The 72,089-nt window shown below is 43.4% G+C and overlaps 1 protein-coding gene across 3 annotated transcripts; it reads left to right on the forward strand.

Annotated features, from left to right (window-relative positions):
• Nucleotides 1-18,193: 18,193 nt before the first annotated feature.
• LOC129017160 (uncharacterized) lies at nucleotides 18,194-52,367 on the forward strand. 3 transcript variants are annotated; one of them, XM_054457371.2, is made up of 5 exons: nucleotides 18,196-18,414; nucleotides 20,159-20,892; nucleotides 38,794-38,914; nucleotides 51,326-51,440; nucleotides 51,964-52,367. In XM_054457371.2, the coding sequence occupies exons 3-5, from the start codon at nucleotides 38,796-38,798 to the stop codon at nucleotides 52,087-52,089; spliced, it is 360 nt and encodes a 119-aa protein (XP_054313346.1). In that variant the 5' UTR covers nucleotides 18,196-18,414; nucleotides 20,159-20,892; nucleotides 38,794-38,795; the 3' UTR covers nucleotides 52,090-52,367. The 3 variants fall into 3 exon arrangements, 1 of the variants encoding a protein (XP_054313346.1); XR_008495017.2 differs by lacking the exons at nucleotides 51,326-51,440; nucleotides 51,964-52,367 and adding an exon at nucleotides 49,634-49,848; XR_008495019.2 differs by lacking the exons at nucleotides 20,159-20,892; nucleotides 51,326-51,440; nucleotides 51,964-52,367 and having other exon boundaries at nucleotides 18,194-18,414; nucleotides 38,794-41,298.
• Nucleotides 52,368-72,089: the final 19,722 nt, after the last annotated feature.

Genomic DNA, 72,089 nt, shown 5'->3' on the forward strand with positions numbered 1-72,089 from the left:
GGAGGCAGAGATTGCAGTGAGCCAAGATGGCACCACTGCACTCCAGCCTGGGTGACAGAGCAAGACTCTATTTAAAAAAAGAAAAAAGAAAAACCGAATATTCTGCGATGCAAACTAGCAATAATCTATTAGTGAAAATGCATTGTGATGTGTGGATTCATCTCACAGAGTTAAACCTTTATTTTCATTCAGTAGGTTGGGAACACTCTTTTGGTAGAATATACAAAAAAGACATTTTGGTGAACAGTGAGACCTAATGTAAAAAACTGAGCCCTTTGGGATAACAACTAAAAACTATATAGCTGTAAAAATCGTATGTGATGTGCAGATTCATCTCACAGAGTTAAACTGTTGTTTTGATTCAGCAGGTTGGAAACACTGTTTTGTAGGATCTATGAAGGGACATTTTGGAGCCGACTGTGGACTATAGTGAAAAACCTAATATCCCAGGATAAAAAGTAGAAACAATCTATCTGTTAAAATAATTTGAGACGTATGGATTCATCTCACAGAGTTAAACCTTTTTTTAAATTAAGTTAAACCTTTTTTGTTGTTGTTGCTCCCCCGCAATTTGGAGTCCTTCAAATTGCTGATTCAAAACAAATGTTCAATTCTGTGAGATGAGATGCAAAGATTTTCACAGATAGCCTGTTTCTAGTTTTCATCACAGGACATTTGGTTTTTCACTATAAGCATTAAAGGGCTCTGAAATATCCCTTTGTAGATTCTACAAAAAGAGTGTTCCCAACCTGATGAATCAAAAGAAAGTTTTAACTTTGTAAGATGAATCCACACATCACAAAGCATTTTCACCCATAGCTTGTTTCTAGTTTTTATCGTGGGTTATTGGTTTTTCACTAAATGCCTCAATGAGCTATGAACTGTCCTCTTGTAGATTCTACAAAGAAAGAATTTCCAACCAGCTGAAGTAAAACAGTTTTAACTTTGTAAGATGAATCTACACATCACAAGGCATTTTTACAATAGGTTGTTTTTAGCTTTTATCAAGAGATATCCTATTTTTCACAGTACACCTCAATGTGCTACAAAATGTCCCCTAGTAGATTCTACAAAAAAACTTTCTAAACTGCTGAATCAAAAGAAAAGTTCAGCTGGTGAGATGAATTCGCACATCACAAAGTATTTTCAGAGATAGCTTCTTTATAGTTTTTATCATGGGATATTAGATTTTTCAATATAAGCCTCAATGAGCTCTGAAATGTCCCTTTGTAGATTCTACAAAAAAAGTGTTTCCAACCTGCAAAATAAAAAGGAAGGTTTAATTCTGTGAGATAAATCCACACATTGCAAAGCATCTTCACAGTTGGCTTGCTTCTAGTTTTTATTGTGGGATATTTGGCTTTTCACTGAAGTTCTCAAGTGCTCTGAAATGTCCCTTTGTAGATTCTATAACAAGAGTGTTTTCAAACTGCTGAATTGAAACAAAGGTATAACTCTTTAAGAGGAATCCACACATCACAAAGCATATATTCAGATATCTTGTTTCTAGTTTTTAAACCATGATATTTTGTTTTTCACTATAACCCTCAATGGGCTCAGAAATGTCTCATAGTAGATTTTACAAAAACAGTGTTTCCTACCTGCTGAATCAAAGCAACAGCTTAAATCTGTGAGATTAATCCAAACCTTGCAAAGCATTTTCACAGATAGCTTATTCCTAGTTTTTATTGCAGGATATTTGGATTTTCAGTGTAGGCTCAATGGGCTCTGAAATGTCCATTCATAGGTTATATAAAAAGTATGTTCCCAAACCCCTGAAAAAAAAACAAAGGTTTAACTCTGTGAGATGAATCCACACATTGCAAAGCATTTTCACAGATAGCTTGTTTCTAGCTTTTATGATGAGACATTCACAAGCTTTTATGATGAGACATTCGAATTTTTACTATTGGCCTCAATGGGGTCAGAAATGTCTTTTTGTAGATTCTACAAAAAAATGTTTTTTTATTTTTCTGAATCAAAATAAAGGTTTAACTCTTTTATATGAAATCACACATCTCAAAGCATTTTCACAGATAACTTGTTTCTAGTGTTTATCACTGGATATTGAGTTTTTCACTATAGGCTTCAGTGGACTCTTAATTGTAACTTCTTAGTTCTTCAAAAAGTGTGTTTCTAATCTGCTGTATGGAAGTAAGGGTTTACCTCTGTGAGACAAATCTTCACATCGCAAAGCATTTTCCCCAAAAGCTTGTTTGTAGTTTTACTTGTGTAATATTCGGTTTTGTAGTACAGTCCTCAATGGGCACCAAAATGTCCCTTCATAGATTATATGAAAACAGTGTTTCTAACCTGTTGAATCAAGACAAAGGTTTAACTGTCAGATGAATCTACACATTGCAAAGCATTTTCATAGGTAGCTTGTTTCAAGTTTTCATTGCAAGATATACGTTTTTTCATTATAGGCCCCAAGGGCTCCAAAATGTCTTAGAGTATTTCAAATCTGCAGTATAAAAACAAGGTTTAACTCTGTGAAACAAATGCATACATCACAAAGAATTTTCACAGAAAGCTTGTTTCTAGTTTTTATCAGGAGATACTCGGTTTTTCACTATAGACCTCAATGGGCTTTGAAACTTCCCTCCGTAGATTATACAAAAAGAGTGTTTCCACCTTGCTGAAACAACAAAAAAAAAAAGGTTTAACTCTTTGAGATGAATCAACACATTGCAAATCTAATTCACAGAGAGCTTATTTCTAGTTTTTTTTTTTTTTTTTGAAGGGTATTCTGTTTTTCACTATAGGCACCAATAGGCTCCTAAATGTCCCTTCATAGATAGATTCTACAAAAAGAGTGTTTCCAACCTGCTGAACCAAAAGAAAGGTTTAATTCTATGAGATGAAATCATGCACAAGAAAGCATTTTCTGAGATAGCTTTTTTATAGTTTTTATCACTGGATATTCTGTTTTTCACTGTAAGCCTCAATGGGTTTTGAGGATTGTACCTTTGTCGATTTGTACCAGAGGAGAGTTTACAACTTCCTGAATCAAAACAAAGGTTTAATGTTGTGAGATAAATCCACAAATTGCAAAATATTTTTACAGAAAACCTGTTTCTAGTTTTTATCATGGGATATTTGGTTTTCACTATAGGCCTTGGTGGGCTAAGAAATGTCCCCTCATCAAATCTACAAAATAGGTTTCTCCAACCTGCTGAATCAAAATTAACATTCAACTCTGTGAAATGAATCCACACATCACAAAGCCTTTTTTTTTTTTAGACGGAATCTCACTCTGTGACTCATGCTGGAGTACAGTGGTGTGACCTCAGCTCACAGCAACCTCCACCTCCTGGGTTCAAGCGATTCTTATGCCTCAGCCTCCTGAGTAGATAGGACTACAGGCACATGCCACCATGCCCAACTTTTTTTTTTTTTTTGTATTTTTAGTAGAGACGGGGTTTCAAAATGTTGGCCAGGCTGCTCCTGAACTCCTGACTGCAGGTAATCCACCAGTCTCAGCCTTCTAAAGTACTGGGATTACAGGTGTGAGCCACTGCACCCAGCCATGAAGCATTTTCACAGATAGCTAGTTTCTAGTTTTTATCACCAGATATTCAGTTTTTCACTATAGTCCTCAGTGGGCTTTGAAATGTCCCCTTGTAGATTCTACAAAAATAGTGTTTTTGACCTCCCAAGTCAAAACAAAGGACAAACTCTGTGAGATGAAACTACACATTTCAAAACATTTTTACAGATAGCGTATTCTAGTTTTTAATCATGATATATTCACTTTTTCACTCTAGGCTCCAATGGGCTCAGAAATGTTTTTTCATTGATTCTACAAAAAAAATTGTTTCCAACTTTTTAAATCAAAACAAAGATTTAACTTTGTGAGATGAATTCACAAATCACAAAATATTTTCACAGATAGTATGTTTCTACTTTTTATCAAGGGTTGTTCTTTTTTTTATTGTAGGCCTCAGTGGGCTCTGAAATGTCCCCTTATAGATTTTACAAGAAAAGTTTCTCCAAGCTGCTGAATCAGAAGAAAAGTTTAACTCTATGAGATAAAATCACACATCACAAAGCATTTTCAGAGATAGTTTTTTAAATAGTTTTAATCATGAAATATTTGTTTTTTCAGTATTCGCCTCCATGGGCTCTGAAATGTACTATCATAGAGTAAACAAAATTAGTGTTTCCAGCATACTTAGTCAAAACAAAGGATTAACTCTGTGAGATGAATCCGCGCATTGCAAAGCATTTTAACAGATAGCTTGTTTCTAATATTTATCATGGGATATTCGGTTTTTCAATAAAAGCCTCAAAGGGTTCCGAAATGGAACTTCTTAGATTCTAAAAAGAGACTGTTTTCAACCTCCTGAATAAAAACAAAGATTTAACTCCATGAGATGAATCCACACATTGCAAAGCATTTTCACAAATAGATTTTATCTACTTTTTATCATGGAATATTGGGTTTTTCACAATAGGCTTCAATGGACTCTATATCACCCCCTATTGAATTCTACAAAATGAGTGTTTCCAACATGCTGTATATAAACAGAGGTTAACTCTGTGAGATGAATCTATATAAGCAAAGCATTTGCACAGAGAGCATGTTTCTAGTTTTCATAGTGAAATATTCAGTTTTCAGTCTGTGAGACCTCAATGGGCTCTGAAATGTCCCTTCGTAGATTGTACAAAACTGGGTTTCCAATCTGCAGAATCAAAACAAAGGTTTAACTCTGTGAGATGAATCCACACAACACAAAGCATTTTCACTAATAATTTGTGGCTAGTTTCTATCATGGGATATTTTGTTTATCAATATGCTCATCCATGGAAACCAAAATGTTCCTTTGTAGATTCTTAAAAAAAAAGTGTTTCTAATCTGCTGAATCAAAACAAATGTTTAACTCTGAGAGATGATACACACATCACAAAGCATTTTCACAGAAATCTTGATTCTAGTTTTTATCAGGGAATATTTGGTTTTTCAACATAGGCCTCAATGGGCTTTGAAATGTCCCTTCTTAGACAAAAAAAAAAAAAAAAAAGTTTTCAAACTTTGAATTACAACTAAGGTTTAACTCTATGAGATGAATCCACACATTACAAAGCATTTTCACAGATAGCTTGTTTCTAGTTTTTATAGAGGGATATCCCATTTTTCACTATATGCCTCAATGGGCTTAAAAATGACCCTTCATAGATTCCACAAAAAGAGTGTTTCCAAACTGTTGAATCAAAGCAAAATTTTAACTCTGTAAAATGAATGAACACATCACAAAGCATTTTTGTAGATAGCTTGTTTCCAGTTTTTATCACAGGATATTCTGGTTTTCACTACAGGCCTCAATGAGCTCTGAAATGTCCCTTCATAGATTCTACAAAAAAAGTGTTTCCAACCTCCTCAATCTAAAGAAAAATTTAACTCATTGAGATGCCCACATTGAAAAGCATTTTCACACACAGCTACTTTCTAGTTTTTTTGCTGGATATGTGGGTTTTTCACTATAGGCCTAAATGGGCTCCAAAGTGTCCCTTTTAGATTCTACAAGAACAGTTTTTTCCTAAAGCTATCCCTCCCCCCTCCCCCCACCCCACAACAGTCCCCGAAGTGTGATGTTCCCCTTCCTGTGTCCATGTGTTCTCATTGTTCAATTTCCACCTATTAGTGAGACATGCGGTGTTTGGTTTTTGTTCTTGCAATAGTTTACTGAGAATGATGATTTCCAATTTCATCCATGTCCCTATGAAGAACATGAACTCATCATTTTTTATGGCTGCATAGTATTCCATGGTGTATATGTGCCACATTTTCTTAATCCATTGTACCATTGTTGGACATTTGGGTTGGTTCCAAGTCTTTGCTATTGTGAATAGTGCCGCAATAAACATATGTGTGCATGTGTCTTTATAGCAGAATGATTTATAGTCGTTTGGGTATATACCCAGTAATGAGATGGCTGGGTCAAATGGTATTTCTAGTTCTAGATCCCTGAGGACTCACCACACTGACTTCCACAAGGATTGAACTAGTTTACAGTCCCACCTACAGTGTAAAAGTGTTCCTGTTTCTCCACATCCTCTCCAGCACCTGTTGTTTCCTGGCATTTTAGTGATTGCCATTCTAACTGGTGTGAGATGGTATCTCACTGTGGTTTTGATTTGCATTTCTCTGATGGCCAGTGATGGTGAGCATTTTGTCATATGTTTTTTGGCTGCATGAATGTCTTCTTTTGAGAAGTGTCTGTTCATGTCCTTTGCCCACTTTTTGATGGGGTTGTTTGTTTTTTTCTTGTAAATTTGTTGGAGTTCATTGTAGATTCTGGATATTATCCCTTTGTCAGATGAGGGGGTTGCAAAAATTTTCTCCCATTTTGTAGGTTGCCTGTTCATTCTGATGGTAGTTTCTTTTGCTGTGCAGAAGCTCTTTAGTTTAATGAGATCCCATTTGTGAATTTTGGCATTTGTTGCCATTGATTTTGATGTTTTAGACATGAAGTCCTTGCCCATGCCTATGTCCTGAATGGTAATGCCTAGGTTTTCTTCTAGGTTTTTTATGGTTTTAGGTCTAATGTTTAAGTCTTTAATCCATCTTGAAATAGTTTTTGTATAAGGTGTAAGGAAGGGATCCAGTTTCAGCTTTCTACATATGGCTAGCCAGTTTTCCCAGCACCATTTATTAAATAGGGAGTCCTTTCCCCATTGCTTGTTTTTCTCAGGTTTGTCAAAGATCAGATAGTTGTAGATATGCGGCATTATTTCTGAGGGCTCTGTTCTGTTCCATTGATCTATATCTCTGTTTTGGTACCAGTACCATGCTTTTTTGGTTACTGTAGCCTTGTAGTATAGTTTAAAGTCAGGTAGCGTGATGCTTCCAGCTTTGTTCTTTTGGCTTAGTATTGACTTGGCGATGCGGGCTCTTTTTTGGTTCCATATGAACTTTAAAGTAGTTTTTTCCAATTCTGTGAAGAAAGTCATTGGCAGCTTGATGGGGATGGCATTGAATCTATAAATTACCTTGGGCAGTATGACCATTTGCATGATATTGATTCTTCCTACCCATGAGCATGGAACGTTCTTCCATTTGTTTGTATCCTCTTTTATTTCATTGAGCAGTGGTTTGTAGTTCTCCTTGAAGAGGCCCTTCACATCCCTTGTAAATTGGATTCCTAGGTATTTTATTCTCTTTGAAGCAATTGTGAATGGGAGTTCACTCATGATTTGGCTCTCTGTTTGTCTGTTATTGGTGTATAAGAAAGCCTGTGATTTTTGTACATTGATTTTGTATCCTGAGACTTTGCTGAAGTTGCTTATCAGCTTAAGGAGATTTTGGGCTGAGACGATGGGGTTTTCTAGATATACAATCATGTCATCTGCAAACAGGGCCAATTTGACTTCCTCTTTTCCTAAATGAACACCCTTTATTTCCTTCTCCTGCCTAATTGCCCTGGCCAGAATTTCCAACACTATGTTGAATAGAAGTGGTGATAGAGGGCATCCTTGTCTTGTGCCGGTTTTCAAAGGGAATGCTTCCAGTTTTTGCCCATTCAGTATGATATTGGCTGTGGGTTTGTCCTAGATAGCTCTTATTATTTCAAGATACATCCCATCAATACCTAATTTATTGAGAGTTTTTAACATGAAGCGTTGTTGAATTTTGTCAAAGGCCTTTTCTGCATCTGTTGAGATAATCATGTGGTTTTTGTCTTTGGTTCTGTGTATATGCTGGATTACATTTATTGATTTGTGTATATTGAACCAGCCTTGCATCCCAGGGATGAAGCCCATTTGATCATGGTGGATAAGCTTTTTGGTGTGCTGCTGGATTCGGTTTGCCGGTATTTTATTGAGGATTTTTGCATCAATGTTCATCAAGGATATTGGTCTAAAATTGTCTTTTTTTTTTGTTGTGTCTCTGCCCGGCTTTGGTATCAGGATGATGCTGGCCTCATAAAATAAGTTAGGGAGGATTCCCTCTTTTTCTATTGATTAGAATAGTTTCAGAAGGAATGGTACCAGTTCCTCCTTGTACCTCTGGTAGAATTTGGCTGTGAATCCATCTGGTCCTTGACTCTTTTTGGTTGGTAAGCTATTGATTATTGCCACAATTTCAGAACCTGTTATTGGTCTATTCAGAGAGTCAACTTCTTCCTGGTTTAGTCTTGGGAGGGTGCATGTGTTGAGGAATTTATCCATTTCTTCTAGATTTTCTAGTTTATTTGCGTAGAGGTGTTTGTAGTATTCTCTGATGGTAGTTTGTATTTCTGTGGGATTGGTGGTTATATCCCCTTTATCATTTTTATTGTGTCTATCTATACATATGTAACTAACCTGCACATTGTGCACATGTACCCTAAAACTTAAAGTATAATAAAAAAAAGAACAGTTTTTTCTACCTACTAAATCAAAACAAAGGTTTAACTCTGTGAGATGAACTCACACATTTCAAAGCATGTTCACAGATAGGTTGTTTCTAGTTTTTATCATGGGATATTGGATTTTTCACTGTAGACCTCAATGGGCTCTGAAATGTCCCTTTGTAGATCCTACAAAAAGAGTGTTTCCTACCTACGGAATCAAAACAAAGGTTTACCTCTGTAAAATGAATGCAAACAGCACAAATTATTTTCACAGATAGCTTGTTTCTAGTTTTAATCACGAGATATTCGCCCTTACACTGTAGGCCTCAATGGACTTAGAAATGTTGGTTTGTAGATTCTACGAAAGAGTTTTTTCAACCTGCTGAATGAAAGCAAAGGTTTAACTTTGTAAAATGAATGAACACATTACAAAGCATTTTCACATAGAGCTTGTTTCTATTTTTTATTGTGGGGTATTTTGTTTTCTACTGTAGGCCTCTGTAGGCCTCAATGGGCTCTGAAATGTCCCTTCACAGATTCTACAAAAAGAGCATTTCTAACCTGCTGAATAAAAATAAAGATTTAACTTTGTAAAATTAATCCACACATCAACAAGTATTTTCATGGATAGCTTGTTTCTAGCTTAAATCACGAAATACTCGGTTTTTTATTATAGGCCTCAATGGGCTCCAAAATGACCCTTCATAGATTCCACAAAAAAAAAAAAAGCATTTCCAACCTGCTGAATCAAAACAAAGGTTTAACTCCATGAGATGAATCCACACATTGCCAATCAGGTTCACACACAGATTGTTTTTAGTTTTTATTGTGAAATATTCAATTTTTTTACTGTAGGCCTCAATAGGCTCCAAAATGTATTTTTTGTGTATTCTACAAAATGACTGCCCCAACCTTCTTAGTGAAAATAAAGGTTTAACTCTCTGAGATAAATCCACACATTGCAAAGCATTTTCACAAATAAATAGTTGTTAGTTTCTGTCATAGGATATTTGGTTTATCAATATACATGCACATGGGCTCTGAAATATCCCTTTGTCAATGCTTCAAAAAGGGTGTTTTTAAACTGCTGAATCAAAACAAAGTTTTAATTCTGAGATCCACATATTAGAAAGCATTTTCACAGATAGCTTCATTCTATTTTTTATAAGGAATATTCAGTTTTTCACCATAGGCCTCGATGGGCTCCAAAATGTCCCTTTGTAGATTCTACAAAAAAACAGTGTCCCTAGCCTGTTGAATCAAAGCCAAAGTTTAACTTTATGAGATGAATCCACATATCACAAAGCATTTTCACAGATAGCTTATTTCTAGTTTTCATTGCAGGATATTCGGTTTCTCAATATAGTCCTCCATGGGCTCTGAAATGTTGCTTCATGGATTCTGAAAATATAGTGTTTCCAACCTGCTGATTCAAAGCAAGGGTATAACTCTGTGAGAGAAACCCACACAACAGAAAGCATTTTCAAAGATTGCTTGTTTCTAGTTTTTATCATGGGATTTCAGTTTTTCAGTGTAGGCCTCAATTTGCTCCAAAATGTCTTTTCGTACATTCAAGAAAAAGAGTGTTTCCAACCTGCTAAATCAAAAGAAAGATTTGACTCTGTGAGATAATAAATCACACATTACAGAGAATTTTCAGACATAGCTTTTTTATAGTTTTTATTATGAGACATTTGGTTTTTTACTATATGCCTCAATGGGCTCCAAAATATCCCCTCATAGACTGTATAAAAGAGCATTTCCAACTTACTGAATCAAAACAAAGGTTTAACTCTGTGAGACGAATTTACTCATGGCAAAACATTTCCACAGATAGCTTGCTTTGAGTTTTTATCACGGGATATTCCATTTTTCTCCATAACCCTCAAAGGGCTCCAAAATGTTCCTTCATAGATTTTACAAAAAAAAGTGTTTCAAAACTACTGAATCAAAACCAAAGTTTAACTCTGTGAGATGAATCCACACGTCACAAATCATTTTCATAGATAGCTTTTTTCTAGTCTTTATTGTGAGACATTGGATTTTTTGCTGTAGACCTCAATGGACTCTGAAATATTGTTTCATAGATTCTATAAAATCAATATTTCCAACCTGCTGAATCAGAAGAAAGGTTTAACTCTGTGAGATGAATCCACACATCACAAAGCATTTTCACAGATACATTGCTTCTAGTTTTTATTGCGAGATATTCCGTTTTCACTGTAGGCCTCAAATGGCTCCAAAATGTCCCTGCTTAGATTCTACCAAAAAAAGTGTTTCCAACCTGCTGAATCAAAATAAAGTTTTAACTCTTTGAGATAAATCCACACATCACAAACATTTTCACAGATAGATGTTTATAGTTTTTATTGTGGGATATTGATTTTTCACTACATGCCAAAATGGGCTCCAAATTGTCCCCTTGTAGAATGTACAGGCAGGGTGTTTTCAAAGTGCTGATGTAAAACAAAGTTTTAACTGTGTAGGATGAATCTACACATCACAAAGCATTTTTACAGATACCTTGTTTCTAGTTTTTATCACAGTATATTTGGTTTATCACTATATGCCTCAGTTTGCTCTGAAATGTCCTATCATGTATTCTACAAGCTCCACCTCCCGGGTTCATGCCATTCTCCTGCCTCAGCCTCCTGAGTAGCTGGGACTACAGGTGCCTGCCACCATGCCTGGCTAATTTTTTGTATATTTAGTAGAGACAGGATTTCGCCATGTTGGCCAGGATGGTCTTGATCTCTTGACCTCGTGATCCACCTGCCTCGGCCTCCCAAAGTGCTGGGATTACAGGCATGAGCCACCGTGCCCGGCCAAAGAGTGTTTTTAACCTGCTGAATCAAAAGAAAGGTTTAACTCTGTGAGGTAAAATTACGCATTGCAAAGCATTTTCAGAGATAATTTCTTTATTGTTTTTATAGCAGGATATTAGGTTTTTCATGACAAGCCTCAATGGGCTTTGAAATAACTCCTAGTCGATTGTAAAAAAGGAGAGTTTCCAAACTGCTGAATCAAAAGAAAAGTTTAACATCATGAGATAAATCCACAAATTGCAAAGAATTTTCACAGATAACTTCTTTCTGGTTTTTATCACAGGATATTCAGCCTTTCACTATAGTCCTCAGCTGACTGAGAAATGTACCTTCATAGATTCTACAAAAAGAGTGTTTCCAACCTGGTGAGTCAAAACAAAAATTAAAATCTGTGAGATGAAATCACATATTGCAGAACATTTTTACAGAGATCTTGTTCTAGATTTTATCGTGGCATGTTCGGTTTTTCACTATAGGCCTCAATAAGCTCTGAAATGTCCCTTCATAGATGCTACAAAAACAGTGTTTCCAACCTGCTAAATGAAAAGAATAATTTAACTCTGTGACATGAATCCACACATTACAAAACATTTTCACACACAGCTTGTTTCTAGTTTTTATCATGGGATATCTGTTTTTTTTAGTATAGGCCACTATGAGCTCCGAAATTTACTTCTGTAGATGCTACAAAAACAGTGTTTCCAACCTTCTGAATCAAAACAGAGGTTTAATTTTGTGAGATGAATCCACAAATCTTAAAGCATTTTCACAGATAATGTTTTTTCAGTTTTTATTGGGGGTATTTGCTTTTACATGATAGGCCTCAAAGGACTCAGAAATTTCTTCTTTTAGATTCTACTAACAGAGTGTTGCCAACCTGCTGTATATAAACATAGGTTTAACTCTGAGATAAAGCCACATATCACAAACATTTTCACAGTTAGTTTGTTTCTAGTTTTTATCAAAAGATATTTGGTTTTTCACTATAGGACCTAATGGGCTCCAAAATGTCTCCTCATAGATTATACAGCAGTTTACAACCTGCTGAATCAAAAACAAAAAAGAGTTTACCTCTGTGGAATAAGTCCAAACATTTCAAAGATAATTCACAGGCAGCTTGTTTCTAGACTTTATCATGGCATATTGGTTTTTCACTATAGGCCTCAACAGGCTCAGAAATATTTTTTGGTTGATTTTACAAAAAAAGTGTTTCCAACCTTTTGAATCAAAACAACGTTTAAACTCTGTGAGATGAATTCACACATCTCAGTGTGTTTTCACAGATAGCTTGTTTGTAGTTTTTGTCAAGGGATATTCATTTATTTATTGTCACACTCACTGGGCTCTGAAATATCACCTCATAGATTCTACAAGAAAAGCGTTTACAAACTGCCGAATCAGAAGAAAAATTTAACTCTGTGAGATGAAATCACACATCATAAAGCATTTTCAGAGATAGCTTCTTTATAGTTTTTATCAAGATATATTCAGTTTTTCAGAATTGGCCTCAAGGGGCTCCAAAATGTCCTCTCATACAGTCTACAAAATTAGTGTTTCCAGACTATGGAATCAGAATGAGGGCTTAACTCAGTAAGAAAAATCCACACATTGCAAAGCATTTTCACAGATAGCTTGATTCTAGTTTTTATCAGGGAATATTTGGTTATTTACCATAGGACTCAATGGGCTTTGAAATGTCTCTTAGATTCTACAAAAAAAAGTGTTTCCAACCTTCTGAATTAAAAGTAAGGTTTAACTCTATGAGATGAATTTGCACATCACAAAGCATTTTCACAGACAGCTTGTTTCTAGTTTTTATTGTGGGATATTTAGTTTTTCACTGTAGGCTTCAATGGGTTCTGAAATGTCCCTCTGTAGACAAAGGGACAAAAAGAGTGATTCCGTCCTGCTGAATCAAAACAAAGGTTTATCTTTTTGAGATGAATTCACACATCTCAAAGCGTTTTCATAGTTTCTAGTTTTTATCGTGGGATATTCAGTGTTTTACTCTTGGCCTTAATGGACTCTAACATGTCCCTTCATAGATTCTATAAAAAGAGTGTTTCCAACCTGGTAAATCAAAACAAATGTTTAACTCTGTGAGAAGTATTGACACATCACAAAGCAATTTCAAAGATAGCTTGTTTCTAGTTTTTATTGCAGGATATTTGGTTTTTCACTATAGACCAAAATTGGCTCCAAAATGTACCCTTGCAGATTCTACAAGAAGAGTGTTTCCAACCTGCTGAATCAAGACAAAGGATTAACTCTGTGAGATAAATATACACATGGCAAAGAATTTTTACTGATAGGTTGTTTCTAGTTTCTTTAGTGGGATATTCGATTTTTCACTGTAGGCCTCAATGGCCTCTGAAATGTCCCACAGAGATGGTACAAAAAGACTGTTTCCAATGTGCTGGATAAATACAAAGGTTTAACTCTATCAGATGAATCCAAACATCACAAAGCATTTTCACAGGTAGGTTTTTTCTAGTTTTTATTGTGGGATATTTGGTTTTTCACTATTGGCCCTAATGGGCTCCAAAATGTCCTTTCTTAGATTCTACAAAGAGACTGTTTCCAACCTGCTTAATTAAAACAAAGATTTAACTCTGTGAGATGAATCCACACATTGTAAAGCATTTTCAGAGATAGAATTTTTATTATTTTTATTGCAAAATATTCAGTTTTTTACTATAGGCATCAATGGGTATGAAATGTCCTTTGTATATTCTATTTAAAAAAGTATTTTTTAACCTGTCGAATAAATACAAAGGTTTAACTCTGTGAGATGAATCCACATATTGCAAAGCATTTTCAAAGATAGATTGTTTCTACTTTTTATTGCAGGATAATCAGTGTTTCACTATGGGCCTCAATAGGCTTCAAAATATCCCTTCATAGATTTTACAAAAAGATATTTTCCAATCTGCTGAATCAAGACAAAGGATTCAATCTATGAGATGAATCCACACATTGCAAAAAATTTTTACTTAGAGCCTGTTTCTAGTTTTTATCATGGGATAATGGGTTGTTCATCAATGTGCTGAATCACAAAAAGGTGTAACTCTGTGAGATGGAATCACACATCGCAAATAATTTTCAGACATAGTTATTTGTTATTGTTACAGTGGGACATTCAGCTTTTCTCTGTAGGCTTCAACAGGCTTCTAAAACTCTTTTTGTAGATTGTAGAAAAAGAGTGTATCCAAAGAGCTGAATCAAAACAAAGGTGTAATTCTGTGAGATAAATCCACACATTGCAAGATATTTTCACAGATAGCTTGTTTTTAGTTTTTATTGTGTGATGTTCGGTTTGTCAATGGGCTCTGAAATGTTTCTTTGTTGAATCTACAAAAGGAAAGTTTTCAATCTGCTGAATCAGAAAAAAGGTTTAACTCTGCGAGATGAATCCACACAATGTAAAACATTTTCACAGATGGCTTGTTTCTAGTTTTTACCACGGGATATTCGGTTTTTCACTACAGGTCTCAATGACCTCCAAAATGTCCCTTCTTAGATTCTCCAAAAAAATTGTTTCCAACCTGCTGAATAGTAACAAAGGTTTAACTCTGTGAGATGAATCCACACATGGCAAAGCATATTCAGAGATAGATTTTTTATTGTTTCTATCACAAAATATTTGGTTTATTACTATAGGCATCAATGGGTGTGAAATGTCCCTTTGTATATTCTATAAAACAAGTGTTCACAATCTGCTGAATAAAAGAGAGGTTTAGCTCTGTGAGATGAAATCACACATTGCAAAGCATTTTCAGACATAGTTTCTTTTTAGTTTTTGTTGATGAACGTTTGTTTTTTCACTATACTTCTCAAGGGTCTATGTACCTTCGTAGACTGTACAAAAAGAGTGTATCCAACTTGCAGAATCACAGCAAAGGTTTAACTCTATCAGATAAATCCAAATATCACAAAGTGTTCTCACAGATCACTTGCTTCTAGTTTTTATCACGAGATATTCTGTTTTTCACTATAGGCCTCAATGAGCTCCAAAACGTGTTTTCCTAGATTCTACAAAAAAAAGTGTTAACAATCTGCTGAATCAGAAGAAAGGTTTAACACTGTGAGATGAATCCACAGATCACAAAGCATTTTCACAAAAAGCTTCCTTTTAGTTTTTTATTGCAAATATTCAGTTTTTCACTATAGGCCTCAATGGGCTTCCAAATAACTTTTCTGAAATTCTACGAAAAACGAGTTTCCAACCTGCTGAGTGAAAACAAAAGTTTCACTCTGTGAGATGAATCTACACATTGCAAAGCATTTTTACAAATAGGGTTTCTAGTTTTTATCGTGGGATAATCAATTTTTCACTATAGGCCTTAATGAGCTACGAAAAGGCTCTTCATAGTTTCCACAATTAAAGTGTTTGCAACCTGTTGAAACAAAACAAAGGTTTAACTCTGTGAGATAGATCCACACGTTGCAAAACATTTTCACTGATAGCTTGTTTCTAATTTCTATCACAGGATATACAGTTTTTCACTATACGCCTCAATGGGCTTTAAAATGTCCCTTCGCAGATTCTACAGAAAGAGTTTTTCCAACCTACTAAAAAAAAAAAAAAAAAAGTTTAACTCTGTGAGATGAATTCACACACAGCAAAGTGTTTTCACTGATTGCTTGTTTCTACTTTATATCGTGAAATATTTGGTTTTTTAGTATAGGCTTCAATGGGCTCTGAAACTTTCCTTTGCAGATTCTACAAAATGAGTGTTTTTAACTTATTCAATCAAAAGAAAGTTTTACCTTTGTAAGATGAATCCAAACGTCACAAAGCATATTCACAGATAGCAAGCTTTTAGTTTTTATCGCAGAATATTTTGTTTTTCACTATATGCCTCAATGGGTTCCACAAAGTTTATTCGTAGATTCTACAAAAGGAGTGTTTCCAACCTGCTGAATCAAAACAAAGGTTTAACTCTTTGAGATGAGCCCACAAATCCTAAAGCATTTTCACAGATAGCTTGTTTCTAGTTTTTACCATGGGATATTCGTTATTTCACTATAGGACTGCATGGGCTCTGAAATGTCCCCTCGTAGATCCTACAAAAAGAGTGTTTCCAAACTACTGAATTAAAACAAATCTTTAAGTGTGTGACATAATTTCACACGTCAGAAAGCATTTTCACAGATAGCTTGTTTGTAGTTTTTATCACGGGATTTTCGGTTTTTCACTATAGGCCTCAATGTGCTTTGAAATGTCTCTTCTTAGGTTCTGCAAAAAACGTGCGTCCAACCTGCTGAATCAAGACAAAGATTAACTCTGTGAGATAAATGCACACATTCTAAAGCCTTTTGACAGATAGCTTGCATGAAGTTTTTATCAGGGGATATTCTGTTTTTCTCAATGGGTATCAAAGGGCCGCCAAATGTCCCTTCACAGATTCTACAAAAAAAGTCTTTAAAACTGCTGAATCAAAACAAAGATTTAGCTTCATAAGATGAATCAAGAAGTCACAAATCATTTCACTGAAGTCTTGTTTCTAGTTTTTATCACAAGATAATCAGTTTTTTACTATAGGCCTCAATTTTCTCAAAAATGTCCCTTCATAGATTCTAGAAAGAAAGTGTTTCAGACCTGCTGAATCTCAGGAAAGGTTTAACTCTGAGATGAGATCAGACATCAGAAAGCATTTTCATACATAGCTTCTTTGTAGTTTTTATCCCAGGATATTCAGTTTTTCACTATATGCCTCAAAAAATTTTGAAATGTTCCCTCATAGATAGTACAAAATTATGAGGGGACATTTCAAATGAGGGGACATTTCAAAAGATTGTACAAATCTATGAGGGGACATTCCAAATGAGGGGACATTTCAAAAGAGCGTATCCAACCTTCCGAATCAAAACAAAGGTTTAACTCTATATAATAAATCCACACATCACAAAGCATTGTCACCATATCCTCCAAAAAGGAAACTCTTGTTCTCCTACTCCTATTGGAGGGCTGCATGATTCCTATAGGATGGAAAGCAGGCAGCCGTGGCTGGCTTTTGCCTGGTAATCTAGGCTCTGTTTCATTTCACCTGCACTTCCTTTCTCATAGCGGAGAGGCTGTTTCATTGGGCTGTTGCTGGGTGGGACTGCCTCCCGCCACAGTTCTATTGGCTGCTGGGGATTTCAGGGATCAAAGGGACTTCGAGTAGGCAGGCTGTGCTCCAGGTTGTGTATTATGATCTCGTTGTGGTGCCTGAGGTTGTTTGCACTTTGCAGGAGACTTTTGGGTCCTCTGACAGGAATCCTTGAATGTTGCTTGGACTCCAGCACAAGTCAGCTGGTTCTCTCATGCGAACCTTGATTTTCCTTTGTTTTAATGGGGGATCAACAGTGCCCCTCAACAGCACTGCTGGACACCCTTTTCCTGCTTGCAGTCGCCACAGACGGCCTCTGAGACAATGTCTCAACCTCCTCTGCACCTGTGAGAGGCCAGTTCAAGGTGTGAGAACACTGCTACACCTTGGACTTGCCTTTGCCATAGTTCCTGCCTTTCCCAGAGAGCCCCTGCGAGGCCCAGGATGAAGGGAGGCAATGAGATCAAAGGCCCGGCCATCTTTCGCTGACACCCTCCTCTGGGGTCTCAGGTATGAGTTCATCACCCAAAGACCCCTCAACAGCTCACCAGACTATATTCCAATCCCCATGGGACCCGATTCCTGAACGCAGCCTCTTTCGGGAAGGGAGTCAGAAAAGCAGTTTCCAGAGACCAACTCACACTCTCGAAATGCCTCCTTCTCCCGTGGGACCCGACCACGGAGACGGCCCGAGGGGGCCCTAAGGTCGAGACTTGTAGGGTCCTGCACTGGGTTATCATAGGCAGCCTTTTTCCTGATACCAGGCCAGCTCTGCCTGTACCATTTTCCTCTGCTTAAGCAGGCTGACAGCTCTGACATCTGGGCGCCCGAGACTGCCTCGCTAATGAGCATGCGCTAGTCTCAGGGCACCAGACCTGAGCTGTAAATTCTGGCTAGCGTCACAGTGAATGCCACCGTCACCTAGCGACAAATCCCTGCAGCTTGGCGGAGACAGAGACCTTTGTGGAGGGTGCCTAGGTGGTGGACTCTCGCCTATCTTCTCTATGGGATCCACGGGATAGTCCCATGATCCTAGGAGAGGGTAGACGTGAGCCAGCCTGAAGAAACGTCAAGCAGAGCCCCAGGAATAAACCGCGAAATCCCTAAGGATCCAAAAGGATCTGCAGGATGTCTCAGGCCTGTCTAGTCGTTGTAGGGGTGAGTCTTTTTGAAACTTGCCCCACTGTGATTTTTAGATACAGCCCACCTGTGTTCCTCAGGGTTGCTCTGTCTTAGGTGGGGCTTCCTTCAGAAACATGCAGCCTCAGAAGCTACCGGTCTGTGTGTTCTGTGGGGGTGTTATGAGTGTTGGAAGTCTGCGTGTGTGTGTGGCTGTGTGTGTGTGTGTGTGTGTGTGTGTGCCTGTAAGTGTAGTCGACTTAAAGGAATGTGGCTAATGCACTGCAGCGCTTCTTTTTTTTAAGTCTCCCAACCTTTTGTTGTCCTGTCTGTGTGGCTCTGCTTGGTCTGCGCGGCTCGGTGTTCTTTATCTTTCTGTGGATCATGAATCCGCAGTGAATTGGGAGTCTGGCTGAGACCGGCCTGGGTCAAAATCACCTCCACTGCAAAAAAAAAAAAAAAAAGCCGTGTTTCTAGAAAGAACAGGAACACACCACACCCAAGAAAGGACATCTCCCAGTGTTTTACTGTCTTGCTTCCAAGTCAGGGAAAGACACTAGCAGTTCTGTCCGCGGGGCCCCTTGAATTTACATCGAATTCCGTTCCCAGCCTAGCAGGTACTTCCCGTCGTGAGGGGGCACTCCTCCATCATCTTCAGATTTCATTCAGGGACAGAGAGTGTGAGCAGCAATATGGTCAGATAGGGGAGAGAACACAATCTGTTGTGGGGTGGATGAGGTCCCACACCTTTACCTGCAAAGAAAGATGAAGACAGATGAAGGTGCTTCCAACTGCATCCCCTCAATACCTTAATTGCACAAACAGTACACCCATGGCCTGGTGTTCAGGTAGGAGTACTCCAAGGTGCAGGGAACATTTGGAGTGCAAACTGAGGCCATCCTGGCAAACTCCCGATTTGGGGGCTTTCATACCTAGAGCCAAATGGAAGTGCGATGGGTTGATTCTGGGTGGGATGTGGCCACCGCACTTGCCTCTTCTTTTGCTGACTTCCGTGTTCCTTGTCGGCCTAGGGTTTCCTGGGGCTGGCTCAACGTCTTACACACTAAATGTTTCCCACTTCACAGAGGACGATCCTCATGGGAATCCATTACATGAGTGTTTTCTTCTAAACGCTGTCACGTTTTAATGACTGGCAGCTGTTATACTTTTACAACCATAAATTCCCATTACATTTGCCAACAAGGAAATTCTCGTTCTCCCACTTCTATTGAAGGGCTGCATGATTACTATAGGATGAGTAGCAGGCAGCCATGGCTGGCTTTTGCCTGATAATCTAGGCTCTGTTTCATTTCATCGGCACGTCCTTTCTCATTGTGGAGAGGTTCTTTCATTGGGCTGTTGCTAGATGGGACTGCCTCTCGCCATAAATCTTTTGGCTGCCAGGGATTTCAGGCAGCTAAAGGGACTTCAGGTAGGCAGGCTGCCCTCCAGGTTGTGGGTCGTGGTCTCCTTTTGGGGCTGAGGTTGTTTGCACTTTGCAGGAGCGTTTTGGGTTTTCTGACAGGAATCTTTGAACATTGCTTGGACTCCAGCACAAGTCAGCTCGCTCTCTCAGGCGAGCCTTGATTTTTGTTGGCTTTCATGGAGAGTCAACAGTGCCCGTCAACAGCACTGCTGGGCACCCTTTTCAGGCTTTCAATCACCACAGACAACTTCTGAGACAATGTCTCAACCTCATCTGCAGCCATGAGAGGCCAGTTCGAGGTGTGAGAACACTGCTCCACCTTGGACTTGCATTTGTCATGGTTTCTGCCTTTCCTAGAGATCCTCTGCGAGGCCCGGGATGAAGTAACGCAGTGAGGCCAAGGGCCCGGCCATCTTTTGCTGACACCTGCCTCTGGGGTCTCAGTTTAGATTCCATCACCCAAAGACCCCTCAACAACTCACCAGACTATATTCCAATCCCCATGGGACCTGATTCCTGCAAACAGCCTCTTTCAGGAAGGGTGTCAGAAGAGCAGTTTCCAGCGACCAACTCACACTCTTGAAACGCCTCCTCGTCCAGCGGGACCCGACAACGGAGACGACCCGATGGGTCCCTAAGGTCAAGACTTTTAGGGTCCCGCAGTGGGTTATGTCAAGCAGCCTTTTTCCCGATACCAGGCCGGCTCTGCCTGTACCATTTTCTTCTGCTTGGGCAGGCTGACAGCTCTGACAGTCCGGTGCTCCGGCCTGCCTCGCTAATGCGCATGCGCTAGTTTCAGGGCCCCAGGCCTGAGCTGTGAGCTCTGGCTAGCATCACAATGAATGCCACTGTTGCCTAACGACAAATCTGTGCGGCTTACCTGGGAAGGAGACCACCGTGGAGGTGCGAAGGCGGTGGACTCTCGCCTGTCTTCTCCGTGGGATCCACAGGATAGTCCGACGATCCTAGGAGAGGGCAGATGTGAACGAGCCTGAAGAAACGTAAGGCAGAGCCCCAGGACTAAACCACGAAATCTCTAAGGATCCTAAAGGATCTGCAGGATGCCTCCGGCCTGCCTAGTCGTTGTAAGGGTGAGTCTTTTTGAAACTTGCCCCACTTTGATTTCTAGGTATAGCCCCCTGTTTTCCACGGGGTTGCTGTCTCCCACGTGGGGCTTCCTTCAGAACCACCCAGCCTCAGAAGCTGCCGGGCTGTGTGTTTCTGAGGGAGTGTTGCAAGTGTTGGATGTCTGCGTGTGTGTGTGACTTTGTGTATGTGTGTGCGTGTGTGTGTGCCTGTGTGTGTGCGCGCCTGTAAGTGGAGTCGGCTTAAATGAATGTGGCTAACGCACTACAGATTTTTTTCCCCCACCTTTTGGTAGCCTATCTGTGTGGCTTTGTGTGGGCTGTGGGACCCCATGTCCTTTGTGTTTCCGTGGTTCCTGAATCCGCGATGAATTGGGAGGCTGGCTGAGACCCGCCGGGGTTTAAGTCACCTCCCCCTGCAAAGGAGCCAACCTTCTAGAAAGAAAAGGACCACACTACACCCAAGAACAGACAACTCCCAGTGCTTCATTATCCTGTGGCCAACCCAGAGCCAGACCCTAGCAGTCCTGTTCACAGAGCTCCTTGAATTTACCTCGGATTGGGTTTCCAGCCAAGCAGGTGCTTCCCATCGTGAGGGGGCACTCCTCCCTTGTATCGGGATTACATTTAGGGATGGAGAGTGTGAGCAGCAATAAGGTCAGGTAGGGGAGAGGATACAATCTGGTGAGGTGTGGATGGGGTCCTGCACCTTCACCTGCAAAAAAGATGCAGACAGATGACACAGAAGGTGCTTCCATGTCCATCCTCGCATTCCCTTCATTACAAAGGCAGTCCACACATAGCCCGGTGCCCAGTTGGGAGCACTCCAACGTGCAGGGAACAGCTGGAGTGCAAACTTGGGTCATTCTGGTCAGCTCCCGATTTGGGCTTTCATTCCACTTGAGATTGGGATGGATGGATGCCGGGTGGAATGTGGCCTCTGCACTGGCCTCCTGTTTTCCTGGCTTTCACTTCCTTTCTCAGGGTCTTGGCTTGTTCTTTCGCCCAAAGGGAGTGGGGTGGACAGATTACCTCTGAACCTTGGGTGCCTTTGATTTCTTTCTTTGTAGTTGATGTCATTACAATGAACATTGATGCCTGCCATGTGCCAGGCCTGAGTCCTGGATGCCCAGAGGAAGGAGGCACCGTTCCCCTGAGCCTGCTAATAGGTCTTCCATCCACCCTTCTCATTATAATGCAGAGTTCAGGTTTTGAGACTAGGAAAACGTGAATTTGACTCCACTGGGTCACCTGCCAGCTGCTGACAGCCACTTAATTCCTCCAGGCCCAACATCCCTATATGTAAGCACAATACACAATTAGGGTTGCTGTGAGCCTTATGCAAGGGGAGACTTGGATGTGCTTGGCAGCAGCAGGTGGTCTACCCAGACTCTCTGGGTAGGCCTTGGTCTGCTTCCCTCCAGGTCTGTGCCACCTTCACTCAGGCTCCTGCAGAGGCAGCCCGTCACCTTGTGACCAGGCTGGAAAACAGCAACTGGCAGGAGGGCATGGGGACTAAGCGGGTCCCTGTCTTGAGCCCCTGCCAGTCGGCCAGGCAGCATCTCTGGGATGGGTGGCTGGATGCCAGTGCTCTTGTCCTGGCACCCCTCTGTTTCCTGCACTGGCTCGTGGTGGCAGACTTCCAGGCCTCTCCACATTCTCTGTCCTGGTGATGGTGGGAGTGTCTGCCCCTCTGAAATGTGTCCCTGGAGGTTGGGAAATGGCCATGCCCTTTGAACCTCATTTCTGGCCCAGGGTCTGGCTCAGACAGAGTGCACAGGGTGTGTGTTGAGGAGGGTGGAGGAGTGGCAGCCCTTTACCTATGAGCCAGTGCTCTGCAGGTCTGCCCAAGGGCCAACATCCCAGGGCCCAGGCCCTAAGATGAACGCGGCATCCCAGGTCCCAGCATCTTCTGAGAAGACATCATCCCAGTACCAGGGTGCCTGTTGGATAGTGCCTCTGCCCATCTTTCCTCTGTCTCCCAGCAGGTTCATGGTTGCAGTGGCCTGTGCGGGAGGGGTGCAGGTGATGGGGCCAGGGACTTTTGCAGGAAGGAACTAGGACATTGGCCAAAGAGGCTGCTCCCTGAGCCCAATTGTGTCCCTAATTTACTATGTGACCTCCACAAGTCATTCAGCATCTCCGGTCCTGTTTCCCACACCCTCACCCCGACTATGTGATGAGTACAATAATACCACAGTCCCTGTGACTGTGTTTTATTCAGGAGTCAGCTGTGGGCCTCTCTGACACTCCCTCCCCAAGAAAGTCCAGTGTCGGGAGTTAGTTGCACCTCCACCCCTGATCTTATATTTTCCAGCAGCATTTTGGGAAGGAATAGCCTGAAAGGTGAGCCTGCCTGTTATCTCCTCAGAGGGTTCAGGAAAAGCTGGCCCTCTCTATCCCCTTTCCCCAGCATGATCCTCCAGGTCCATTCACCTAATCATTAGGCATGAACTAATTGAACACCTGCCAAGACCCGGGTAAGCTTTTACATCTAGAGAGAACTAAGACACAGCCATGGTCCTGGGGGTCTCACCCTCTTAGATGGGAGGCCAGCAGGAGAGGACATGTGGGTCGGGTTCAAGAGTGGAGTAGGGAGTTGCAAGTGGCTAGTGCCCATCTGGGCATGGTCTCATGGGCCCTTGCCAGGAATGTGCATGCCATCCTCTGGCCATTGTAAGGCTTTTAGCAGAGAAGGGAGTGGGATTGAGAAAAAAAATTCCCCATGGCCAGGGCTGCAAGAACGGCTAAGGTCCTTGGTGGTACCATGGGCACGTGGCAATGACTGGAGGTTTTGAGAAGTAGAGTAGGCAGGGTCTGGTGGTGAAGGGGCATCTATGGGAAATCAGACCAAGTTCTAGCTTCCCAGTTTGCACTCATGGGCAGACAGTGGTGCTATTTACTGAGGGGAGATGACTTGAGGAAGAGTAGGATGGAGGAAACACTGGGCCTGCCTGAAGGTAGATGCCAGACAAAGGGAGGAAAAGAGAAGCCTGAGAGGAAGCAGCAGGCACAGATCAAGGAGGAGAAGCACAAGAGTGCTGGCCCAAAGGGCAAGAAGTGTCCAGAAGAAGGGGGCTACAGAAAGGTCAAGTTAGATAAAGGCCATAGTACACCTATCCAATGTGGCCACCAGAAGGCCAGCTGGTCAAGGGTGTTGCTGAAGGCAGAGGACAGTGGGTCAGGAGTGAAGGTGAGGATGCGGATCGAGAGTGTAGACAACAGGCAGAAGGGGAGAGAGATGGTGTGGATAGACGGGGTGTAGGGTCATAGATGGAAATATCCCCAAGTTTAGGTGGATGGGCAGGAGATCATTGCTGAGAAGGGATCTCGTAAGAAAGGAGAGGTGGAGCAGAACAGAGGGGGCAATGATGTGAGGGTGGCAGTGACACAGGGTAATTGGGGAGTGTGTGGGGACACCTGTCTGTTGGGCATCGGCTCATGGCTTAGGGCAGGCTACTGGGCAAGCCCACAGACCCCTAGAAGAGAGGAGCTCCTGCCATGTATGGCACAGTCTTGTCATTCACCATGCACTCTAATTTCACATATTGAGTACTTGGTATGTACCGGTCACTGTGTTGGACACAGGGGACATAAAATATGATAAGACACAGTCCCAAAGGGGCTAAGAGTACTGTGGCCTCTTACTCAAAGGCTTGAACCCAGGGTTAAGCTTCTAACAAGTTGGAAGGCAGACATAGGCACCTCCATTTGCCTTGAGTACAAACAGATGTTCAGAGAGGTTTAGTGACTGGCCGAAGGTCACGCTGCCAGGAAATGGCTGTGTCCAGGACAGTTCCAGGTCTCCTGCCCATAAAACCCACCCAGGCCACCGGGTTCAGTTTCAGCCAGGTGGCCTTCAGGGTTGACCACGCTGTTCAACTCGGCAAGAAGAATGCAAGCCAAAGGCAAGCACGTGCTCATTCTTCTGAGCATCCTCTGTGTGCCCAGCCCTGTTGTGGGCATGGGAAGGAAGGAAGGAGACAGGAATTCCAAATTGTGACCTTGCCATCTGCAGCTGAGGGTGTAGTTGGAGAATTTGATGTCCCAGGAGAGGGATGTCTCCTGTTCCCTGGCTGCCTAGGAGAGGGCAGAAAGCAAGCTCTCTTGAAGGAGAGAGAGGGTGGCAAGGGGAAGGTAAGCAGGGACAACTCTTCCCCTCCCTCAAAGGAGGCCACTCAGGAATCCCAGGGAAGCCAGGCAAAAGCCTGTGGAATAAAGGGGCCTCTGAGCCTCCTCCCCACTGCTGTGGTCCTGACTCGGGGATTTCAGGGTGCAGTCATCATTCCCACCTCAATAGGGGAAAGCCCAGGATGGTGGAGCCTGGCTGCTGCAACTTCTTGTACAAGCAGCTCTGGAGGCCCCACATCTGAGCTGGCAGCCCGGACTGGAAGGAGCTGGGAGCCCTTGTTCCTCCTCCTCTTGTGGGAACTGTGAGTGAGCCCTCACCCATGAAGGACCAGGAGAGGGCCGCAGCAGTTTCCTCACTCTCTCCCCTCCCTCCTGAACTTCCACCTGGACCTCCCCTTCCCCCATCCTGTAACCCATCCGGTGACCCCTCCTGTCTGGATCCAGGCCCTGCACCCACTTCCTAGGTCAAACTCCAAGGGCAGCCCAAAGTCGCTGTGATTGAGAGAAAGAAACTGGCTTCAGGACAGACCCATCTGTTCTACTCCAGGGCCAGCTGGGGGCCTTTTGAAAGGGAAGCTGGTATCAGCAGGAAGCTGAAGCCAGGTTGAGGGGACTCCAGTGAGTCCCCTTGCCTGTACTTCCTCCTACAGCAACTCCCCCACCCCCAAGCTGGAGAAGCCTCCCTGGGGTGGTTCAGCTGGATTACGCCTGGCCCAACCTTTCCCTCCCCAGACTCACCTGCTGACCCAGGCTGACCCAGAAGCCCCGCTGCCTGTCTAGTGTCTGACCTCTGAGAGAGCAGGTTCTTGGGTCTCCCTCCATCTTCACTTCACATTCCTGTCCACCAAGAGCTCTCTCCATCCACCCCTCCCTTCCTTTCAGGTGCCATGGTCCTCTGGGGATCTCCCTGAAGGCTACACCTCTTATTCACCTCTTAGTCCCTGGCTCCCTGCAGCCTGCAGGGGCCTGAGATGGACCAGGACAAGCTCATCTGCCCTGTCGCATCTTTCCCCAGCCACAGCAGTTGCCCTCATTCTAGATGGATTTTCTCTGCCCTTCCTAGAGCTGACTGTGTCCAGTAGAGGGAGGGTGGGCATTAGTCTGGAATGCCAGCCTAGATGGATGGTCAGTGCCAGGCTCTGGGGCATAGGAAAGACCTTGGTCATGACCAGGGGTAGCTGATCACCAGGAATGCAGTTGGGGCTCCATGCCCGAATGCCAGGGAGACTCAGAGCTGGATCTGGGCCACGGAGTGAGGGGACAGTGGCTGTTGGTTTATATTGAGGGGAAGATGGGGCTGACAGGACTAAGGCCCTGGGGCTGAAGGGCATAGGAGCTCTTGCTAAAATTTAGGAGGCTCTGTTTGAAGGAATCTAGTGTTGATAGAATTTCCAGAGCTGCTGCCTGGGCCAGGTAAGACCCACGGGACCCTTCTCTCCAGCTTAGGCTCCCAATGGGTGCCCACCCTGTTTCATCACCTTCTCCTAGCTAGAGGTCCCCTATGAGGCATGAAGGTGGTGGGGCAGAGGCCCCTGTCAAGGCCTTCATGTCTGCCTGGGGGCTGGACCACCTGGCTGGAGAAAGGAAGCCGAGGTAGCAGAAGGGCCTGCCTGAAGATCCTCTGAGCCTTCCTCCTCCTTTTCTACTCCTTGGCCCAGGTGGTTGTATAAATTACTATTCACCCCTATAAAAATTGTTTAACTCCATCACAAATATTTGGATAATGGGGGAAATCTCAATCTAATTACTGTTAGCATTTTGGTTTCTTTTCATTTATTCTCCTTCCTATGTGTGTGTCTTGGGGAGTTCCCATAGGGGCATCACAGAGTACTGATGATTGTGCATTCTGCTTTTTCACTTACCATATTCACCTAGTCAGCCAGTGTCAGCTGCTGTACCAGGCACTAGGAACCAATAAAAAAGTGTGATTCCTACACTCAGGAAGCTTATTGTCCAGGACAGAATGGCCATCAAATCCAGTTAGGATGTGGTATGCAGATATGATATCATATGGTTATGATATGATATGGTACATCTTCAAGGAGCTGTGTCAGGGACATGATGGAGAAGCCACTCTCCCAGGATCTTGTCAGCAAGAGGGAAATCCAGGAGTGCTTCCCAGAGGAGGAAGATGTTGACAGAGGTGAATTCTAAAGGTTTCTACAGTTCCTTCTCATGAAACCGTCTGGACCTGGTGCTTTTTTCAGTGGCAGATTTTTTTCTCATCAATGGTAATTAAGTTTCTACTCATTGTTTAGTTCATTAGGGGCACTTTATATTTTACTAGGAAAGCATTCATTTTCTCCAAATGTGTAAAGTCTCCACTTTTAAAATTTATTATGAATTTCTTTGTGGCCAAACAAATGATTTTTCTCAGATTTTCATAGATATAGAAAAAATGTATATTTTCTATTTAAGGGATATAAGGTCCCATATATACCAAATCAAGTTTTTGGTTATTCAAACTTTCACTTCTTTTGTATCCTTTGAGGGAGGAGGCTTTTACTCTAGTTCTAACAGAGATTTAGCCTTCCACTCAAATTTTCTCTATAAATCTCTTCTTTTACTAGTTTTTGCTTTTTATATTTACTGTGATGCTGTGGGGAGCATGCAGATTTTGAGTGTTCTCTCATTACAAATTGTGCCTATCATTACACGGTGTCCCTCTTTATCCCATTTCAGTGCTTAACCTTAAATTCCACCCCTCTATTATTATTATGGCCGCTCTTGATTTTACTTTAGCTTTTGTGCTTTCCTGGTATCTCTTGGCATTCTTTTATTTTCCACCATTATCATTGTTTAAGTGTTTTTCTTGTATATATACATCACTGGGGTTTTTTGTTGGTGATGGTGTTGATAGAGACAATGTCTTGTTCTGTTGCCCTGGCTGGAGTGCAGTGGCACCATCACAGCTTACTTCAGCATTGGCCTTCTAGTTTGAGGTGATCCCCCCACCTCAGCCTCTACAGTAGCTGGGACTACAGGCATGCACCATTACACCCAGCTAATTTTTTGTATTTTTTTTTCTTTTGGAGAGATGGGGATCTCACCATATTGCCCAGTTATCACTGTATTTTTAAACCCAAGCTGACCTTTGTCTTTCAATGGGAATTCATGTGTTCACATTTCATTAAATAATTGATCTACTGTAGTTGATTTTATTTCTTTTGGCTTATTTTACATTTATTGGTTTACCTTGTGGGTTTTTTTCCTCTGGTTATTGATCACTCCAGTTATTAATTTCCTTTTTCTTCCCTTGTTACTCTTTCCATTTCATTATTGGCTTCTACCCCTTCTCTGGAGTTCCTAATCAAACACATATTCTTTAGCATGTGATTCCATGGGGATTTTTTTTCTCAGCACTGTCATCTGGAGCTCCAACCTGTTGGTCTATAGACTCAGGTCTTTCTTTATGCTTCAGTAAATCTATGTGTTGTTTGATTTGATTGTCATTTTTGTTGTTGTTATTGTTGTTTATTTTCTCTCTTCCCCTTTCTCCTTTCTTCTCTCTCCCTTTTTCCTTTTTCTTTCCCTTCTCTTCTCTCTCTTCTCTTCGTTCTCTTCTCTTCTTCTCTCTTCTCTCCCTCCCCTCTCCTCCCCTTTTCTCCCTTCTCTCATCTTCTTTTCTTTTCTTTCACAGGATCTCAGTCTGTTACACACGCTGGAGTGCAGTAGTGCAATCATAGTTCATTGCAGCCTCAACCTCCCAGACTCAAGCATTTCTCCCAACTCAGCCTCCTCAGTAGCTGGGACTACAAGTGCATGCAACAACACTTGGCTAATTTTTGTATTTTTTGTAGAGACAGGGTCTCACTCTGTTACTCAGGTTGGTCTCAAACTCCTGGGGTCAAGCGATCCACCCACCTCAGCCTCCCAAAATGTTGGGATTACAGGCATGGGTCACCATGCCCAGGTCATTTAATCTTAGTTTTTGTGTTAATCATTTAACCTTCATCATTCCTCAAATCTCTCTTTAAAAATACCTTATAAAGATGTAAATCACTATAACTCCTATGTCTCTTCAAATTTTTTATATAAAGTGACAACTCCAAATACATCTTTCCATTTAATGTTATTTAATAAAAACCATTCTATTTTTATGCTAATATCTCCATTTGGCCATAAAACAATATATCTAGAAACAAAGTGTGAGCTTCAAAGAAACAATGATCTACTGTTTCTATCAACTTTTTACTATCCATAATCCCTTTGCTTCCCATCTACCTCAAACAAATTGAAGTTAATTATCAACTTGAAATTTCTAGAGCTTATGCAACTTCAATTCATTTCTTTCCCTTGATATATTCAACTCTACTGCCAAAATTACAACCTTCGTTAAATGCAACTGTCTGTGTGTCTAATCCTTGCCAGCACCCATGCAGCTGAACATGCCCAAAAGAACAATATAGCAATGATTTTCAACATTTTATATCCAGGCCAGAATTCTCCCCTGAGTTTCAGATTTATATATTTAAATGCTTACTTAACATCTCCAATTAACTACTTAATGGAAATCCCAAAATTAATATATCCATAACTGTCAAATTCTTCACCTACATCATCTCTCATTTTACAAAAATTCCATTTTTTCCTAATGAATATTTACCGTGTTCATCATTTTGCTCAAATGTTTCCTCAAAGTGGTGCCTACCTTAATGGTATTACTAAAAGTTTTTCTAAGCACTTCATTTTTCTGCCCTGCTTTCTTTTCCTCCTTAGAACCACCTGATGCACTGTATATTTTACTAATACACAGTTTGTTTCTTTTACCTGCTAGAATATAAATTATATAAGACCAGCGATTTTTTACATCATGTTTACTTTCCAATGCCTTACCAAGATCAGTACCTGACACTGAAACAAAGGTAGATTATTCAATTTTTTTAAATGTGTTCTGTGGATTACTAGAACTGCAAAACTCACTTCAATAAGTCTACGACAGTTAAAAAATACATTCATGACACCTTATCTTCTTGGGGAATTACAGTGATTACTAGTCTTTAAAAGTAAGAAGACATAAACTTCAGTTTGAAACCAGGACTCATCATCCCACAGTTAGAGTTGGACTTCTTTGTGTGTTCAGGGACCACAGAGAGGTCAGGGGTGTTGGCCTCAGCCTCTTGGACAAGGGAAGCCGGCACCTTATGAGCTCAGGACCCCTGTCCCTAGCCTGGATGATGGCAGAGTCTGGCTCAGCCAGGTCCCTGGCCTGCACAAAGCCAGTGGCACCAGGTAAACATGCCCAGCTCAGTGACTGCCTGGAGCAGGTGTGGGGCAGCCAGACCCAGTGGGTGTGGGCTTGGGAGCCTAGCCACAGAGGATGAGCAGGACGGGCACAGTCAGACAACCCTTAGAAGGCCTCCACCCCTGAGCTGCAGGAAGAGATCCCCTCATCCAGCTCCTCCCCAGGGGCCCACTCTGGATCAACAGGAAAATGTAGCCCCTGATGTGGTTGTGCATAACTGGACAGATGGGAGACACACAGCTGAAGGCCATGTTGATAACCGCCTGCTGGTATCCCAGTTTGACATCCCAGTACCACATATCGCTGAAATGCCAGGTCACCACATCACCAACGGTTAAGTCGATATGAACTGTTGATTGTTGACGAGTCCCAGGATCTTTTCTGCTCTTGAGCCTGACCATGAGGTAGTAGATGCCGAAGTCAGGCAAGGATTGCCAGGCCTGATGGAGGCACAACTGGGCCTGGTCGGCAAGAGCCAGGCCACATTCTGGGGGCTTCCAGGATCCGTGGGATGAGCTGCTTGGCCTTGAACTTTTGTGGAAGTGCAGGGTTAGGGTGTGGAGGGAGTACCAAGACCACAGAGGCTGAGGCCCCTGACAACGGCGCCACTGCCCTGGGGGTGGTTGCCGAACCCGGTGCCTGTCTGCTGGAAGGCCTGCATCTCGCTGGCGGCTGTTCTCTGCAAGGTGCAGCCCCTCCTGGGAAGCCAGTGGCAGCCCCTGCAGCATGCACCCGGCTGCTCCTGCCCCGCAGGTGGGGGTCGCTTGCCTCGGGTGAGTTGGATGCAGAACTTGCAGCCAGAGATGCTAACACCAGAAATGCCCTCACAGCCCTTGAGGTTGAGCTGCTGAGGGTGTGGGGTGGGTGTCCACTGGGGCGTGGCCTGGCTCTCATGGCAGGATTGCATGTCTTGCTTGAACAGCTCCCAGTGCTGGCCTCAGCCCTTCAGGGTCAGCTTCTGGGGCTGGGAGATTTGGGGACACTCCTTGACTTCTGTGACAGTGGCCAGGCTTCCAGCCCGTCTGTGGGTACCTAGCCCTCCAGCTTCTCCTCCAGGCTGCTGAGGGCTGCGTCCAGGCCATCCAGCCGGGTATCCACAGCTGGCTTGCCCATCTCCCCTCTCTGAGACAGCCTGTTTCCATAGGACTGCAGGGATGAGACACCATCAACCCCTCCTAGATGCAGCCCACCCCTCCAGCAGCAGATCTCACTGAGCGGCTCGCACAGCAGGATCCAAGCCGTAGAAATCTTGGGGCTGAAAGCATGGCCAGAGGCGCCTGGCCCTGGCGTCCCGTTAAATGAGGCACGGCAGGTACCAGAGCCCGCTGTGCAGCAGGGATTCGTCCAACGGGAGTTGGGCCCTGGCGGGCGAGGGAGGGTCAGGCGGCGTCGGTCACCGGCTCGGCAGGTGGTCGCAGGCCTTGGTTGGCCACTGTCCCAGAAGTGAGCCAGCCTCCCCGGAAGAGCGCTGGAGCGAAGCTCCCCGCTAGGACCACCTTGGTGAGGTTGCACACCTCCTCGTCTGACTCCTTCTAGTCTCAGGAGCTGGAGTGGGGCTGGAGGCAAGTGAGCCCCACCTGCGGGGCAGGAGCAGCTGAGTGCATGCTGCAGGGGCTGCCACTGGCTTCCCAGGAGGGGCTGAACAGTGCAGGGAACAGCCATCAGCGAGATGCAGGCCACCCTTGGCCTTTCAGGAGACAGGCGCGGGACTCGGGCAACCACCCCCAGGGCCTTGGCGCCTCCATCAGGGGCCTCAGCTTCTGTGGCCTTGGTGCTCAGGAACTGGAGTGAGGCCAGCTCAGGGACGCCTGGCACTGTGGAGGCTGTAGGTGGCGGCTGCGGTCCAGAAGCACTGACGAAAGCCCCTTGATAGATCAAGTCAAAATGTTACTGAGGGCCGGGCGCGGTGGCTCATGCCTGTAATCCCAGCACTTTGGGAGGCCGAGGCGGGCGGATCACGAGGTCAGGAGATCGAGACCATCCTGGCTAACACGGTGAAACCCCGTCTTCACTAAAAATACCAAAAAAATTAGCTGGGCGCCATGGCGGGCGCCTGTAGTCCCAGCTACTCGGGAGGCTGAGGCAGGAGAATGGCGTGAACCCGGGAGGCAGAGCTTGCAGTGAGCCGAGATTATGCCACTGCAGTCCGGCCTGGGCGAAAGAGCAAGACTCCGTCTCAAAAAAAAAAAAGGTGTTATTGAGAAGGCCAGTTCATTCTCTAGGATGCCAGTGGCAAACAAACATGAGGACGACCAGGGAGACGAGGATTTTGAGTGCTTACTTTATAAAGTGTCTATAATATCTGCAGCAGAAGAACTTAATGGCAAGTTGGTCAGAAGATAAGCCTGGAAATCTTAAATGTCCTATACTCATTTTTAATTATATTGTATGTTATATACTCTTTGGGGCAAGAATGATGGAGATTATGTGAAGTGGAATAAGGGCTTTCCCTCTCTGTTTGCTTCAGACCACTTCTTTGTTACCATTATCACAATTGGTACAGTTAGCTGGGTGTTGTGCTAAACACATTAAAGACATGTTATTGAATACCCATTTTAACCATATGGGATAGGTTTTATTAACAGGGTGTGAATATGGTTCAAACAATTTACCCAGAGTATGTAATGGATTAGCCAATACTAGTCTGTTTTCCTCTCAAGCCCTCTTTATTATTATATATTCTTCCCATGAGAGACCAGAAGATGCCTAAAGAAAGGAATCGAGGGAGCAGAAGACATTTTGTGAGGAGGAGATATTTGAATGGTACTTGAGTATAAGTTGCTACACGGTTGTGTGCTATGCCATCTATCCACAAATAACCCAGTTTTCCCCATAAAACCTTCAACCAACTTTCATATCTCAATTTTCCTTTGAAGTATTCCTCTTAGTGTTGAAGTATGAAAATTTGCTCCACAGTAAACTGCAGAGATAAACAGAGATGGCTATGGAAATACTACAACTACTATTAAGGAAGATGGCTATTTGCCTTTAGTATAAATTGAGTCAATGAGATGCATAAATATTATTTCCAATATCAGTGAATATTTGCCTAAGACATAATTTATTATTATTATTTCCATTTTTAATTTGTAGATACCATTGTACATATCGTGTACAATATGATATTTTAAAGTATATATATTGTGGAATGATTAAATCTAGCTAATGAACATATGCATTGCCTTACATACCTTTTTTGTGGTGAGAATACAACAATTTCAAATATTTGTCCAATTCACATTTGGAAAATACAATTAAAATAAGTTTAAAATGCCTATAATTCACAGTGCAGTCATAAAAATTGAACCGATGAAACACACTAAAGTCATTTAAATGTATCCTAACTTATTGTTCTTGATCATATAGTAAAACATCATCAAAATATAGTCTCTATTGTTTTAGAATTTGATTTCTTAGATCTGGTCATAATTATGCTGTATAGATAAAACTCTGTGGTCTAAACGGATTTGAAGTCAGAAACTTGCACTGCCAAAACAACACTGTGTGTTATCAGCTCTGCCTCAATTTGCAAATCACATAAGCTTTCTGAACTCCATTTTATTCATTTGGGAAATGAGATCAATACACTAAATATTTCAGTTAATGCAAAGTAGAATACAAAAAGAACCACACTCTAGTTCCATTCCACGTGAGCACTTCATCTATTTCCCTCCAGAAATCACCTGTACACCATAGGAAAGTAAATTCATACCCATCTAGTTAACAGTGTGAGAATGTAAATTTAAAGCATGTTTGACTAAGGAAACTTAATCATAATAAAATGGTTTAATTTCCCTGAGCATGAAATATTCTCCACAAGAAATGGCATGCTATGTTTAATTGGTTCTGGGAATGATTATCCTATATTAGTCACTTTCATATTGGTGTCCCCTAGAGTGGAAAATAAATAAGTCAGTGATTGCACTTCTGCATGTCCATCTTCTGCCAAGACATTTTGCTGATGTGCAGTGTCTGCAGCTTCCCATTTCTTGGCTAAGTTCAAGCTTTGTTAGTTTAGTGCTTAGGAAAGCCTCATGTTCTTACAGAAATCCTTTTGCTCTCATTACTTTTTGTGATGTTATGGACAATAATTTGCCTTGGGAGCATGACAATTGATTCCAACAGTTGCCAATGTGGGGGAGGGGGGTGTCAAAAGGTGGGCTTTTTCAATGTCAATTTTAACCCAGCAGCAATTTCTGCAGTTGCAAATAATTCTATTTTCTTTCTGGTCACTTAAGTTCTGTCAAATTAAATTGGTGTTCAAAACTCATAGCACAGTTTTGCTTTTTTATTACTACATCTGCAATTTGATTAGTGTGATATATTTTATATATGAGTGAATATCAATTAAAGGCGATGAACATTTATAGGTAACTTTTTCAGCCATAGAGGTTAGTAATTTTAATGTGTAAACCATCTGAATTCATACTGCAACCATATTTTTGTAACATAAGCAAATGTAGATTAAATAAGTTTTATTAGTATTTTAAATGTAATAAAATTATTTTCAGCTGGCTGCAGTGGCTCACGCCTGTAATCCCAACACTTTGAGATGCCAAGGTGGGTGGATCACCTGAAGTCACTAATTCAAAACCAGCCTGGCCAACATGGCAAAATGCCGTCTCTACTAAAAATACAAAATTAGCCATGCATGGTGGCGCATGCCTGTAATCTCAGCTACCCGGGAGGCTGAGGCAGGAGAATAGCTTGAACCCGGGAGGCAGAGGTTGCAGTGAGCTGAGATCGTGCCATTGCACTCCAGCCTGTTCAACAAGAATGAAACTCCTTTATGAAAGTATTTTCTTGAAATATTAAAATATAATTTAATGTATCATTAACACCATATGCCCATTAAAAGGTTGTGTTAAATAACTATAATATTACTGAGAATAACTTATGTTTCAGACATTTCACTTACATCATTTAAATCAGACTTCCTAATAACCCACGTATAAACCTTGGTATGAAGTAACTGATCCTGAGAGATGTAAATTATCTTCCCAAATTCATGCATTTATTAAGTTTATCATCTGAGTTTTCTGACACTATATGTAACATTTTTTTCTCCATACCACGTTGGTTCCTTGCATTCCAAAGCTCTTGAAGAACACTGAAAGAAGTCAATGGCCTTCATCTGCATTTCAACCAACAATGCTACAATCACCCTTGTTCACAGTCCTGTCTTCATACAAAAAGAAATGTTTCCATTAGTTTCCAGCATCATCTCACATAGTTATCATTTTGGTTTAGAACACTAATCCACTCTCAGAATTTCTCAAAAATACATTAAGTTGCTAACAATAGTCAGCACATTGCACAATAGATCTCTTGAATTTTACTCCTTCTCTCTGACTATAGTTGTGTATCCTTTGACCAACATCTACCAAACTCCATTCCCAACCACACTAGCTGCTGGCAAAAAAACATTTTACTCTCTACTTCTTAACTTTTTGAGATTCCACATACAAATGAGACTATGTGATAATTGTCTTTCTGGCCTAGATCATAATATTCTCCAGGTTCATCCACGTTTTCACAAATGACAGAATTTCCTTCTTTTCTGTGGCTGAATGTATTTCATTGTATGTATATGCCACATTTTCTCTATCCATTCCCCCGTCGATGGACACAAGTTGATTCCATATCATGACTACTGTGAATAATACTGCAATAAACATGGGAGTGCAGATATCTGTTCCATATACTGATTTTATATCCTTTGGATAGGTAGATACCCAGCAGTGGGATCACTGGATCATATAGTAGTTCAATTTTAAAATTTCTGGAGAACCATAATACTTAGCGGCCTAAAACTTAATATTTAATACATAGCGGCTGTACTAATTTATTAGGTTAGTGCAAAAGTAATTGAAGTTTTTGCCATTGAATGTAATGGCAAAACTGTAATTACTTTTACACGAAGTGAATATATTCCCACCAATAGTGTACAAGGGTTCCCTGGTCTCCACACCCTGATCAACACGTTTAATTCTTGTATTTTTGATAATAACCATTATAATAGGTGTGAGATGACAGCAGAGTGGAGCTGTAGTTTGCATTTCCATAATAATTGTGATGTTGAACATTTTTTGCATATGCCTACTTGGCCATTTGTATGTCTTCTTTTGAGAAATGTCTGCTCAGATCTTTTGCTTATATTTTAATCAGTTCATTTGCCTTCTTGCTATTGAGTTGTTTGAATTTCTTATATATTTTGGATGTTAATTACCACAAAATTCATAACAATATAAGGTAATACATATACTAATTAGCTAGATTTAGTCACCTCACAACGTAAATATACCTCAAAATATCATGTTGTACAAAATAAATACATAAAATTTTATCCTTCAATTAAGAAATTAAAATAAAATGAAATTTTCAGCATGATAGACATTCAAATATATGAATCATGTCACCCCAACCTCTCTTTATCATTTTCAGTAGTTACGGGTGAAATCTGAGTCAGGGCTGATGTTCCTAGTTCCCTACTATTATATTCTTAATACACTGCAGTTTCTCAATCATCCTTATTAAAGCAGTTACCAAAATTTAAAAATTAATTTTGAATGTACTATGATCATCTCTGAAAATTATAATTTGAAGAAGTGCTTCTATGAATGGGATAAAATATTTCATTATTTTTTTCAGCATTCCACATTTTTGACTCATTGACTCAGCTAAACCACATAAATCTTCACTTTTTTCTATTTTATATATCATAATGCCTATCTTTCAACTGTGAAAAATTATCAACTATATTTGTTTATTAACTTTGGGAATATGAAATTTAGATTGTGATCTTCTAGAAATAAAATTTAGAAGCTTTTTTTCTAACCAAAGCATTCAGACTTGAGCAAATGACAAATGCAGAATATTTTATGTGTTGACAAATATATACATATAATATCAATGTTTTTGTGTTTCAAGTTCTTAAGCAATATTTGCTAGCTGATAAACTTATTTTTTATTTACTAATAAGAAATAATTTGGAGTGCAGAAATCAAGATACTGTCCTTGCATGACATTAAGATTAATAGATAAATGTTATCACACATACAGGCACATACAACACCACCAGAACTTTACCTAAATGATTGTTTTCCAACTTATGCAATTGTGGCTGTTCATAAACATCTTGTTTATTGATGATCTTGATTATAAACATCTTGTTTATTATTGATCTTGTCTATAAACTATCTTTACTAATTAGGAAACATTTTTTTCTCTTTTCTTTTTTTTTTTTTCAGAGAAAAGGTCTGGCTCTGCCACCCAAGCTGGAGGACAGTGGCACCAGCTCCACTCACTGTAACCTTTGCCTCCCAAGTTCAAGTGATTCTTGTCCCTCAGCCTCCCAAGTAGCTGGGACTACAGGCATGCACCAGCACACGTGGCTAATTTTTGTGTTTTTAGTAGAGATAGGGTTTTGTTATATTACTCAGGCTGGTCTTGAACTCCTGGGCTCAAGTGATCAACTATTCCTGGTCTCCCAAAGTGCTGGGATTACAGGCATGAGCCACTGTGCCTGGCCTCTGTTTTCTTTATTGCTTTATTTATCTGGTTTTGAGTTGGGAGATGATATTAAACAAGAGTTATAATTTTCCAAAAATTGAAATAAAAATAATTTTAGGCTAGAGGAAAATGCAAACAATGGCAACATTAGGATCTATTAGCTTATTTGAATTTTGTAATAAATAAAGATTTGATATAATGGGAAATTTCGTATGCTCAATGTGTAAGTACATTCTCAATTCTTGAAGGAAATAATAAAACAGTATCAACTTAGAAAGATATAAAAAAAATGCTAAGTTGTCACACAAAAAAAAGAAATTCAGAAAAAAGGAAATTCCAAAGCAGAAGTCCTGGTATGTTACTATTCCAGACAAATCTCATATGAGAAAGTACTCAAGATAATTGAAACGTTAATTTAATAATTAATTAATTAAAATAATACAGTCCTGGATGTCTTTCCTTTTTTGTGCTTTCTTTAATTTCTTTCCAGCTATATATAAATGTGTCTTGGTAGAAATTTAAGTGCCTGGGAATGAATAGTACTGTCCCCCAGGATAATAAGTTATTAGCAAATTAATACCTTGCTTCTGTTAGTTGTCAACATGTTGCAAGTAAACATTGTTGATAGGCACTGTGGATCTACAAAGGGTAAGATATCATCCTTTCACAAAAGGATAGCTATTAAACCTGACTGTAGGTAAAGTTAAATTGCAACTAAACATATGTAGACATATACCAAGATTTTTAAAATTACACAATATTTCTGACCAATAAAATATAAACTAGAGTCTAAACTGTTTGGCTAAGAATTTCATTGCTAGAGTACACTTACAAGTACTAAATGAATTTCCAAAAATCTAACATTTTGTTCTCAATAAAATAAAATGTGTTTAATAAATATGAAGCAAAAAATAAAATCCTAAACAAAAGCAAACACTGTTGATCAGTCAATTTAACATGGACTATTATTGCTATTATTTTTATTGACCAATAATTTATTTCCTGACTTTTCTTCCCAGATATGGACACTATTGATGGGAGCGGCTGGCCATCTGGAGTGGCAGTTGCCATCATGTCAGTAGCACTTGGGCCGCACGGGCAGTGTTGTCAGGAGCAGCAGCAGGAGCAGCAGTGGCGGTGGTAGGTCCCCGTTCCCTGTGTCCTCAAGGCATCTGACTGCACCGCCCCCTAATGGCTGGGCAGGACCCACTCCCAGGTGCAGACCCTCCATGGTGGCCTCAACTTCGCTTCCCACCACATCTGGGAGCCCATCAGCGCTGGCAGCCGGGTCTTGCAGGATTGGCCCCAGGAGCATCAGGTTCATTTGTGCGGCATTAGCCAGGGCCCCCATGCCACCTGCACCTCGCCCGTGCACTACTGCAGGGAAAACGCAGAGAGGAGTCATGGCCAGGGCTGCACACTCTATGGAGCCAGTGGGAGCTGGGGACAAGTGGGAGCCCAGCCCCTTCCAAATTGCCAGGGCAGTAACTCCCCAGGCGCAACTGCAGCTGCCCAAGGAGGGTCTGCGACTCAGGCAGTCCTGTGCTCTTGGGAGCCAGGAGAAGGCAGGAGCCCCACCCTCCCAGGTACAGCTGGAGCCTTTCAAGCCACGGCTGCAGACCCAGGCACTCTGCACTCTTGGTGCCTGGGAGGGCCCCCGTGACCCCACAGGCTCAGAAGTGCCTGCGCCCACTGTCTGGGTTCTCCTCGCTGTCAGCACCTGCTCCAATCTTTGAGCAAAGTTGAGGTCGAGCACACTATATTGTGCCCAATATAAAATAGATATAAAAATACCTCTTACACTTAAATCCAGGCATTGTCATTTGAATGACTTAAGAATATGCAGCTAAGGTGCTTTTGAAAATACAAGCTAGTGATTATACTGAATTTGTAAATCACGTAGGATAGTGAGTCATTTTAGAATATTAATTATTTCAGTCCATAAACCTGGATGTCTTTCCTTTTCTGTGTTTTCTTTAATTTCTTTCATTGATGTTTGTAATTTTTGTTGTAGAAATCTTTTACTTCCTCGGTTAAGTTTATTTCTACAATAGCTACATTTTTGTAGCTATTGTAAAAGAAATAGCTTCCTTAATTTTTTTTCAGCTAGTTTACTAGCAACATATAGAAATGCTACTGTTTTTTGTATGTTGATTTTATATCCTGCAACTTTATTAAATTTATTAAATTCATTTATCACTCTAAGAAGTTTTTGGTAGAGTCTAGTTTTTTCTGTGTATGAAATCACATTGCAAACAGGGACAATTTGACTGTCTCCTTTCCAATTCAGACACCCTTTATTTCTTTCTCTAACTGAATTGCCCTGGCTAAGACTTTCAGTATGTGAAATATGAGTGGTGAAAGTGGGCCTCCTTTTCTTGCTCCAGTTTTCATTTTTCACCTTTTCCATATTCAGTATGATCTTAGCTGTGGGTTTGTCTTTATGCCCTTTTGTGTTGAAGCATATGTTTTCTATACTAAATTGTTGAGAGGCTTTTGTCACGTAAGAATGTTTAATTTTGCCAGATGCTTTCATTGTGTTTATTGATTTAATCGTATGGTTTTCAATATATATCCAAAGGAAAGAAAATCAATATATCAAAGGGTTACCTGCACCCCCATGTTTATTACAGCACTATTCACAATAGCCAAGATATAGAATCAACATAAGTGTCCATCAACAGATGAATGAATAAAGAAAATGTAACATACCTATATAATGGAATACTATTGAGTTATAATAAAGAACAAAATCCTGTCATTTGTGGCAACATGAATGCAACTGGAGGGCATTAGCTTAGGTGAAATAAGCCTGGCATAGAAAAATAAACACCACAGGCCAGGAGCGGGGACTCATGCCTGTAATCCCAGCACTTTGGGAGGCCAAGACAGGCGGATCACGAGGTCAGGAGATCGAGACCATCCTGGCTAACACAGTGAAACCCCGTCTCTACTGCAAATACAAAAAAAAATTAGCTGGGCGAGGTGGCAGGCACCTGTAGTCCCAGCTACTCGGGAGGCTCAGGCAGGAGAATGGTGTGAACCCGGGAGGCGGAGCTTGCAGTGAGCCAAGATAGCGCCACTGCAGTCTGGCCTGGGAGAAAGAGCAAGACTCTGTCTCAAAAAAAAAAAAAAAAAAAGAGAGAAATAAACAGCACATAACTACATGTTCTCACGTATGGAAGCTTAGATAGTAGAGTATTGGTTACCATATACAGGAAAGAGAAAGGGGAGTATAAGAAAAATTTGGTTAACACATACAAAATTACAGCTGGAGAGAAGGAATAGGTTATAGTTCTCTACCGCACTGCAGGGTGACTGTAGTTAAAGGGAATTTATTGTGTGTTTTCAAATAACTAGAAGAAAAGATTTTTAATATTCTCCTGCAAAGAAATAATAAATGATTTAGGTAATGGATATTCTAATGACTGACTTGATCATTACACATTGCATAAATATATCAAAATATCACTCTGTAACCCATAAACCTGTACAATTATTACATGCCAATTAAAAATAATTTTAAAAGAGAAAAAATGAAATAAAATTAAAGGTACAGAATTTAACTACTTTTTCTTCTATGAAACCCAAGTGTCAGTACCAAGAAGAGTGAATTTATTAGTTTTCTAAAATAAAAAAAATCAAAGACCAAAAAAGAGCAATATCCAAGAAAAACAACTGTTAGTAAGAATACTTAGAAAACTTGGGCACTGTATCACCCTGTTCCTAGATACCAATTTATAGATGACCACTTAAATAGAAGTTTATTCCAGTTAATTCATTTATAATCCCAGAGTTCAAAATTACATTTTACCTACAATAAATGAGATAACACATTTAAATTGTATGGTACTCTGCCTAACACACGTTAATAACTCAACACATGTTAGCAATAAGCTTTTAGTATAGTAGTCATAGTACTAATTTCTCACATTGCAATTTCCTTCATTCAGAGACATGAATACAACTTTCATCATGACTCCTTTTTCATCAAGATAGCTCTTCAAATTATTCTATTTCTTTCATTCAGTATATTAGCTGTGTATACCGATACTACATTCTTTTTTTTTTCTGAGATGGAATCTCATTCTGTCACCCAGGCTGGAGTGCAGTGGCATGATCTTGGTTCACTGCAACCTCCAACTCCCAGGTTCAAGCAATTCTCCTGCCTCAGCTCCCCAGGCAGCTAGGACTACAGGTGCACACCACCACGCCTCATTAATTTTTGTATTTTTAGTAGGGTCGGGGTTTCACCATGTTGTCCAGGCTGGTCTCAAACTCCTGATCTCAGGTGATTGACCCACCTTGGCCTCCCAAAGTACTGGGATTACAGGCATAAGCCACTGCGCCCAGCCTGATATTGCATTCTTGGATTTTGAACACTGAATATCTTTTTGAAAGATTACACCTCTTTACCAATTTGTGCTTTGGAAATTATTTTCCCTCAAGTGTTCTAAGAGTGTAATGAAGAATGAGGGTCACGTTTTATCACTTTTTTCCTTAAAGATTTCAGACATGCTGAGGCCGAGCTTGGTGACTCACGCCTGTAATTCCAGCACTTTGGGAGGCCAAGGTGGGTAGATCACGAGATCAGGGGATCGAGACCATCCTAGCTAACACAGTGAAACCCCATCTCTACCAAAAATACAAAAAAAGTAGCCAGGTGTGGTGGCGGGCACCTGTAATCCAGCTATGTGGGAGGCTGAGGCAGGAGAATGTCTGAACCCAGGAGGCAGAACTTGCAGTGAGCTGAGATCGCGCCACTGCACTCCAGCCTGGGTGACAGAGCATGACTCCGTCTCAAAAAAAAAAAAAAAAAAAAAGATTTCAGACATGCTGAAACTGAATGAAGTATTATTTGCTACCAGATAGATTAGTTCTTTCTAGTTGTAGGAGTGAATACATCTTTAATGGTATATTTTGGGTTATTGCCTTATTTTTGATGCAGTATTCTGTAAATAATTTTTTAAACCTGGCAAAATTCAGTGAGCATAGATTCATCAACTTTGGTGTTATATTGTGTTTGCTTTTAAAAACTGCTTTTGAGGCTGGACATGGTGGCTCTTGCCTGTAATCCCAGCACTTTGGGAGGCCAAGGTGGGTGGATTACCTGAGGTCAGGAGTTCGAGACTAGCCTGGCCAACATGGCAAAACCCCATTTCTATTAAAAACAAAATTAGCCAGGCATGTTGGTGCATGCTTGTAGTCCTAGCTACTCAGGAGGCTGAGGCAAGAGAATCGCCTGAATCAGGGAGGCAAAGGTTGCTGTGAGCCAAGATCACACCATTGCACTCCATCCTAGGTGATAAGAGCGAAACTCTGTCTAAAAAAAAAAAAAAAACAAAAAAAAAACTACTTTTGAATAGAGTTGTAAATACATTTTTTTAAGAAAAAAGAAATTATCAAGTGCATAAGTTCATAACACAAAATCAAATAAAATTCAAGGCACAAGTTAGTACTAAAAAAATTATGTTGAATATTCCCTAATACAACATGCTTTTTCCCTTCATGAACAGTTTGTGTTTTACTGAGAAGACACCTTATTTATGGCAGAAGTTAGACTACAGATGAATATGTAGTTTAAACACTCTCAGTAGCTTTCTTAATTTTACATATGCTGCTTTATGCTTCTGTTTATTTTCATTTTTCCAATGTCCATATTCTAGTAAATTTGAATATTTTAATTCAAGTTTATTGAATTTAATATTTAATATTGCTTGTATAATTTAGTATTTGTAAGACTCAAAAAGGTTTATGAAAAAAGAAAAAGATCAACATGTTGCTAATCATTTAAAGATTATTTTAAAATCTTTGACCTTTATGTGTTAATGAATAAAATGTTAGTAGTTATTAGTATAAAATAATTTATGTCTTTTGGACTTAGCATCCAGCATTTCTTTTTAAATAAATAAATAATTATTCTCCTGCAATATATTATGTTTATCTGGGTTTTGAAAAATGATGTTTCCTAATATGAGAAAGCCATTTACATATTTAAATCTACAAAGGCAAATGAAATGGTACTAAATTATTTACATAATAACATTTAGATTGTGGCCCTTATAACATTCTTTGTATACTTCATACAGAGTTGGGGATATGCAATCCTAGAATATTGCTGAGAGCAAACCCTTCAGCTTGATGAACAAAACAAGACTTTTAAATCAAATTAAACTTTTAAATTACCCAGGTTATGGGGCCTTTTAATTCAATGGATATGGAGCATAATGAATTATTCCCTTTTCATTGGGTAATAAGATCTCATTCTTAACTTATAATACTCAAAATATCCTTTAATTTTTAATTTGTGGTTAACCATATCATTATCCCTAGATATTTTAGCTTCTATCTTGAAGTCTATAATAATTTTGAAACAGGAGAAAGTATTTTTTATTACCATATGTGTTAAACATCATGGTTTTCAAATTTAACTGCAAATGTATCTTTTTCATTGCTTCCTGATGATGCCCTTCACCCTATCCATATTGTCACTACCAAGTGGTAATTACTTTTCAGGTTCTCATATTTGTTTTTTTGGAAAATCTTCTCTGTGCCTTATAAAGAATATGATTGTAGGCATTCAAATACCAGTGAAATACACATAATTAGCCTGTGGTCTAACTCATTTCTTTAAGAAACTACACTAATTTTACACACATACTGATATTTTTATTGCCGCATTATTTCTGGAGAAAATAAATACTGCTAACATCATGTTGGTAAGAGAGTAAAAAAGTCTTTTCTCGAAAAGTGCTCATTGCAGTATTAACCTATAGTGTCAATTTTTTTTATAAATTCCTCATACACATTTTATTCTTAGAGAAATAAAAATGCTAAAAGTGAAATGTAGGGTCTTTATAGTTAGGGTAAGTTGTGTCATACCGAGGTAACAAAACAAAAAGTATTTTGTCTCTTTTGGGCCTTTTCTTATTCAGTTATACTGTCAGTTTGGCTTTTTTTGTAGATCAACTTATTGATCTCAGTATTCTGAAATAATATGTTTACTATCTTTTGATCAGCATTTAAAATATTAGATTTATTGTTACTCTTCTGCCTTTATTGGGCTGGAAGAATAATTGTTTCTCTCACTCCACAAAAGCCAAGTTGTAGAGAAAAACACATAGACATTCAATTGCAAAGCAAAGAAACTTGACTATTTTCTGCAATTTTAAAGTGTACATTGAATGAATTAAACCATCTTTTTATTTTCTTTTTTGCTCACTTGCAAATATTAACATCAAGCGTATTATTGTAATGTTATCTAGGTAAAAATCTCAACAAGTTTTCATAATTACCATTTTTAAATATATAAATAGGGGACCTAACTTTAATTTTTAATGTTCGAGGCCATGTCTGTTATTTCACTCTTTAAACACAGTTCGTAATGCAGACACTTAGTAAATACTCAAAAATTATGTGCTGAATAAAAAAGGTTAAATATGTAATATGTACAAAATCTACTGGAAAAAATGCACCAACAATTTTATTTGGTATACCAGTTTATTGTAGAATCTTTATTGCCTTTAAATAATAATATACTTTTCCAGTGTCTACAATGACTTGTAATATTTGTACACATATAAAATAATATTTCCAAAAATGTAATCCAGCAAGGAAATATACTTTCTAAATTCTAGATTTATAATTTAGGGGTTAAATTATAAAATCATTAAATAAAATACAAATGACATATAGTCAAAGATCCCCTTGGAAAAAAATTAAGTGGCCTCTAAAGTGATGTATTCATATATATAATTTTACAATCACCCTCAGTTTGCTGTTCCTCTGGCATTAGAACAGATTGTTGTTGTTTATTTGCTTTAACATCAAAGGTAAATGTTTTTGTTCCTTTAAGGACATATGTAAAAATAAATGCATATAGTTTACAATAGAATCATATTTAGTGATAAGCACATAGGACATGAGACCATCCGAAATAAATGCAGAACCAAATCTCTCATGCATATGCTCTCAACCACATATGTTTATTGATAAAATGCTAAGTGGAAAAACCTGAATTATGTAAATTTATCTCTCTCCTTTGCCTTTTTAAATATACACACAATCAATCAAACTCTTTGTGATTTAGTAATGAATAAGTAATACTCCATTGCATATGTAATGAAATGTGTGGCATAAAATCAATATTAGGTATAAAAAATCTATGGCAATAAGGTTAGAAGGAATGTGCCATAGCAGCGATTATCTCATAGCCAAGAATATAGGTATTTTTAGTCTCTGATTCTTTTCATTGTCTACATTTTCTATGAATAACACAGATAACTTTTGTAACATTTTATTCTAAATCTTTTAACATGAAAGATACATTTAAAAATACTCATTCCATATACACGCTGATTTTTAAAATATTTATTATGATTTCTCATGGAGTTTAGGAATATTCAAAATCTACTAAAAGTTATCATGTTTTATGATAGCTCTCACTTGCTTTAAAAAAAAAAACAGTCTTGACAATTTACAAGTATGCAATGGGCATCCACCTGGGGCCTAGATATCCTCTTGGGGACTGATGTCAACCTGGAGCCTGATGTCCACCTGGGACTGGCTATCCACCTGCGGCCAGATATCCACCTATGGCTGAATTTCCATTTGGGACCTGAAGTGTACCTCTGGCCAGGGTGTCCATCTGGGGCGTGATGTCCACCGGACACCTAGGTATCAACTTGGGGCTTGATGTCTACCTGTCCTCAGACTGTGGCCCCTGGGGGTAGGGACCACGTGGACATTTTCAGTACCGTATGCTGGGCCCACCAGGGCACCTGGCACACAGGACTAATGCTAAGGGCAGAGTTGCTGAGTGAATAAATGGGAGGATGTCAAATGCCTCTTCTTGCTTCTGGCCACCTCATAATGTGGAGATCATTCATAAGAACAGGAACTGCATGACCTCAGCATGACTCTCCCCTGGCTCCAGATGCATGAGAACAGCTCAGTGGGCACCAGGAACACAGAACACTGTCCTCCCACCCACCCCGTAGCGAGCGTCAGCACTGCAGCCTCAGGCAGGAGCATCACAGAACAAAACAGGGACCTGCATTTAGGATTCCTCAAGTCAGTGGCTCTCTAGGGTCCCAGGAGGCAAAGGAGCAGGATCTGCAGGCTCCAAGGGCAGCAAGAAGGACCTCAGCAGTCTCTTTTGTCCCTTCTTTGCCTCCAGTTCCTGGGATGTGCAGTTCACTCTCGAGGCGTCCTCACCACAGCCAGGGCAGCAATTTCCCCCAACTTCCAAATGAGGTTTGATCGTGTTCCGGGACTTTTGACACAGGGTCCAGTGCCTGGGCACATTCTGTCCTATCCCAAATCCTCATCCACCCGAACCACCAAGCCTCTCTCTGCTCTGAAGGACCCCCAGAGTGAATAGCTTTTTTCAAGTGTCTCAGCAAACACGGGGTCATTCATAAAAAACCAAGGTCAACAAGCACTATCAGAGCATGTGAAACCCTACGGTTTCATGCTCTAAGCACCTCACATTATATACAGGAGAAAACGGAGGCTTCATCTCCTGTAGCCCCTGTCTACACTAGGGCAGGTGGGATGGTCGTAATTCCAGGTGCCCACAGAGGTGGACTGCAGGACCCCAGTTCTGTCCTTTCAAGGCTGTGCTGGGCATGGCCCTGGCCCAGGCAGAACCCTGGGAAGCTTGCAGATTCTCCTGCCCATGCTCTAGGCCCTTGTCTGAGCCTTTCTCTAAACTCAGCACATTGAATAGGGCTTGCTGGCTACACGTAGGTCAAGAGTGTAACCCCCATATCTCTAATTCCTCACAGAGTTCTCACTATATTCTCCTACCCACCCTGTTCTCAGACCTCCAGACTCAGAGAATAGATAGGCTACTGCCTGGTAACTCTATCTGGATGTCTAAGAGCAAACCCTACATAGCAAATTGTGCCAACACTATATATCCACCACCCACAAACCCATGCCGATCATAATGCCCATATGGAAACTAAATACTTGGATTAGTCCCATATGCAGAAAAAGGCAAATTATAAACAAAAGATTGTTATTAGGTTGGCGTGAAAATTATTGCTGTTTTTGACATTACTTTTAATGGCAAAAACTGCAATAACTTTTACACCAACCTAATAGGAGTGTGTGAAATGAACAGGTCTGGTTTGTCGTGCTTTTCTATTTTCCATTTGTTCATATTTGTTGCTTTCTGTGTATCTTTGAGAGTTTGGAGGAATTTGTGAAAGGAACCAGGATAAACATTTTTTCTTGCTATTTGAAGGCCACATTTTTTATCTATGTTACATCTCTAGTAATAGCTTTTTCAAAATTCTGTTTCATCTGCATACCTTATGTTCTTAATTAGTATTGCTACTAATATCAAAAATTATTTTCTTATTTTAATATTTTGTCTTCTGTTATTTCTTAGTTTATGTTACTTAAATTTGTTATGATTTTTGTTTACTTGTATGCTTTTTCTAGGTTTTCAGATGGATGATTTAGTTGTTTTATTAGATTTTCAGTTTTTTCTAAAAAATGTACTTAAAGTTAGAAATATACCTCCAATTTCTGTTTAAATGCATTCTCAAAAACTTACATATCTAAAGGTATTTATCATTATACTACATTGTTTTCATAATTCACCTATTGTTTTCTCTCTAACTTCAAGATTGCTTAATAATGGTCTTAGTGATTTCCAAATATCTGAAAATGTTAATTATTGCTGGCTTTGAGGAATACAATATGATATTGACGATTTAGAATACATTGATTACTCATTTGTTGTCTAATTCATGACCTACATTTGAAAACATGATGAAATACAAATGTACATTTGTATACTTTTAGATAAAGATATTGACCGTGTTATTTACATCCTTTTCAGCTTTTTTACTTTTGATTTTCAATATTATTGTGCTGGCTTACCAAAGAGCTAGTTAAAATTAATTTTCTACCTATTTCCCTATCCCACTTGTTTAAATTAAAATTTCAAAATTATACTTTTAATTATACTTATGTTACAGATTTTCATATTTTTTAATCAATGTTTCTTTACCACCGTTCCTTATAAAGTCGTTTTTGGTATCCTGTGATTGGCCCTTTAAGTGGTGATGAATAGAAATAATAAAGCAACTGAAGCAAGGTGATAAGAAAAAATGAGAAGACAGAAACAAATCAATGTGTCCATTTATGTAAATTTAACTGTGTAAGAGCAATAACAAAAAAAAAACCCAGAAAGTTATTTTTCAAAACTATTCATAGAAAGTGAGATTACACACAGAGAGAGAGAGACAGGCCCGAGGTAAAGACCAGGCTCCTCATAGAACTCTGGCCCCAGGTGGACACTGAACTCCAGGTGTACATTAGGCCCCCAGTTGATGCTCAGGCCCCAGGAAGGTAACCAGGCTTATGAAGGGTATATGGCTCCAGGTGGATACCCAGGATCCAGGTAGAAATCAGGGACAAGTGGGCACCAGGCCTCAGAGGGATACCTACGACCTTAGTGACCTCAGGCCCCAGTTGGACAGTAGGGCACAGGTGAACTCCAGTCTTCAGGTGGACATCAGGTCCCAGGGGAAATACAGGTCTTAGGTCTACTCCTAAGACACAGGTGGACACAGGTCTTAAGTTTACCCCTAGGACCCAGGTGGACAACAGGCCCTGGGGGGCCACTGGCCCCAAGTATCCAGTTTCCTAAGAGCTGGGGTGGGCAGCCCCACTGGGCACTGTGGCCAGGCCTGCCATGTCTTCTTGTTCAGCTGCCACATTCTGGTGGGGTGGGCGGGAGGTGTCAAGAGACCACAATCTAAGTTCTTATTACCTGATTTTATTTCACCTCCACTGAGTGCTCACTCTCCTCTCACCTAACAGATTTACTCTCATCTGCAGGTGGTTTAAACGCAAAGGTTTACTGAAGATTTAAAGAGTGTTATCCAGTTGGGATGATTTAAACTAACAGTACACGTTGCATTTTAAGAAGATAATCAATCCCCAGAGGAGGTGTGGGTTATGGAGCCATGACAAATTTTCAACATTGCTTCCCTTACTTGTTGTTTCCAAATAAAAGATTTTTGATTCCCCACTGATGTTGGATGAGAACGCTGAGTGTGCAAGCAAAATATCATTTTTTAACTAAGGGCCCAATAGTGTCTTAAATATGCAGAGATGAGTCTGCAGGTGGAGAGTGACAGGTTTGTTCAAAACGTGGTATAGAGTGGCCTTGGGTCTCACCTGCCGGCCTTTCCATCCTGTGCCCTCCCAGCGAGGCACCCAAGCCCCGCCTTAGGGCACACCCCTTCACAGGGCCACATAGGCCCCAGTCCTCACCTATGCGGTTGTCTCCAAATGGCACAGGAAGACCTTCTGTCCAGGCCCAGGCCAGGGTCCCAGTATCTCCAGGGGGGCCTGGCATCCAGGCATCTGTTGAGAACTGGCCCAACGTTGGGGTCTGAGCTAGCCTATGGGACCTGGACGTGTGGGGCAGCTGCACAAGGACTCATGCCTGGCTTTATGTGTAGCACCAGGAAAGGCACTTTAATCGTATTCATTTGTTGCTCACAAAACCTCTGAGGTGGGTGCCTTCCCCATGTCACAGATGGGAATGACAAGAAATAATAAGGTTAAAGAGCATGCTGATGGTTGAAACCTGGTCAGGAACTGAGAACTGGAGTCTGTAGACCCCTACCTGTGACCTCTGTGGCCAGAGGACCCTCTCTCACCGGGTTTGTGTTTGCAGCATGTCCTGTCCTTCCCTAAGGGTCTCAGGTTCTGAGGCATGGTGAGGGCTGCTGGAGCCCATCACTGAGCTGTAGAAGGAAATACTAACGCTGGCCATGCCACCCTCCAGGCAGACACAGCTGGGGTTGAAAATCGAGATGGGGCAGGGTTGCCAGGAACAGAGGGAGGCAGGTGGAGAATAACTCACCAGTGAGGGGTTTCCCTGCTACAGCTTTCCAGGGCCATTTCCACTTTCTGGGTGGCATTTTGGGGCAGCTCACACAGTACACTCACATAGCCAGTCCCCAGGGTCACAATCCCCAGATGTTGGTCATCTTGGTGACAGGCCCTGTGCTTCTCCAGGAACCTTTGTGTATGGGCCCTTCCCAGGTAAGCGTGATATGTCCTGGTTGTCCTCAGTCCAGGGCACTGCCAGCATTTTCCTTTCTGGTCAGGGTCAAAGCTTTGTTGACCATCTCCAGGATACGATGGCCAGCTGGCCCTTGGAGAGCCAGTCACTCCAGGTGACACGGTTTGGTACTGGACGTCCGCGGTCCCCTCTCCCACGCCGCCCCATACTGGGCCCCGTATCCAGCCGCCACCGCTGCTACAGAAAGAACAGCCCCACTGCCTCCGCGCAGCTGCCATTGTTTAAAGGGACCTCAGCCTGACTTCCAGGAGCTACGGGACTCGGCTCAGTAAATGCGCATGCGCGAGGAGCGAGCTGCTTCTCCCCGTCACAGCGATTCCCAGGGTTGTGGTAGAAACCACTCCCTGAGGCTTGGCAAAGCAGGAGCCCTCCGTGGCAGGGCTTCGGTGTCGGGGCTCCGAGGCTCCGGCCTGACTTCTCCACGGGGTCCACAGGAACGTCTCCGGATGCCAGGACTTGAAATGGGCCAACCAGGATGGCGAAACCACAGGCAGAGTCCGGGGAAGCAGAGCGGCATCCCATCCTCAGGCCTTCCCGGATGGTGTTCGGGTGAGTCTCCCCAAAAGTCATTCCCCCGTAATCTGGATGACAGGTCTGCCTGTGTGTCCGTGGGCTGCTCTCTCACCCGAGGGTCATTCGCGTGGAGAGCAGAACCCGGCAGCCTCAGGGGTTGCCTGAGGGCTGAGGTGGGGGTGTTTCCGTGACACCGCTGTATGACTGTGTGCGTGTGTGTGTGTGTGTGTGTCCCATTCTCTCCTCTCTCGCTGTCACTCTCTGTCTATTTCTTTCCGTCTCTCTGTCAGTTTGTGTGTGTGTGTATGTGTGTGTGTGTGCCATTGTGCGTGTGTGTGTTTGGACGAATGTGCCCTGTGCGCCAGAAAGCGATTTCTTGCATGTCGGCCGGTCTTTGGTGAGCCTCTTTCTGCATCTCTGCCTGGGTCATGTGGCCGGTTGTCAATCATTTTCCTGGCGGTTCCACTTTGGGTTTGTGAAGGCCTCTACAACGTGAGGAGATGCGTGGGTCCTGGAGCAATTGAAATCTCATCCCCATCCTGAGTGGCCTCTTTTCTAGGATCAAGATGACCACACTCCAGCCAAGGATAAAAGCCCCACAGGAGCTCACTCTCCTGCAGGAGAGGAGCAGACCCACGTCCAAGAAGATGGCTGTATCTTTTCACCGCTCTTCTCTGAGAAATGAAGCCACACCATGATACAGTCTTGAAGAGGAAGCCGGGAATGGGAGATGGCAACAATCTCTGTCATGGTGGCCTCTCTGGACAAGTTACCCGTTTGGCATCCCTCCCCTTATGCCCGTGGCAGTGGCACAGTGCTGTATCCTGCCTGGGCTCTGGCCCCTGCTCTGTCCTCCCTCTTACTCTGTCTCCCTTGTTTCTGAGAGGCCTAGAAGCTTCTAGGTCTGGCTGAATGTCTTCAACAAAGATCACTTCCCAGTCCATCATGGAGTCAGTTGGTGGACATCCATTTCATGATTGTGTCTCTCTCCAAACCTGTTTCTGCTTGATTGGGCAGGTTTGATGACCCTGGAGCTCTTAGCTTCCATATGTGTCTCAGACAGGGAAGCTACCTTGGTCTCCATGTTTCACCTCATGGGTGGGTGGATTGCCTAGAAGCAACGGTAAACGACCATGGCTGGCCTTGTCTTCTGTGACAGCTGCGGTGTCGCATTTCCTCTGCATCTCCTATCTCATTCTTGAGGGACGTCCTCTCCTCTGCTCCTGGGTAGACTGACTCCCTGAATCTTTTGGCCCCCTGCTGGATCCCAGGTGTTCTTTGATTTTGCTTGGCATTGATGGAAAGGTCACTTGTACCCCCCTTCAGCTGGGTACATGCCTGGACACCATTGGTTGTTTCGCCATCGCCCCATATGCCCTCAGTGACACACATCCACACCATCTGCTCTGGGATACGCCACTGCCATGCGTGGTCGCCTTGGTTCCACCCCGGAATAGCCCCGTCCCTGTTTGCCTGTGTCCTGGAAAGTGGTATCAGCTTGCAGGAGCCCCTGGGCTTTTAGAAGCGGGGCAGGCCACTGCTCTTTCAAAGGAGGAGGGAGGCAGAGGGCTCATGGGTCAGTGAATTTTCGGCTGACACTACAGTCTTGAGGCCCATGGGAACATTCTGTGCTGCAGCGAGGCCCTGCCTGGTCAGCGGATGTGGTGAGCCCATCCTTTCTCACCCAGAGGGGTCCAAGATCCGATCCAAAGAGGAGTCCTGAGACTCCAGCAGGAGCCCTAGAGCTCTCTCTTCACTAGTGGAAGTTGGCTCAAGGAGGTCCTGAAGACAGGACTCCTGAGGGTTTGGCCCTAGGTCACCCGCGGACCCCTCTCCCACGATGCCCCCTACTGGATCCCGGATCCAGCCGCGGCCGAGGTTACACCAGGAGCGCGCCTGCCGCCTCGCAGCCTCCATTGTTTCAAGGGGGCGCAGCCTGACTGCCAGGAGCCCAGCGCGAGTTGGCCCCGCCAATGCGCATGCGCGAGGCGCCAGCAGCTTCTGCCTTCAGTGATTCCCACGGTTGTCTTAGAAACCAGTCCCCCAGGCTTGGCAAAGCCGGATCCCTCCGTGGCAGTGCTTGGGTGTCGGGGCTCCGAGGCTGCGGCCTGACCTCTCCACGCGGTCGACAGGAACATCTCCGGATGCCAGGAGTCGCAAAGGGCCGACCATGATGACGAAACCACAGGCAGAGACCTGGGGAACCAGCGCGGCATCCCAGCCTCAGGCCTGCCAGGACGGTGTTCGGGTGAGTCTCCCCAAAAGTCCTGTCCCCGTGATCTCGAGGACAGGTCGGCCTGCGTGTCGCTAGGCTGCTTTCTCATCCAAGGGTCGTTCTCGCAGAGAGCAGAACCCCGCAGCCTCAGGAGTTGCATGGGGGTGTATGCTTCTGTGCCACTGCTGTATGACTGTATGTGTGTGTGTACGTGTGTGTGTGTGTGTGTGCGTGTCTCCCATTCTCTCTTCTCTCTGTCTCTCACTCTCTGGGCTTCTTTCTCTCTCTCTGTCATTGTGTGTGTGTGTGTTCCCATCTGCGAGTGACTTCGGAAGAATGTGCCCTGTGCGCCAAAAAGCGACTTCTTGATTTTTGGCCTGTCTTTCATGAGCCTCTTTTTAGGTCTCTGCCTGGGTCATGTGGCTGGTTGTCAATCGTTTTCGCCGCGGTTCCACTTTGGGTCTGTGAAGGCCTTGACCACGTGAGGAGATGCGTTGGTCCCGGAGCAATTGAAATCTCATCCCCATCCTGAGCGGCCTCTTTTCTAGGATCAAGATGACCACACTGCAGCCAAGGACAAAATCCCCACAGGAGCTCATTGTCCTGCGGGAGAGGAGCGGACCCACGTCAGAGAAGATGGTTGTATCTTTTCACAGCTCTTCTCTGAGAAATGAAGCCACATCACGATAGAGTCTGGAAGAGGAAGCCGTTAAAGGGAGATGGCAACAATCCCTGTCACTGGAACGCTGGCCTCTGTGGACAAGCCACCCTAGTGGCACCCCTCCCCTTATGCCCGTGGCGGTGGCACGGTGCTGTATCCTCCTGGACTCTGGCCTCTGCTCTGGCCTCCCTCTTGCTCTGTCTCCCCTGTTTCTCAGGGGCCTGGATGCCTCTCACTCTGGCTGAATGTCTTCAACAAAGATGACTTCCCAGTCCGTCAGGAAGACACTTCCTGGAGACCTGTGTCGTGATTGTTTCTCTCTGCAAGCCTGTTTCTGCTTGACTGGGCAAGTCTGATGACCCTAGAGCTCTTGGCTTCCATATGTGTCTCAGACAAAGAAGCTTCCTTGCTCTGCATGTTTCCCCTCATGGGTGGGTGGATTGCCTAGAATGAGCGCTAGGCGACCATGACTGGCCTTGCTTCTAGGACAGGTGGTGTCGCATTTCCTCTGCACTTCCTGTCTCATACTTGAGGGACATTCTCTCCTCTGCTCCTGGGTGGAAGGACTCCCTGGATCTTTTGGCCGTATCGAACGTCACGGAGCCAAAACGACTAGGCTGGGGCTGGGGCTGGGGCTGGGGGCAGGGGAGGTTGCATCAGGGCTACCTGGACGGTGGAGGGTTGGGGGTGGGGTGAATGTTGCAGAAACCTCTTTGCTCCTCTGGCAGATGTTTCAAAATGTGGCTTGGACTCAGGCACAGGCCACCTCCTGGTTCCCAGGTGTTCTTTGATTTTCCTTGGCATTGATGGAAAGGTCACTTTTTCACCCCTTCCATTGGGCACATGCCTGGACACCACTGTTTGTTTCACCATCGCCCCAGATGACTCCGGTGACACACATTCACACCACCTGCACTGAGATACGCCAGTGCCACGCGTGGTCGCATTGTCTCCACCTCGGATTCCCCCCTGTCCGTGCTTGCACGGGTTCTGTAAAACGGTGTCGGCTTGCAGAAGCTCCAGGACTTTTAGATGCGGGGCAGGCCACTGCTCTTTCAAAGGAGAAGGGAGCCAGAGGGCTCACGGATCAGTGAATTTTCAGCTGACACCACGCCTTGAGGCCCATGGGGTCATTCTGTGCTGCAGCGAGGCCCTGCCTGCCTCACCAGATGTGGTGAGCCCATCCTTTCGCACCCGGAGGGGTCCATAATCGGATCTGAAGGATCCCCAGCAGGCGCCCTGAAGCTCCCCCTCCTTTCTCACCGGGTGGGTCCAAGATCAGACCTGAAGAGGAGTCCTGAGACCCCAGTAGGTGCCCTTGAGCTCCCTCTCCACTGGTGGAAGTCGGCTGAAGGAAGTCCTGAAGACAGGACTCCTGAGGGTTTGGCGCTATTCACTTGCGGCCTCCTCTCTCACGCCGCCCCCTACTGGATCCCGGATCCAGCGGTGGCTGAGGCTGCAGCAGGAGCGCCCCTGCAGTCGCACAGCCGCCATTGTTTCAAGGGGACGCAGCCTGATCCCCAGGAGCGGAGCCTCAGTCAGCCCCGCCAATGCGCATGTGTGAAGCACCAGCTGCTTCTGCTATCACAGTGATTCCCACGGTTGTCAGAAACCAGTCCCCGAGGCTTGGCAAAGCAGGAGACCTCCATGGCAGTGTTTGGGTGTCGGGGCTCCAAGGCTCCAGCCTGACCTCTCCACGGGGTCGACAGGAATGTCTCCGGATGCCAGGACTCGCAAAGGGCCGACCAGGATGAAGAAACCCTCGGCGGAGTCCAGGGGAAACACCGCGACAGACTAACCTCAGGCCTGCCCGGACGGTGTTCGGGTGAGTCTCCCCAAAAGTTGTGCCCCCATGATCTCTAGGACAAGTCGGACTGCGTGCTCTTGGGCTACTCTCTCACCCAACAGTCGTTCTCGTTGAGAGCAGAACCCCGCAGCCTCAGGGGCTGCCTGTGGGCTGAGGAGGAGGTGTTTCCGTGCCACTGCTCTGACTGTGTATGTGTCTGTGTGTGCGTGTGGGGGGGGTGACTCCCATTCTCTCCTCTCTCGCTGTCTGTCACTCTGTCAGTTTTTTTCCCTCTCTCTGTCGGTTTGTATGTGTGTGTGGGTGTGCCCTTGTGCGTGTGTGTCTTTGGACAAATGTGCCCTGTGTGCCAGAAAGCGATTTCTTCCATGTCGGCCGGTTTTTGGTGAACCTCTTTCTGCGTCTCTGCCTGGTTCATGTGACCGGTTGTCAATCATTTTCCTGGCCCTTCCACTTTAGGTTTGTGAAGTCCTGGACACATGAGGAGATGCATTTGTCCCGGAGCAATTGGACTATCATCCCCATCCTTAGCAGCTTCTTTTCCAGGATCAAGATGATGACACTCCAGCCTAGGACAAAGGCCCCACAGGAGCTCATTGTCCTGCAGGAGAGGAGCAGACCCACGTCAGAGAAGATGGCTGTATCTTTTCACGGCTCTTCTCTGAGAAATGAAGCCATACCATGATACAGTCTTGAAGAGGAAGCCGGGAATGGGAGATGGCAGCAATCCCTGTCCCTGTGACGCTGGCCTCTCTGGACAAGTCACCCATTTGGCACCTCTTCCCTTATGTCCATGGCAGTGGCACGGTGCTGTATCCTCCCTGGGCTCTGACCTCTGCTCTGGCCACCCTGTTACTCTGTCTCCCCTGTTTCTGAGAGGCCTAGATGCCTCTTGATCTGGCTGAATGTCTTCAACAAAGCTCACTTCCCTGTCCATCAGGGAGACAGTTGGTGGACATCCATGTCATGATTGTTTCTCTCTCCCAACCTGTTTATGCTGGATTGGGCTGGTTGGATGACCCTGGAGAGCTTGACTTCCATAGGTGTCTCACACAGGCAAGCTACCTTGGTCTCCGTGTTTCACCTCATCAGTGGGTGGATTGCCTAGAATGAGCAGTAGGCCACTGTGACAGGCCTAGTCTTCTGGGACAGGTGGTGTTGCATTTCCTCTGCACTTCCAGTCTCATTCTCGAGAAACATTCTCTCCTCTGCTCCTGGGTGGACTGACTCCCTGAATGTTTTGGCCCCCTCCTGGATCCAGGTGTTCTTTGATTTTCCTTGGCATTGATGGAAAGGTCACTTGTGCCCCCCTTCCACCTGGCACATGCCTGAACACCATCTTGTGTTTCGCCATTGCCCCATATGACTTCAGTGACACACATTCACACCATCTACTCTGGGATACGGCAGTCCCACATGTGTTGGCATTGGCTCCACTTTGGAGTTGCCCTTGTCTCTGTTTGCATGTGTTCTGGAAAGAGGTATCAGCTTGCAAGGGCCCCAGAGCTTTTACAAGTGGGGCAGGCGACTGCTCTTTCAAAGGAGGAGGGAGAAAGAGGGTTCATGGATCAGTGATTTTTCCACTGACACCACGCCTTGAGGCCCATGCAATCATTCTGTCCTGCAACGAGGCCCTTCCTTTGTCAGCAGATGTGGTGAGCCTAACCTTCTTCACCCGGAGGGGTCCAAAATGGGATCTGAAGAGGGGTCTTGAGACGCCAGCAGGTGCCCTGAAGCTCTCTCTCCACCGGTGGAAGTCAGCTCAAGGAAGTCTTTAAGACAGGACTCCTCAGGGTTTGGCCCTGGGACCCCCGCGACCCTCTCTCCCCTGCCGTCCCCTACTGGAACCTGCATCCCACCATCGCCGCAGCTGCAGCAGGATTCCCCCTGCCACCGCCAGTCGCCATTGTTTAAAGGGGCCACAGCCTGACTTCCAGGAGTGGAGCGCGAGTCGGCCCAGCAAATGCGTATCCACGAGGCTCTAGCTGATTTTCCTGTCACATTGATTTCCATGGTTGTCTTAGAATCCAGTCCCTGAGGCTTGGCAAAGCAGGAGTTCTCCGTGGCCCTGCTTCATTGTCGGGGCTCTGAGCCTCCAGCCTGACTCGCAAGGGTTTCAATACCCTTCTCATCCTCAGCTGCCTCTTTGCTAGGATCAAGACGACCACACCCCAGCCAAGGACAAAGGCCTCACAGTTGCTCATTGTCCACCCGCAGGAGGGTGCCCACAGACCTTCAAGAAGATGGTTTCCACTCCTCTCGCACTTTGCCCTCCTTGAGAAATCTAGCCACAGCTAGACACAGGGACGGAGAAGGAAGCCGGCAACGGGATGCGGCAAGCATTTCTGTCACCCAAACGCTAGCCTTCCTGGCCAAGTCACCCGTTTGGCACTTGTTCCCGGATGCCCGTGATGGTGGCATTGTGCCGTATCCTGCCTGGGCGCTGGCCTCTGCTCTCTGCTCCTTATTTCTCTGTCTGCCCAGTTTCTTGGAATCCTAGAGGCTTCTTAGTCTGGCTCAACGTCTTCAACAAAGAACACGTCCCAGTCTATCAGGGAGAAATTTCTTTGGGGTCCGTTTCATGATTCCTTCCCTCTCCAAACCTATTTCTGGATGATTGGGCAGGTGTGATGATCCTGGAACTCTGGGCTGCCATACCTGTCTTGGACAGGAAGCTCCCTTGGTCTCCATGTCGGAATTGAGGGCTGCGTGGTCAGTCCAGGAAGAGCGGGAGGCGACCCCACCGTGGCTGACCTTTGCCTTCTAGGAAAGGCAGTGTTGCATCCCACCCGTGCTTCCTCTCTCATTCCTAAGGGCCATCCGGTTGCTCTGCTCCTGGGGAAAGTGCCTTCAAGCAGTGAATCTTTTGGCTGTCACTGATGTGAGGGAGCCAAGGGACTGGGTTTTGCTGGGTTTAGGGGAGGTGGCGTCAGGGGTTCCTACCCGGTGGCGGGGTGTCAGTGTGGTGTCGTTTGTCAACACCTCTGGGCCCCTCTGGCAGGCATCCCTGAATGTGGCTTGGACTAGGGCACAGGCCCTGCCTCGCATGTTTTCAGGTGTGCTTGGCTTTTCCTCAGCTTTGTGTGGAAGGTCCCAGTGGCCCATGGAGGCATGCCTGGACGTCACTATGTGTCTCGGCATCGCCCCATACGGCCTCAGAGACACACGCTCACTCCATCTGCTCTTGGGGGACGTCAGTACCACGTGTGGTCACATTGGCTCCATCTCGGACTCACCTCTGTCTCTCTTTGCACATGTGGCAGAAAGCAGTTTCGGGATGCCAGAGCTCTGGGCCTTGGAGATAAAGGCAGGCCACTGCTCTACCCAGGAAGAAGGGAGGCAGTGGGCTCATGGGTCGGTGCATTTTCAGCCTACAGTATGCCTTGCGGCCCTTGGGATCTTTCTGTGTCCCACCGAGACCCTTCCCGCCTCACTACATTGTAACCCCATTCCTGATCACCCGTTCGGATCCATAATCAGATCCGAAGAGGAGTCTGGAATGCCCAGCCGGCACCCTGAAGCTCCTCCACCACTAGGAACTGAAACAGAAGACCGATCAAGAAGGTCCTGATGACAGGACTCCTATGGGTCCAACCCTGGGTCTCCTGCAGGCCCCCTCCTAGTACTCTTCCCACCTGCCATCTCGGACTTCGCCGCCGCCCCAGTCCCCGCAGCCCGTCGTGTCGCCGCCATTTTTTAAAGGGTCCGCAGCCTGACTGTAGGGAGCAAGGGGGGAGTCGGCCTCGCCAGTGCGCATGCAGGAGGCCCGAGCCACCACTTTGGTAACAGTGACCGCCACTGTTGCCCAGAAGTGGGTCCCTGAGACTTGGCGAAGTAGGAGCCCTGCGTGATAGTGCGTCAGAGTGGGGGCTGAGATCAGTCCTGGCCAGGGTGTTAACAGGATGGTCTCCGGAGACCGGTATTCTCGGAGGGTCAAAAACCAGGAAGAAACCTCAGGAGCAAGAAACCTCAGGCAGATCACAGGGGAGGCAGCGCGAGATCCCAGCCTCAGGCCAGGATTTGCCGAGGGTCGATGAGGCCCCTCTCCCAATCTTCACCTCACCAGCCACCGCCCCAGTCCCCGCAGCCGCCTCTCCACCATCATTTATTTTATTATTATTTTTTTTAACAGTTGGAGTCTCACTCTGTCACCCAGTCTGGAGTGCAGTGGTGGGATCTCAGCTCACTGCAAACTCTGCCGCTTGGGTTCAAATGATTCTCTTGCCTCCACCTCCCGAGTACCTGGGATTAGAGGATTAATCAGAATCGGGGCTAAGACCAGTCCTGGCCAGGGCATCAGCAGGATGGTCTCTGGAGGCCGGGATTCACGGAGGGTCGTCCAAGAGGAAGAAACCGCGGGCAGAGGGCCGAAGAAGCAGCGCGGGATCCCAGCCTCACGCCTGCACAGACGGTGTGCCAGTGAGTCTCTTCAAAAAAGGAGAGGCTTGCTTGTGTGCCCGTGGGCTGCTCTCTCACCGGTGGGTCATAGTTGCGGAGAGCAGAACTCGGAAAATTCAGGGACTGCCTGGGGGTGGGTGTTACCGTGCCACTGCCCTACGTCTTTGTGCGTTTGTGTGTGTGCGTAAGTCTCTCTCTTATTTCTCTCTCTCTCCTTTCTCGCTCTTTCGCTCTGTGTCTGTCTGTGTGCGCGTGTGTGTGTGTTGGGACACATGTGCCCTGTGTGCCAGAGGGCAGTATCTTGTTCGTCGGCCTTTCTTCTGGTCAGCCTGTCTCCGCCTCTCTGCCTGGGTCCTGTGGCCAGTTGTCAGTCATTTTTCTGGTGGTTTCAGTTTGGGTTTGTGAAGGTCTGGTGAGGTGGGGAGCTGCGTCTATCTCATAAGGATTTAAATCACCTCCCCACCCTGAGAGCCCTCTTTTCTAGGATTAAGGCCTCCACCCACCAGCCAAGGATAAACGCCTCACCGGAGAGGTCATTGTCTACCTGCAGGAGCTGTGTAGAGCGACCTGAAAAAAGATGGTTCTCATTCCTCTCTCTCTTTCTTCTCGTTGAGAAATCTAGCCACAGGGTAACACAGGTTTTGAGAGGATGGGAACGGGACATGGCAAGGATCTGTGAGTGTGCAGGCTGTGTTTCACATATCATTAAACATAGTCTAGTGAGGGTTCTGCAGATAGCTGGCGTTTAAGTTTGTTTTATTGAATCAAGGAAAAGAAAAAATGCTGAGAAAAAATGACACATCATGACTGCCAGCCCATCTGATTGTTACAAATTTAATAGTAATTTTAATTTATCTTCTCATGTAAAAGTCCTTGGCAGTGATACCTAATTTCCTAAGATAGCCTTGCTTTATTTCCTATGATTAAGATGTCATGCATATCAGAGTATCTGGAAATTCTTCCCAATGCCCTTGACATATGTGATTAATCACATTCCCAAAATAACATACCAAAACAAACAACAGAAAATTATTTGTTACTTGGTTCCTTCAAATTTGTTTATCTAATTTGTGGTTCCTTCATACACAAAACATTTCTTGTGTGTCTGGCACTCTTCTGGTCACAAATTTCATCTTAAATAACCTAAGTATTGAAATGCTTGTGCCCTTTGATTAATTTTTACTAAATAAATACTTTGATAAAAAGCTACACTGAGGCTGGGTGCAGTGTCTCACACCTCTAATCCCAGCTCTTTGGGAGGCTGAGGCCAGCAGATCACGAGATCAGGAGATCAAGACCATTCTGGCCAAGATGGTGAAACCCCGTCTCTTCAGAAATACAAAGAATTAGCCAGGAGAGGCCAGGCACTGGCTCATGCCTGTAACCCCACACTTTGGGAGGCTGAGGTGGGTGGATCACCTAAGGTCAGGGGTTCAAGACCAGTCTGCCCAGCATGGCGAATCCCTGTTTCTACTAAAAATACAAAAAATTAGCCAGGTGTGGTGGCAGGTGCCTGTAATTCCCAGCTACCCAGCAAGCTGAGGCAGGAGAATCACTTGAACCCGGGATGCGAAGGTTGCACTGACCTGAGATCACGCCACTGCACTCCAGCCTGGGTGACAAGAGTGAAACTCTGTCTCAACAAAACAGAAAGAAAGAAAAGAAAAGAAAGAAAGAAAGAAAGAAAGAAAGAAAGAAGGAAAGAAGGAAAGAAAGAAAGAAAGAAAGAAAGAAAGAAAGAAAGAAAGAAATGAAACCTTGTCTAAAAATACAAAAATTAGACCCTGAAGGTCACATCTGAATGAGAAAGACATTGTTTGGCTCAAATTGTCTGACACTAAGGAATAATGCAGACTGGACAAGTGAGGTGACTCACACCTATAATCCTAGCACTTTGGGAGGCCAAGGCAGGTGGATTACCTGAGGTCAGGAGGTCGAGACCAGCCTAGCCAAGATGGCAAAACTCTGTCTCTACTAAGAAGACAAAAATTAGCCAGGCGTGGTGGTGCACATCTGTAATCCCAGCTACTTCGGAGGCTGAGGTGGCAGAATCACTTGAACCTGGAAAGCAGAGGTTGTAGTGAGCTGAGATCATGCCACTGTACTCCAGCCTGGGCGACAGAGCGAGACTCCATCTCAGAAAAAAAAAAAAAAAGAAAAGGTCACTAATGTATCAGATAAAACAGTCATTCATGTATTGCAAATAAATACTCAACCAAGACAAAAGGGCATGTCACATCTTATGGGAAAAGATTGAAATGATGGTGAGAAGAAAACTGTGACCCTTGAATGTAAGACAGAAAAAAATCAGGGCACGATGTTAAGGAATTGGAAATAATTCTCCATATTAAAGGAATACAAGAGACAGAGAGGAGAGAGGGACACGGTAGTCACAGACTGCAGGGGTGTGGGGTAGACGGGAATCAAGGAGGCAGAGAGAGCAGTGGGAATGTACATAAAATCACCCTCCAGAGCTGTGTTGTCCGATAAGGTTGCTGAACAGTTGAAAGATGGCTATTTCAATCTGAGAAATGCTGTAAGTGGAAAACACATTTTAAAAAAATTCTGAATACTCAGTATAAAAGAAAGAATGGGGTGATGTGGGGGCTCACATTTGTAATCCCAGCATTTTGGAAGGCCCAGGTGGGAAGATTGCTTGAGCCGGGAGTTTGAGACCAGTCTGGGCAACACAGCAAGACCTCATCTCTTCAGAAAAAAAAAAATTAGGCCAAGTACAATGGCTCACACCTGTAATCCCAGCACTTTGGGAGGCCAAGGTAGGTGGATCACTTGAGCTCTGGAGTTCGAGACCAGCCTGGACAACATGCCAAAACCCTGTCTTAACAGGGTTTTTTGTATTTTAAAAATACAAAAGTTAGTCAGGCGTGGTGGCACATGTTTGTGGTCACAGCTACTTGGGCGGCTGAGGTGGGAGGATCATTTGAGCCCTGGAGGTTGAAGCTGCAGTGAGCTGACATTGTGCCACTGCACTCCAGCCTGAGTGACAGAGTGAGACCGTGTCTTTAAAAAAACATTAGCTGGGCATGGTGGTGGTCAGGACCAGCCTGACCAACATGGAAGAGCCCCGTTTCTACTAAAAATAGAAGTAGCCAGGTGTGGTGGGCCATGCCTATAATCCCAGCTACTCAGGAGGCTGAGGCAGGATAATCCTTTGAACCCGGGAGGTGGAGGTTGGAGAGAGCCGAGATTGCACCACTGCACTCCAGCCTGGCAACACAGTGAGACTCTGTCTCAAAAAAAAAAAAATATATGTATATATATATACACACACACACACACACACACACACAATTTTGAAGCAAAGTTTCAAAATCAATCAGTAAGCACCCCCCGAGGTTTATCCTTACGTAAAGTGCCCCCTCTGCACATGCAGGATTGAATGAACCTTGAAAATATGCTAAGTGGAAGAAGCTAGTCACGAAATATCACATGTAATTCCATTTAAATAAAATGTCCAAAAAACACGAATGCATAGGACAGAAAGTAGATTAGTGGTGGCCCAGGGTTAGGGGAGTTTGGGGAAATGGAGGGATATGGGGTTTACTTTGGGGTAATGAAAATGATCTAAAATTTATTGTGGTGATGTTTGCACAATTGTGCAAATATACTGAAATCATTGAATTTTACACTTTAAATGGGTGGCTTCTGTGATATGTTAATATTTCTCAATAAAACTTCAAGGAAAAGAGTACTTGTGTGCCTCCAGAGTCCACATTTTTACACTTGATGAAGAAATCAAGATATTGTTTCTTCTTCTTCTTTATTTTTATTTTATTTATTTTATTTTTTGAGACAGAGTCTCCCTCTCTTTCCCAGGCTGGAGTGCAGTTGCACGATTTCAGCTCACTGCAACCTCCCAGCTAATTTTTGTATTTCTAGTAGAGACAGTGTTTCACTGTGTTGGCTAGGCTGGTCTCGAACTTCTGACCTCAAATGAGTCCACCACTTTGGCCTCCCAAAGTGTGGGATTGCAGGCATGAGCCACTGCACCTGGCTCAAGATTTAGTTTCCATTGTTTTAGATGCCTTAGGACCATTTTATTCAACTTTAATTTCTGATGCATCACCTCAGTGGAAATTTTACATTAGTTCCCAAAGTATTTTACTCTGTTTAAGATTTTATCAGCTGGGTACACTGGCTCACACCTCTAACTGCAACACTTTGGGAGGCCAAGGTGGGAGGATCAGTTGAGCCCAGGAATTCAAGACCAGTCTCTGCAACATAGTGAGATGCCTATCTCTACAAAAAAAAAAAAAAAAAAAGTTGTTTAATTAGGTGGGTGTATTGTTGCATGCCTGTGGTCTCAGCCAGTAGGTAGGCTGAGGTGGGAGGATCACTCGAGCCCAGGAGGTCGAGGCTGCAGTGGCCGTGATTATACCACTGCATTCCAGAAAAAATATTTTTAATTACATTTTTTTAAGAAAACAAAATATACCCTTAGTGACTTGATACAAATGAATGACTTTTGTAATCTACAGAAACCAAAAAATAACAATAATATAAACCCACAGCCATTCTTCTTATGTGAGTCTCTGGTGTCTCTGAGTTGTAAGAATTGTGAATTATGATTAATAACAAATATGCATGACGAGGACTCAATAAGGGATAGGCATTGATAAATTGCAAACCACACTTACTGAACTAAGCTCTTTAACGTTGTACAAGAAAAAGAAAAGGCATTGAAAAACTGCATTGGCTACCAAAATGCTAAAGTTCACCTAAGTCCATTAATCAGCACACACACACACACACACACACACACACACAATGGATGTGTAAAATGGTCAACACAGTCTCCCGTGAATGTATCCTCTTATTAATAGGTCTGTGAGGATAAGAGATGAGGTTCTATAGATCCTGGAATCAGGGATGGGGAAATTGTGGGGTCCCTGGGGTGAGAGATGAGGGTCTGTAGATTAGTGATGGGTGGTCTTTTGGATAGTGATGAGGTCCATGGAATCAATTCTTGTGGATATATAGGGTCAGTGATGAGGGAATCTGGTGTCAGTGATGGGATGTGTGTGGAATCAATCTGTGAAGGCCAGATTTGTAGTGTCATCTCTCAGGCTGATGCATCCTGATCTGTGTGTCAGTGGTGGAAATTCTATGGGGTCAGAGTGTGACAGTCAGGTCCCTGCCACTGGGTGTTCTGGGTCCAGTCAAGTGCACAGATTCCCTTACCTGATCCTGGCTGGAGAGGTCCTTCTCACGCACTCCTCATGTGAAAGGTGGGTTGTCGGCAGTTTTTGTTTTTGTTTTGTTTTGTTTTGTGATAGGGCTGGGTGGGTTGGCTTTTTCTTTGGGGTTTGGTTTTGCCTCTTAGAGATCACAGACACATGCAGCTTTTAGGAAGATATTTTTGTCTGGGCGATCGCTAGGTCCTTTGGGCCAAGCCATCTAATGGGAACGAAGCTGACCATTTCCTCAGAGCAGTTCAGATCTAGACGGTCGCTTAAAGGTGTCCACAAGGGGGCCTGCAAGTGGATTGTGGCTTTGAGTGGCAAGTGAGCGGAAAGAAACAACTAAGAAAGACACACGAGCTGTCCTCAGGCTGCATCTGGCGTAGCTGGAAAAACAGCCTCCCTAACCCATCAGGCGCCAATAGGATGTGCCTCTGGGCTGTGTGAGGCTGCGGAGGCGGGACTTCCAGACCCAGAAAGTCTGGGCACAGAAGCCTATTACTGCCAGACACTGAGGCGTTGCCGTGGGAACCAAGGGCCTTTTGAGTCAGATCAGAGCCTTTCTCAGACAATTCTTTGGGTAACTGGAGAGCTACTGTCCAGCGCACGCCCCTGTGAATGCTTAGTGTGCCCTCTCGGGCAGAGTCTTCTTTGGTCTGAGAGCCACTTGTTTCTTAAATCCCTGCACTGATCTTGCCGTCTGCTCCTACATAGCCCAGGCATTTGCTGCATGCTGATCCTTTCTTTCCTGACAGGCGGGCCGCCTCTCCAGCTTCTGGGAGGACAGTTCAAATTATGGAGGAGGGAGAGGTGCAGGGCAGCAGTGCGGAGGGGAGTACGGAGGAGTTGGGGGAGCAGGGGCTCATTATTCTTTGTAGCTCAGATTCCCAAGCCTGTGACTTTGAGAATCTCTGTCTTCCTTGCAACGTTTCAATCTGAGGCTCTTGGGGAGAGGGCAGAGTTGGAGCCGGGTGGAAGAATGGTGGGGAGAGGAGTGGGTGGAGGGAACGTGGAGAATGTGTCAGGCTGTGTCTTTATTCCTGGCACCTTACTTTGCCTACTAGAGTTTCCCAGTCTGTTCCAGACGCACTCTCTGGACCCTGAGGGGGCCTGAGGAGGCCTGAGGAGGCTTGTTAGTTGCCAGTGTGTGCTCCCCTGGACTCGATTGGAATTGGTCCCACAAACTTTTTTTTGAGGGAGTCTCACACTGTCACCCAGGCTGGAGTGCAATGGGGTGATCTCGGCTCACTGCAACATCTGCCTCCTGGGTTCAAGCGATTCTCCTGCCTCAGCCTCCCTAGTAGCTGGGACTTCAGGTGCCCGCCACAACACCTGACTAATTTTTTTCTACTTTTAGCAGGGACAGGGTTTCACAATGTTGGTCAGGCTGGTCTCAAACTCCTGACTTCAGGTGATCCACTGGCCTTGGCCTCGCAAAGTGCTGGGATTACAGGTGGGAACCATCACGCCCCATCAATCCCACAAATTTAGACATTATGAGACATTGGAGCCACCACGCCCCACCAATTACACATATTTAGGCATTATGATATATTGCTACTTTTAGATCACTTGGTTTTTATATTGTGTTTTTTCTCCTCCATTTGTTTGTTTGTTTACTTATTTATTGAGACAGAGTCTCACTGTGCCAGCCAGCCTGGAGTGCAGTGCGCGATCTAGGCTCACTGCAACTTCCACCTCACAGGTTCAAGCAATTCTCCTGCCTCAGACTTCCGAGTAGCTGGGATTACAGGTGCATGCCATCACCCCCGGCTAATTTTTGTATTTACAGTAGAGACAGGGATTCATCATGTTGGCCAAGGTGGTCTCAAACTTCTGACCGCAAGTGATCTGCCTGCCTCGGCCTCCCAAAGTGCTGGGATTATAGGCATAAGCCACCGTGCACCGGCATCCCCTCTTTTTCATTCAGGGATTTTAAATGTTTTATTTGCTCCGTCGGTTATGTATGATTGCCTTGACGATTTCAGCTTGAATTAAAATTACATATTTTTGCCTGTGTTTATTAATATTTAAACATATTAAAATAATACATGTTCATAATGAAAATGAAACATTACAAATAAATGCACAGGAAAGGCAGTATTCCCCCTCCAGTTCCACTCTTGAAATAACCAGATAACAAGATGATGAACATCTTTCCATGATGTTCTCCAAGATTCATATAATTATTTGCGATCATCCAATGGCATATATGGGCCAGGTGCGGTGGCTCACACATGTAATCCCAGCACTTTGGGAGACTGAGCCGGGTGGATCATTTGAGGTCAGGAGTTCAAGACTAGGCTGTCCAACATGGTGAAAACCCACCGCTAAAAAAAACACAAAAATTATTTGGGCGTGGTGGCGGGCGCCTGTATTCCCAGCTACTTGGGAGGCAGAGGCACGAGAATCACTTGAACCTGGGAGATGAAGGTTACAGGGAGCCAATACCGCATTACTTAACTGCCACCTGGGTGACAGAGTGAGATTCCATCTCAATAAATAAATAAATAAAGATAAAGAAAGAAAGATGAAAGAAACAAAGAAAAAAGAAAGAAAGAGAGAGAGAAAGAGTCAGAGAAAGGAAGCAAGGAAGCAAGAAAGCAAGCAAGCAAGCAAGCAAGCAAGAAAGAAAGAAAGAAAGAAAGAAAAAGAAAAATAGAAAGAAAGAGAGAAGTCGTGTGCTCAGGTTGCTAAGATCGATGGTAAGAACAAATCCTTTAATGGTGAAAGTGTAAGAAGGAAAAGTAAATTTCTGTTAGTCTTGTTTGTTGCACCCCAAGCTCTAAAAAGTACAGCCATGTGTGTGATAAGTGCTTAGTTAAGATGAAAAAGGCATTAAATTTGTGCATGGAAATCGTAAACAGAAATGCGCTGTGATTGACGGCAATTGGGTCAATGCGATCCAAGGTTCAGGCATCCACTGCGGGTCTTAGAACGTGTCTCCTGCAGATAAGGGAGGGCTACTATGTAACATTTCTTTCTTTTTTTCTTTAATTATAAAGCATTCTCCTTTTTTATATAACAATTTGCCATTGATATCACTTTAGGTATAAAGGTATTAGGATGTCTTTATAGTAGATAAAAAGCTAACTCATTATTTGTAAGAGTTAAAGTATCTTCAGCTTGACTCAGTTTTATGAATCCTTCTAATCAATCACTGAAGTTTTGGGACCCCAAAACACAACGTTGTTTCTTCTTTAATTGAATTTTCCATGTTATGTAAGAAACCTATGTGCATAACTGAAAATCCCACACTAAGAAAGAGCTTTCCATGCAGTCTACTCCCCCACCGTTTCTCCAATGCTCCCAAGTCTACTTTCTGAATAATCAAATGTTTAAATTTTCTAAACTATTTATAATCTATATATCTGAGTGCTTATCTCTGTTATATAATAGGTAGATCCTCTTCCTTCTGTTTTTTATTTTTATTTTTTCTGAGACAGAGTCTTGCTATGTCACCCAGGCTGGAGTGCAGTGGCGTGATCTCAGCTCACTGCAAGATCCGCCTCCCAGGTTCACTCCATTCTGCTGCCTCAGTCTCCCCAGCAGCTGGGACTACAGGTGCCCACCGCCACACCTGGCTAATTTTTTTGTATTTTTAGTAGAGACGGGGTTTCACTGTTTTAGCCAGGATGGTCTCGATCTCCTGACCTCATGATCTGCCTGCCTCAGCCTCCCAAAGTGCTGGGATTACAGGTGTGAGCCACCATGCCTGGCCCCTCCTTCTTAATATATCAACTTGATATATTACCTGATGGCTTCCTGTTCTGATAGCTGATGACTTGGCTGACACTCACCCTTTAATCCAGTGCCTGAACCACTTTTCTTATGTGTGCTCTCACTATTTTCTTTTGTTTTTTTTTTTTTTTTTTTTTTGAGACAGAGTCTTGCTCTGTCACCCAGGCTAGAGTGCAGTGGTGCAATCTTGGCTCACTGCAACCTCTGCCTCCCAGGTTCAAGTGATTCTCCTGCCTCAGCCTCATGAGTAGCTGGGATTACAGGCATGAGCCACCAAGCCTGGCTAATTTTTGTATTTTTAGTAGAAGCGGAGTTTCACCATCTTGGCCAGTCTGGTCTCGAACTCCTGATCTCGTGATCCACCCACTTCAGCCTCCCAAAGTGTTGGGATTACAGGCGTGAGCCACCGACCCGGCCACTGTCACTATTTTCAATGGCTCTGTTGGTTACCATTCACAACATTCAACAAATAGACATACCTCATTTATTTATTTATTTTTAATTTTTCTATTTTTATGTTTAAGGGGTACATGTGCAGGCTTGTTACATGGGTAAATTGCATGTCACTGGTGTTTGGTGTACAAATGAGATCATCACCCAGGTAGTGACCACAGTACCCAATAGTTTTTTGACCCATAGCCTCATGCCACCCTCCCCACTCAAGCAGGCCCCAGTGTCTGTTGATCCCATCTATGTGTCCATGTGTACTCAATGTTTAGCTCCCACTTATAAGTGAGACCATGGGGTATTTGGTTACCTGATGCTGCATTAATTCGTTTAGGATAATGGTCTCCAGCTGCATCCATGTTGCTTCAAAGGACATGGTTTCTTTTTCTATGGCTATGTTGTGTTCCATGGTATATAATTACCACATTTTCGTTATCCAGTCCACTGCTAATGGGAATCATATATGCAACTTCAAACTATACTACTAGGCTACAGTAACCAAAATAGCATACTAGTGGTACAAAAACAGACACATAGACCAATGGAATAGGTTAGAGAACCCAGAAATAAAGTCACACACCTACAACCATCTGATCTTTGACAAAGTCAACAAAAGTGAGCAATGGGGAAATGACTCCCTATTCAATAAATGATTCCGGGATAACTGGCTACCCACATGCAGAAGACTGAGTCTGGGCCCCCTAACCAGACACCATATACAAAAATTAACTCCAAATGGATTAAAGATTTAAATATAAGACCTCAAACTATAAAAATCCTGGAAGACAATAGTCTAGGAAATAGTCTTCTCAACATCGGCCTTGGCAAGGAATTTTTGGCTAAGATTCCAAAAAAGCAATCACAGCAAAAACAAAAATAGACAAGTGGTACTTAATTAAACCAAAAGCTGGAGGCCAGGTGGGGCAGATCACAAAGTCAGGAGTCTGAGACCAGCCTGACCAACATGGTGAAATGCTGTCTCTAATAAAAATACAAAAATTAGGTGGTGGTGGTGCACACCTGTAATCCCAGCTATTCAGGAGGCTGAGGCAAGAGAATCCATTGAACCCATAAGGCAGAGGTTGCAGTGAGCTGAGATCACACTGCTGCACTCCAGCCTGGGTGACAGAGCGAGACTCTGCCTCAAAAAAAAAAAAAAAAAAATTAAAGTAAAATAAAAGCATAAACACAACAAGACAAACTATCAACAGAGCAAAACTACAGAATGGGAGAAGATACTCTCAAACGATGTATCCAACAATGGCCTAATAATATTCAGAATCTATAAACAACTTAAACAAATGGAACTTAAACAGAACCCTTACTCTGTAGCAAGTTCTGTATGCATAAGCCTCTCTTTGTTCTTATTTTGGTGGCCTCTGTTTATTTACACAAAGAGAAAGGACTGCTATTCCCATAAATCATGGCTTTGAAAATGGTCACAGTTCACTGGACATCCTTGCTCATGCCTGTAATCCCAGCATTTTGGGAGGCTGAGGCGGGTGGATCATGAGGTCAGGAGATCGAGGCCATCCTGGCCAACACGGTGAAACCCCATCTCTACCAAAAATACAAAAAAATTAGCCGGGATTGGTGGCATGCACCTATAATCGCAGCTACTAGGGAGCCTGAGGCAGAAGAATCACCTGAATCTGGGAGGCAGAGGATGCAGTGAGCCGAGATCATGAGACTGCACTCCAGCCTGGAAGACAGAGTAAGACTCTGTCTCCAAAAACCCAAACTGGTCAGGCTCGGTGGCTCACACCTGTAATCTCAGCACTTTGGCAGGCTGAGGCAGGTGGACCATGAGGTCAAGAATTCAACACCAGCCTGGCCAAGATGGCGAATCCCCAACTCTACTAAAAAATACAAAAATTAGCCAGGCACGGTGGCAGGCACCTGTGATCCTAGCTACTTGGGAGGCTGAGGCAGGAGAATCGCTTGAACCCAGGAGGCAGAGTTTGCAGTGAGCTGAAATCTCACCACCGCACTCCAGCCTGGGCAATAGAGTGAGAATCTGTCCCAAAAAAAAAAAATAATAAACATGGAGAAACTCCATCTCTACTAAAAATACAAAATTAGCCAGACATGGTGGCACATGCCTGTAATCCCAGCTACTTGGGAGGTTGAGGCAAGAGAATCACTTGAACCTGGGAGGCAGAGGTTTCAGGGAGGTGGAGGTTGAGGTGAGCCAAGATCGTGACATTGCACTACAGCC

The sequence above is a fragment of the Pongo pygmaeus genome, chromosome 19, assembly GCF_028885625.2.
Source record: "Pongo pygmaeus isolate AG05252 chromosome 19, NHGRI_mPonPyg2-v2.0_pri, whole genome shotgun sequence".
Lineage (NCBI taxonomy): Eukaryota > Metazoa > Chordata > Mammalia > Primates > Hominidae > Pongo > Pongo pygmaeus.

Excerpts from the sequence above, each read along its gene's own strand:
- LOC129017160 (XM_054457371.2), top strand. The coding sequence starts at position 38,796 with ATGGACACTATTGATGGGAGCGGCTGGCCATCTGGAGTGGCAGTTGCC. Across the intron at positions 38,915-51,325 it reads CAGGAGCAGCAGTGGCGGTG|GAACGTCTCCGGATGCCAGG; the intron begins GTAGGTCCCCGT and ends CGGGGTCCACAG. Across the intron at positions 51,441-51,963 it reads CCTTCCCGGATGGTGTTCGG|GATCAAGATGACCACACTCC; the intron begins GTGAGTCTCCCC and ends CCTCTTTTCTAG.